This window comes from Ursus maritimus, unplaced genomic scaffold, assembly GCF_017311325.1.
Source record: "Ursus maritimus isolate PB19 unplaced genomic scaffold, ASM1731132v1 scaffold_2, whole genome shotgun sequence".
NCBI classification, from domain to species: Eukaryota; Metazoa; Chordata; class Mammalia; order Carnivora; family Ursidae; genus Ursus; species Ursus maritimus.
Window position 1 is genome coordinate 4,438,019 of NW_024424452.1, and position 71,224 is coordinate 4,509,242.

At 46.6% G+C, this 71,224-nt stretch overlaps 2 protein-coding genes and 1 non-coding gene across 5 annotated transcripts; 2 read left to right on the plus strand and 1 right to left on the minus strand.

Moving 5' to 3' along the window:
* The first annotated feature begins 24,989 nt into the window (after positions 1-24,989).
* Positions 24,990-35,888, plus strand: LOC103669955. Of its 3 annotated transcripts, XR_005835941.1 has the most exons (5): positions 24,990-25,529; positions 29,994-30,115; positions 30,531-32,836; positions 33,954-33,996; positions 34,246-35,888. It is a non-coding gene; the product is annotated as an uncharacterized LOC103669955 (transcript). The 3 variants fall into 3 exon arrangements; XR_005835942.1 differs by lacking the exons at positions 33,954-33,996; positions 34,246-35,888 and having other exon boundaries at positions 30,531-30,759; positions 32,610-33,599; XR_005835943.1 differs by lacking the exons at positions 33,954-33,996; positions 34,246-35,888 and having other exon boundaries at positions 30,531-30,759; positions 32,662-33,599.
* Positions 35,889-40,531: 4,643 nt separating this feature from the next.
* On the plus strand, positions 40,532-46,296 carry LOC121099761 (zinc finger protein 239-like). Its single transcript, XM_040634751.1, has 3 exons — positions 40,532-40,981; positions 41,265-41,360; positions 43,134-46,296. The coding sequence occupies exons 1-3, from the start codon at positions 40,948-40,950 to the stop codon at positions 44,174-44,176; spliced, it is 1,173 nt and encodes a 390-aa protein (XP_040490685.1). The 5' UTR covers positions 40,532-40,947; the 3' UTR covers positions 44,177-46,296.
* Positions 46,297-56,209: 9,913 nt separating this feature from the next.
* Positions 56,210-57,267, minus strand: LOC103670089 (olfactory receptor 10AC1-like). The gene has a single exon (XM_008698481.2). The coding sequence runs from the start codon at positions 57,185-57,187 to the stop codon at positions 56,210-56,212; it is 978 nt and encodes a 325-aa protein (XP_008696703.2). The 5' UTR covers positions 57,188-57,267.
* Positions 57,268-71,224: the final 13,957 nt, after the last annotated feature.

The window sequence follows — 71,224 nt, forward strand, 5'->3', positions numbered from 1 at the left end:
AGATTGGCATCCTGACAGTGATCTTGGGACTCTTCCTGCTCACTGGCCATGGGTAAGCAGGAGAGGAAGTGGATACAGAACTCCGAAAGACAAAAGCCTTCTTGTTGGCACTCAAAGTACCTAGACAGGAAGATGCCCACGTGAGGGGCTTGCTGCCTAGAACACCAAACCGCCTACTCCAGAGAACGACAGTACACCAGTGACTCCCATGCTCTCTGCCTGCCCCTGAGAAACTCTGCAGAGCTATCACCATCACCCTATTCACCTTGAGAGCCAACAAGGCCCCTGAGAGGTGCAGAAGTGATTTCCTTCATGTTCTGGTTTGAATTTAATATAGGCGACAGACATCCTGTGTTAGACTTCAGAAGGTAAACACGGTACATCATCTCTGATAATAAGCTTAGTGTCAAGTTCTTAGTAGGATGATGTTATGGGCTGAGTTGTGTCCCCCAAATATTCATATGTTGACATCCTAATTTTCTAGGACCTCAGAACGTGACCGTATTGGGAGATGGGATCTTTAGAGAGGTAGTTAAGTGAAAATGATGTCATCAAGGTGGGCCATAATCCACGATGACTGAAGAGATCAGGACACGGACACATACAGAGGGAAGACGGTGTGAAGAGAAGACGCAGAGGGAAGGTGGCCATCTCAAGCCAAGGGTAGAGGCCTCGGAAGAAACCAAATGTGCCAACACCTTGATCTTGGCCTTCCCAGCCTCCCGAACTGTGAGAAAATACATTTCTGTTGCCTAAGTTGCCCAGTGTGTGTACTTGTGATGGTACCAATACAGGCAACTGGCAGTACTAATCAAAAGAAACGATGAGAAGTGCTCCCATGGGAAAAACTTCGTTTATAAAGATAGTGATGCATGTACTAAAAAAAAAAAACCAGTGGTTGTCTTGAAGAAAAGCCTTTGCACAATCATTTGTCATGAGCTGCACTGGCCACCCACCCCCCCCTTTTTTTTAATGGAACACCATCTTTTAAGAACAACTGGCCAACAAAGTATGATTCTTCAGACTTGAGTACTTGGCAGACTTTTTCTCGAAAACGAGTGAAAGAAAATAACCGTGTATTTATTGCCAGCAATAAAACTCGAGCTTCCAAGAGAAAATTAGAATTTTAGAACATTTGTATCTGCCACCATGAGCTTGACAGTTTCCCAATACTTAAAAAAAATGTTTTGATGAGATGGGTGGCGGTATTAACGAATGTGATTCTCTTCTACTTTATGAAATGTGTCAACATTTGGGAAAGCTGCATAACTCAGTGAACAAATATTTCCTAAATGAGCAAAGCCTGATATGACAAAATCATGCATATGTAAGAGATCCATTGCAAAATGCGAGATAAACCAAAAGATTTATGTATGTGGATATGGTTTTAGATTACTTGCTGCAGTTAGCCTTTTTTTTTTTTTTTTTAAAGTAACTTCTACTCCCAATGTGGGGCTTGAACTCATGATCCCAAGAGCAAGAGTCATATGCTCTACCAACTGAGCCAGCCAGGCACTCTGCAATTAACCTGTAAGAAACTTTACCACTTGTCAAGTTTTAGTAAGATACCAAAGAAGAATATACACAATTATTTGACGTGGCTGTTAAAACACTCCTTTCCTTTCCGATCATATATACATGTGTAAGGCCATAATTTCTTCACACACTTCAACTAAAACAACATATTGCAACAGACTGAATGCAGAAGGAGGTATGAGAATACAGCTGCTTCCTACGAAATCTGACATTAAAGAGATTTGAGAAAATACAAAACAATGCCATTCTCCTCACTAATACTTTTTTTGGGGACGGGGGTTATTCAGGAAAATACAGTTATTTTCCATAGCAATAAAAATTTATGTTACTCTGCAATGAGTTCATTATTATTTTTTGTTGTTTTGTATGAGTTCATCATTGTTATTGCTAAATGAATTGATTAAGTCAACATTTAAAGAACTCTCAGTTTCAATTCCTAATACGGTAAACACGATAGGGCTTTGGGGTCTCAAAATTTGGGTAAAGGGCTTAGGAAGCAAGTAAGTTTGAGAAATCGTGCTGCACCACATTTTATGAAAGTAAAATTTTAACTAGAAAAAGGATTTATTTCCAGTTAATTTTTTTTCCAGTTACCTGGGGGAAAGGCCATCATTAAAATTCTGGGTCCCGCTGGCTAACAGCGCTCAGCCAGAGCGGAAGTTGAGGACAACGCCAGGTCCTGAGCCAGATCGAGGATACTGGAACCTGGGGAGTTTCTCCAAGAGTGGGCTCAGCTATGGAAATGGAAATCAAGGGCTGTAGCAGGTTGTTAGAATAACGACACCCCCCACCCCCATGAATTGCATGTCCATGCAATTTGTGGGGTGACTTTGTCCCTGGATCTGGGCTGGCCTGGAGACCAGCAGAATGCCACAGAAGGGACGCTGCACAGTGGTCATCTTAAAAATGTTGTCAAGGAAGGGAGGTTGAACTCTGAAACTAGATTCCTGGAAGAACGACTGAATGCCTCCCCTGTGACAGCACAATCCCTTGCCTGTCTTGGTGATCTGAGGATGCGTTGGCTGGGATGCCGGTCCGGGGTTAAGGGAGAGACGTATTCACCCCCAAAGCCAGAGTTGGGGGATTCTTATTGGAGATTGCTCATGAAATCAACAAGATTGGGGGCAGGGGGCGGGGAGCCTGGGGTCCTAATGCCAATGACAAGGTTAGTTAAGTCATTGGACCCAAGAAGATTCAGGGCCAGTATCAACGCTTCAGCAGAGGGCTGATTTCTTAAATTTTCTGGCAGGCTCCTGTTGTAGGGATGGGCCAAGCTGGTAATGCCCAAGGCTGGGTCATGGAAGCGAAGTTTGTTCTGTGAGCACGCACGCAGCCCTTTTCATCCGGGATCTCCAGGGTTTCCCCTAGGGGCGCACTCCGCATTGTGTTTTATTGCTTCCTGGACGCTTACTCTTTCAGCAGGGTTGGCTGGATCATGGGAGCTAGTGTGGGGCAGGCACACACGTGTGCTCCCACTGGGCGTAGCCCCCCGGTCACCGCCCTCAATGTGTTCTGGGCTCTCCCCAGCTGTGATAGGCACATGACAGAGGGGGCTTTCTCCAGCTACGATCAGATGTGGATCTTTTCCTGACACGTTCACACTTCCTCTTTTTCCGGGGCCAACTTTGTACCAGAGCATAGTGGTTTGCTGGGAAATGTTTAACAACCTGCCGTCCGGTGGCGGGGCGGGGGCGGGGAGGGGGACATGACTTACATTGTTTGATGATTTCTATGGGTAAATCCTTCCTCCATGGCTGATCTCAACCACCAACTTGTTGTCGACCGACCTGCAAAACTCTTAAAAATGTAAAAGCCATGGAACGCCTGGGTGGCTTGTTCGGTTAAGCGTCTGCCTTCAGCTCAGGTCATGATCCTGGGGTCCTGGGATTGAGTCCCATGTCGGGTTCCCTGCTCAGTGGGGAGTCTGCTTCTCCCTCTGCCTCTGCCGCTCCCCCTGCTTGTGCTCTCTCTCTCTCTCTCATTCTGACAAATCAATCAATCAATCTTTTAAAAAAAATAGTAAAAGCCAACTCGTGCAAGCTGGTGTGAGCTGGATTCAGCACCCCATGGCCTAGACAGTGGGTATTTTGGAATCTCCTATTCTCCTGGAGTCTTAAACGATTCCTGCTATCTCAGGCCATATTCCTAATATGCTGGGATAAGCCCTGGTTACCCTGTGGGTAACCTCCGTCCTCACCTCCTGCCCCTCCCTCTTCTCCCCGCTCCCCACCAGTCCACAGCTGCTTCTCCATCCTGAAGTGCTGGCTCCGTCTCCATGAGCACGGCACTTGAGGCGCTCTCTGGAATGATGAGGCTGCACGGCCTGCCTTTGCACAGCTGCTGACTGAACACATCCAGCCTCTGAGAAAAGCCTGGAAAGCCTCCCGTGGCTGCAGAGAGAGCTCTCCCAACAGTGTGGGTGGAGGCCACTGCAACTCATGGTCTCTCACTCCGCTGCGCTCAGGGGCATTCCACAAGTCCTCATTTGTCCTCTGTCACTGCTCTGTCACATTTCCCACACCAGTCTTTCCAGTGTTCCGTATCTGTTCGTGCCCGCCCATCGTCATCTGACCTTACTTTTCCATGATGCTCAGGAAAATCACACATCTAATTCACGTCAATTGAAAGGCTGTATTGGGATACCCTGCATAGACTCCCTTCCCCATAGATTTCTAGAAGGGCCCACTATCACTCCCTATCCTTCTGCTTTGAGAAGGTGTCTTTTTTTTTTTTTTTTTTAGATGGGAGAAGGTGCAGAGGGAGAGGGACGGCGAAAATCTTAAGTAGGCTCCACACCCAGCACGGAGCCTGATGCAGGGCTCAATCCCATGACCCGGACATCACAACCCCAGCCAAAACCAAAAATTGGATGTTCAACCGACTGAGCCACCCAGGTGCCCCAGTTGTTAAACTCATACTAGCACCATTAAATCATCAGGTGGTCTTCCTTCAAGGCAATGACTGACCTCCCAACTGTTTAGCTCATTTCCAGATCTTTCTCTCACTTGCCATTCAATAAAGTCTGAGCCATGTTCCTGCTCTGTGTGAATTTTCCCATTGCTGCCTCAGGTGAGGCTTGAGCTAACTCCACCATAACCTTCTTGGTGGCCATCATTAACCAAGTAGAATTTCTGGGGCTGAGATCATTAAAGTGGCCTCCATTTCTGGATCTGAAATTCAAGAATTGTGATGGCAACTCCAAAGGAAATCGAGCAATATTTAGAACAGAATGGGAATAAAAGCCACTTCAGGTCAACGTTTGCGCAACACCGCAGACAATTACATAATGACAGTTGTTTAAACACATGTACGAGGAAACAAAAACAGCTAAATGATGAACTCTAGAGGCAAACCCAAAGCAGCAAGAAGAAAAAATAATAAAGATAGGGTCAACTCAGGGATCAATCATAGAGATACCAGAAGAAAAAAAGGTTCTTTGAAACTGATTTTTTTGGAAAAAAAAATTAAGATGAACATAACTCTGATCAAGAAAAGAAGAGTTTACAGGGCGCCTGGGTGGCACAGCAGTTAAGCTTCTGCCTTCGGCTCAGGGCGTGATCCCGGCATTATGGGATCGAGCCCCACATCAGGCTCCTCCGCTATGAGCCTGCTTCTTTCTCTCCCACTCCCCCTGCTTGTGTTCCCTCTCTCGCTGGCTGTCTCTATCTCTGTCGAATAAATAAATAAAATCTTTTTAAAAAAAAAAAGAAAAGAAGAGTTTAGGTGCAAATGAACTATAGCCCAATAGAAGTTTATATACATATGTTTTTATATATGTTTATGTACATCTATAAGTTTATATATATATTAATATTCCTATATCTATGTATATCTATGATTTTATATATAGTTTATATATTTATATTATAATAACAATATAATGTATACTATTTAATTATAATATATAAATTATAGGTATTCATACATATGTATAAGTAAACCGGAAAATTTAGAGAACATGCTATCTTGGTTTGTGTTCTTCTCAAAGACCCCGAGACAAGGATTGGAGTGCCAGTGGCATTTTTGGAATGTGATTTCTTTTTAAAGATTTTTTTTAAAGATTTTATTTATTTATTTGACAGAGAGAGAGAGAGAGAGAGCACACAAGCAGGGGCAGAGGAAGAGGGAGTAGCAGGCTTCCCACCGAGCAGGGAGCCCGATGCGGGGCTTGATCCCAGAACGCTGGGATCATGACCTGAGCCGAAGGCAGACACTTAAAGACTGAGCCATCCAGGAGCCCCTTTTTAAAAGATTTTGTTTATTCATTTAACAGACAGAGAGAGAGAGATAGTGAGAGATAGTGAGAGAGAGAGCACAAGCAGGGGGAGCAGCAGGCAGAGGGAAAGGGAGAAGCAGGCTCCTCGCTGAGCAGAGAGCCCGAGACCCTGAGATCATGACCTGAGCTAAAGGCAGATGCCCAACCCACTGAGGCAGCCCGGTGCCCCTGGGATGTGATCTGAAGTAATGCCCACCGGGAAGTGGGGAGGTGGGACAGGAAGGAAGGCTAAAGAGCGTGCTCTCAAGCCAATTACCCCCGGAGCTTCACCCCATCAGGGACTTCTGGGAGACGACGCAGAATGCATCTCAAAGTTAGCCCGCCTGAAAGAAGAAGAGGCTGGGAGTTTTATTCACCAACTCACCACCTGTCTTTGTGCACCAGCTGCTTCCAGGGGCATTTTCTTTCCAGCATCTCCAGCATCTTCTCTCCTGCGTGGTCTAGCCGCGTTCCCTCCAGAAGCCAGTAGAATGGCTGGGAGGCGGAGAGTTGCAGGTTGTTGACGGCACGCAGCCTTTAGAGCACAGAAGGGGATGTCGATGTGTCGCTGGTGAAGCACAGACAGCTCGTCCTTTAGGTCACACTTGATCCTGTCACTGATTCTTCAAAGTGGTAGCTGGTCATGACCTTATTAAAAAAAAAAAAAGGCTTAAAATGGGATTATTGGGATAGACTACTATCTCTATGACCGCAATGGGTGTTTTGACATCTGTGGCCTCCCTCTTCTTCCACCCCATCCCTCATCTCCAGCCAGCACGTCTGTTGGTGAACGTTAATTGCTGGGTAGGGTAACTCTCCTTCCAGAGACGTCCGAGCCCTGGTTACCACACCCTTGTCAGGCCTTTGTTATTGCTGCTTCCTGATTATCGCTCCGCATAGAAGCCCAAAGAGGCGAACCAGTGCATACACTCTTTCCTGCTCCCAACACACATCAGTAACTATGTCTCAGGGTCATCAGGGCCTAGGGTCCCTGCCAGCGAAGGAAGTCCTTTCTTTGCCTGCTGGTCTGTTGGCATACGGAGCCCCAAATGACCAGGTGGCAGTTGTACCTTTTGATTAAGTGGATCCTCACTACGTACCCTGGTATAAACACCTCCACGCCCCAGCTCCCAGGAGCCAGGACCTAGAGTCCAGCAGAGTCTAAAACTGTTGCGACAGAAAGCACAAATCTGCAAGCGGGTCCCCGGTCTCTTCTACTTCTACCCCTTGTCTTGCAGACCTATCCATTTTTTTTTTTTTAATTAAGGGAATAGTCATATAGCATAAAATGAACTTACTTCCCTCAGGCTCCTGTTCGACCAGACGAGCCATTTGCTGTTTCCCAGGGGTCCGTGTAAATGCTTACCTCTGCTCACTGCTCCTTGCACACCCCATTACCAGCAAATGCCCTGCCCAAAACACCGCTCACTCGGAGGAGTTCCCATCCCTGCTTGATTTCAGGGTCACCCCTGAACAACACAGCAGTGGGGCGGTGGTCCTTTTTCAAATGGCATCAACAGTGACCCAGGCTTAGTGTTTCCCCCTCCATCATCCGCTTTAAGTGATCCGCCAGTTAGGCCATAGATGAGTTGAGCAACGGGCATTGCTGCAACAAAAGTAGGTGACGTGGGAGTCAGTCTGGCTTCCTTATACATGTAGCTTATTTTTGCGATGTCGACCTGCTCAGGCCTAATGCTAGAAAATAGCATTTCCATCCTAGAATGGACTGTGGCTTTGCCCACCCAATTTTATCCCTTGGTGGGTCTGGTCATGCACAACTCCTGATGGGCAGCTCTGGTCTTCTACTCACTTGATGCCCTGTGGTCAAGGGCTTAGTCTCTGCTAGGAGCCGGTAGCATGCACAGAGCTGCCTTTGAATTATGAATGTGCCGAAGATAGCAGAGATCCTAGGTATCTGGGCTGCGGCTTTTCCATCGGGGCTTGCTAGAGGCTCCACACACCATTGCCATCTCTAGCATCATGGCGCCCACCGTGGGTATACGGAGCACCATGGGCCATGACCTGTCACATAGGTCAAAGGCTCAAGCAGTAGGGCCTTTGGACCCCAGCCTGGACCTGCGACAGAGCTCTCTCTTACTGAGGCAGCACTCATAAATGTCAGCCTTCTGAGTCACCTAAAAAACAAATTATAGCACTGTCCTCATGAGTGGTGTGCGTTGTCTCCCAAATCTGGAGAGGCCTATCAAATGCTCAGCCTCTTTCTCAACAGTAGGAGATAAAAATGTATAATAACTAGTCTTTTATTCGGCCATACTGCACTGTCTTGAGTAATATAAGCTGTCTACTCTATCCATTAGAAACCTTAGCACATGAATCACGGTCCTTGTAAATTCCCGATCTGATGATTCCAACATCCCTGCTTGTGGGTTTCTGCTGGGGTGAGCTCTATTCTTTCTCCCCATTCGCCTGTGTGTCTGTCTGATTTGGGGGGCAGTAGCCTACCCTATGACCTCACTTCTCTCATGGGTCTAAGAAAACTTATTGTTTTCAGTTTGCTCAGCTTTTTTTTTTTAATATTTATTTATTTATTCATTCATTTTTAAAGATTTTATTTATTTATTTAACAGAGAGAGAGACAGCCAGAGACAGAGAACACAAGCAGGGGGAGTGGGAGAGGAAGAAGCAGGCTCCCAGAGGAGGAGCCTGATATGGGGCTCCATCCCATAACGCTGGGACCACGCCCCGAGCCAAAGGCAGACGCTTAACGACTGAGCCACCCAGGTGCCCCAGTTTGTTCAGCTTTTTACTTGTTAGGATGGAATACCACTTTCCAAGCTCCTGGCATGCCAGACTGAAAGCAGAATCCTATCCCTATGGTGTTAGGCAGTTTTGTCCTCCTTTATGTAAATGTGGAAGTTTGTGGGTATCTGGTGGGGGCACAGTTGGTGGGTCCCCTCTCCCCCACTATCCTCATTGGTTTTGTTCACTTCTTTAGGAGCGGGAAGACTGGAAACCAACCTATCCCCAGACTCCGGTCACACAAAAACATTTTCCCCCGAAAGCCTAATACATGCCAGCAATTGGGCTAACCACTGCGGATACAGCAGCGAATAAGACCCTGTCCCTCCCTCCTGGCACTCGCCTGCCTGGGTGCCTGGAGGGGACGCGTGCATCCTTTGAATGACAACCTCCCACGCTCCCTGCTCTATAAATCTCAGCCGACAGCGGGCTCCTCACAGGGCCCAGAGACACCGGCCCCCTCCCGAGTTCTTGGTACTGAACGAGGTCCAGATGCATGGACGAGGCAGAACAGATACCAAGGGGAGGTGTCACCTCCCCAGGTCCCCTGTTTACGTTTCAGATCGACTCATCCCCTGACCTGGAGAGCTGCCTTGAGGCCAGGAGTCCAAGGTGTTCTGACTGCAGAGAAATATTTTCCCATTACTATCGGCACCTCCAGCTGATAAAAGGGAAGGTCATTCCTTGCACACTAACCTCGATGGCAGAAGGACGATGCCGTCTTCCGTAGGAAGATGCATCAAGAGATAGATGAACGAGAAATTCTTGCCTCGGCTCTGTGGTCTTCGGTATCAGGGTATCTCCATTCTTCTCTGGCAGACTCGGTCTGCCTCCATCAATCAGACCACGCTCCTTTGTTCCTCAGACTGTGGGACGAAGCTTTGGATTTGAAATCAGCCCCCAGATCAGCAGCCAAAATGGACACTCACAGGCTTATCCTCTCTGAATCAACACTTCATATTAAAAACAATCCAAAGACTATGAACAAGAACATGAAGGCTATCTGAACAGTAAATGACATTTTGGGGGGGGAGTTGTTTTTCTGGTTTAATCTAAGGGGTTGGACTAAAGTGGGTGTTATTGCCACTGGGCCCCAAAGGATCGTGAGTCTGTTCTTCTCTGTTGCCATGGGGATGGGATTACATGATTCACGCTCACGGCATGTTCTCTTGCCGAGGTACTCAAGGGCATCTGCACCCTCTCTCTCAGGGCTGGCTTTGTCATAGATATTAGCCACGGGACAAAATAAGCGTGGGGCCTCAGGTGCCGAGAGAGAGAGAAGGGAAAATCAGCTCTGTGGGAGGTTTTGCAGGCAATGAAAAATTCCACCTGCTGGCTGACCTGGGTGGTCCCCGGTGACAGCCAGAACCGTGGATGGCCTGGTGGCAGGTGTCTTCAGAAAGCTAGTGCCGGGGAATGAGTCGGTGACTGCCATTTCACAGGGGCCTGTTGGTATCATGCTAGCTGCCGGCGGGACCCAGAAGGCTCGAGTGCTCCAGAAGGTGTCAGAACCTTCCAGACCATGGGGCAAGGTGTCTGTGGGGAGGGCATAGCGTTGGAGTAGGAGTTAGGGGAGCACGGTTCTAGTCCCCATCTGGTCACTAATTCACCGAACACTAAACTCTCTGGGCTGCCGTTTGACCCAGGTGCACAATGGGGCTACCGAAGCTCAGGGCCCCCCATGAGGGGACAAAGCACGCTGGAAGTCTGCAGCAAGGAGAGGAGGAGCTCTGCAGCAGAGTGGACCAGAGGCTGCCCAACCTGAAAACAGTGGGCGCAACGTAAAATGCTTGTAGCTCTGAGGCACTCAGGAGTCTCCGTGGCTTCCGTGTTGAGGGGGAATCAAGAAACGAATCAGGTGTGTGTGTGTGTGTGTGTGTGTGTGTGTGTGTGTGTGTCAGGGGGGACTATTTTAGAACAAGGTGGTCAAGTCGCATTCTAGCTCTGCCACTTCCGATCTTGTATGATCGGACCAAGTCCTTCTTTTGTTTCTCCAACATCTCCAAGTATTGGGTGCCAAAGCTCTCTGAGCCTCGGTGTACCAACTGTGAAGTGAAAAGCGCCATAATAAAAATTCGGAGGAGGAGAGGAAGGCAGTGGAGAAATGAATGTAAGTGTTAAAGAAACTGTGGAATTTCCCACAGCCTGGATTTTGTGGATTGTCTCATCGTGGGGTCATCCTGACACATATTTCTGCTGCTCCTTGTTTTTCCTGTAATGTGACTAGTTAGAGCCACAGGGTTGGCCAGGATTTTTTTGGGGGGGGGTTTGGTTTGTAGTTTGTTTTCAGGACTACTCACAGCTGATGTAGCTTATGACCATATAGATGAACGGAACATCTGGCTTTCTCATTTTTTGTTTTGTTTTGTTTTGTTTTTTAAAGATGTCAGCAGTGGTTGGTGATCATTACCTAAGGGTTCATTAGGGATTACAAAAATGATAACTAGTATGATTTGAACAGTTCTGAATTTACAGATTACCCCCTATCAGTTATCTGGTTACCCAAGGGTACTATTTATATAGGAATGAGAAGATAATTTCTCCTCCTATATATACCCGTTCTAAAAAATAATGACTTGGTCTTCTAATATCTTCCAAAGATAACTAATAAATATTTTTTTAATGTGTTGGCAAACATGGGTTTTTGTCAATCCAACAGGTGAGAAATGGCCTCCCCTCACATCTCCCTTATAATGAATGAGGTTGAGCAATTTTTCATATGTCTAAGGGAACTTACTTTTTTTTTTTCTGTGAACTGTTCCTATCTAGTACCCATGTTTAGATAGGGTTTTTGTCTTCTTCTTCTCTAATTTTTAGGATCTCTTTCCATGTTAGGCAGAGCAACTCTTTTTTTATGATCTGTATCACAAATATTTTCCCTGGTTCATCATTTGCCTTTCTACCCTGGCCGTGGTATCTCAAGCTTTGTAAATGTTTTCTATTTTCATTTGGTCAAATTTACTAATCTTTCCCATTATTGTGTCTGGATTTTGAGTCATATTTATAGGAAAGTTTTCTTCATTCCCAGCTACAGAGAAATTTCCTCATGTTTTCTTCTAATATTTATATGGTTTCGTTTTTTGTTTGACATTGAAATCTCTGATTCATTTGAAATCTATTGGGTGTATCGTGTGAGGAATGGATCTAATTATATCTAATTCCATTAGGACAGCCAGCTGTCCCAGCTTTTCATGTTGAAAAGTCCTCTATCCCCCTCACTGATTGGAAATGGTGTCTCTTATACTTTGTTTTGCATCTGTAGTTGGCTCTGCTTCTGGATTTTCTCTTCTGTTTCTGTGCCCTTCTGCCTGTGACTAGGCCAGTGTCTCATTTTAATGACTAAGGCTGTATATATGTTCGAATAAACTTGGAATCTGGCTGTATTTCAAGCACTATGTGGCCATTCTTATTTCTTCTTGTACAAATTATAATCTCCTTGCTTTTAATTCCAGGGGAAGAAAACTAATGGTATTTTTTTTTTTGAGATCTTGTTAAATTTATAGATTAACCTAGGGAGGACTGACATCTTCATGATGATCCTATCCAGGAATATGACACAACTTTTCATTCATTTAAGCTCCCCTTTTGCCTTTCAGAAGTGTTTTTACAAGCTTCTTATATGAATTTTAGATATTTCTTTTTAAGATTATTCTTATGTTTTCTTTTTTTTTTTTTATCACCATTAGGGTCATCTCTTCCATTATATATTTTTTCTTCCAATATATCTTTTTTTATTAAAGATTTTATTTATTTGACAGAGGGAGACAGCCAGCGAGAGAGAGAACACAAGCAGGGGGAGTGGGAGAGGAAGAAGCAGGCTCCTAGCACAGGAGCCTGATGTGGGGCTTGATCCCAGAGCACCGGGATCATGCCCTGAGCCAAAGGCAGATGCTCAACTACTGCGCCACCCAGGCGCCCCTCTTCCAATATATCTTTTGAATGACTTATGTTTATATAGATTTTTGCATGCTGGTTTTAATACTTGCTTCTTTTACAAAATGCTCCTTTTTAAAAATATTGTATTTATTTATTTGAGAGAGAGATAGAGATAGAGATAAGGAGCCCGACATGTGGCTTCATCCCAGGACCCTGGAATCATGACCTGAACAGATGCTTAGCTGACTGAGCCACCCAACCAGGAGCTCCCAATGTCTTTTAAAATAGGATTCTGTTTACTAATATTTTAGTTAAGATTTTAGACTATTTCGGAAACAAAGTGGGTCTGAAAGTTTCTCTCTGGTGTGTAATCTTTGTTAGCATTTGGCGTAAACGACATACTTGCTTCATAGAAATATTTTGGAAATTTTCCTACTTTTTCTATGTTCTGAAAAGGCTTGAGAACAATTGGAATCATGTGATCTTTAAAGGTTTGGTGTAGGGGCGCCTGGGTGGCTCAGTCGGTAGCACGTGTGACTCTTGATCTTGGGATTGTGAGTTCGAGCCCCACATTGGGCCTAGAGCCTACTTAAAAAAATTATTTTTAATTAAAGGTTTGGTATAATTTCTCTATTAAGAAACAATGTGGACCAAGTGCTTTTCAATTATTTTCCTCTGTTTCTTCTTTGGTAATTGATCTATTCAGACTTTCTGTCTCCAGTGGGGTCAACTTTGATAAATGGCATTTTTCTAGAAAACCATAAATTTCTTGTAGGTTTCCTAATCTTTGCATAGGGTTCTGGGGTTTCTAATTTATTTGCATAGAGTTGTGCAAAATAAACTAGTGTCTTACCATTTTGCAAAATATCCCTGTTTTGGTAGCTAGTTCCCCTTTGTCCTTTCTGATGGAGACTCACCAGATTTAACTGAAGGCACCCTGCGTGTACCAGGGAGGTGCTCCTAGATTAAATCCACACGCAACTCAGTGTCATTCAGGTGCAGAGAACGAGTTAAAGTGGGAACAGAGACTGAAAGGCCTAGTTTATATGGGAAAGAACATTAAGCAGGAGAAAGTAGGTACTGTTACACATTTGTTAAATTTTCAAGGAGCATTATTGATAAATACGTGCGTGGGTGTTGCCCCCCACCCCGGCTCCTTCCCACATGCTTATGGGGGAAGCCTGGTCACCATTAACCTTTCAAAGGTGTATTTCCCTCAAATGAGTTTTAAGTTCGTAGGTTAGAAATCCTAGATGACCGGTATCTTGAAGAGGAACCCAAGAAAGTTTTCCGTTTTGCTCCTGCTCTATCTACTCTCCTACCCTTCTGCTCTGGGTCACGGGTGAAAATCCAGGTGTAAACTGTAGAGCACCGTCCTTCAGCGTGCTGGCTGTGAATTCAGAAAGGCTGACTTTTTAATCTTGGCTTCTAACTATGTGAGTTTGCACAAGTCATTTCATTCCCTCTAAACCTCAGGATCCTCATTTGTAAATCGGAGAGTCTAGCCATACCTGTCTCGCAGGTCCTAGTGAGAATCCAACAAACCCTGCGTGGAGACCATTGGTCCAGCAGCCGGTGCTCAGGAAGGAATCCGTGCATGTGAATCAGGAATGCTGGTGCGTGACATGGCGGGGCAGGCTCATGGGACACTGTTTGACCTACAAAAGGGGATTTGGATGTCAGATTTTATTTTTATTTTATTTTTGTAAGATTTATTTATTTATTTCAGAGATGGGGGAGGAGCAGAAGGAGAGGGAGAGAATCTCAAGCAGACTCCCCGCTGATCTCATGACCCCGAGATCATGACCTGAGCCGAGATCAAGAGTCCGACTCAATCGACTGCACTACCCAGGTGTCCCTGGCTGTCAGATTTTAAGCTGCTGTGATGACGGTCACTTTGCTGGCATTTTCTTGATTGTGTGGGTGGGGGGCTTGTGCTGTGGTTTTTTTTTTTCTCAAAGTCATCCTTTTATAAAAAATTATTTTTTGAAAGATTTTATTTATTATTTGACAGAGAGAGAGACAGCACAAACAGGGGAAGCAGGAGAGGGAGAAGCAGGCTCTCTGCTGAGCACAGAGTCTGACCTGGGGCTCGATCACAGGACTTTGGGATCATGACCTGAGCCGAAGGCAGATGCTTCATTGAATGAGCCATCCAGGCATCCTGCAACTTTTTTTTTAATTGATGAAATTTTTATTTTATTTTATTTATTTATTTTAAAGATTTTATTTATTTATTTGACAGAGAGAGAGGCAGCGAGAGAGGGAACACAAGCAGGGGGAGTGGGAGAGGAAGAAGCAGGCTTCCTGCTGGGCATGGCGCCCGATGAGGGGCTCGACCCCAGAACGCTGGGATCATGACCTGAGCCGAAGGCAGACCCTTAACGACTGAGCCACCCAGGTGCCCCTAATTGATGAAATTTCTAAAGAGCAGTTTTAGGTTCACAGCCTCTTGAATGGGAAGTGTAGGGAGTTCCTATATATGCTCTGTTCCCACACACGCATATACTAGTAGTCTATATGTAATCGTAGTCTCCCCTACTATCGCCTTTCTGTATCACAGTGCTACACACGTGACAATCGATGAAGCCACAGCGACACATCAGAATCACCCAAAGTCTATAGCTTACATTAGGGTTCACGCTTGGTGTTATACGTTCTATGGGTTCGACTGAATGTATAATGACATATATCTACCACCATAGTATCACAGAGAATCGTTTCACTGCCTTAAAAATCCTCTGTGCTCTACCTATTCATCCCTCCTTCCCTCCTAACGTCTAGCAAGCGCTCATCTTTTACTGTCTCCATAGTTTCGCCTTCTCCAGAACGTCACATAGTTGGAATCATACCCTATGCAGCCTTTTCAGGCTCCCTTCACTTGGTTATAGGCATTTAAGGTCCTTCCATGTCTTTTCACGGCTTCATAGCTCATTTCTCTTTTAGCACTGAATACTTTCCCACTGTCTGGATGGACCACAGCTTATGTATACATTCACCTATGGAAGAACATCTTGATTGCTTTCAGGTTTTGGCAATTATGAATAAAAACTGCTATAAAAATCAAGGTTCCACATGGACATAAGTATTCAACTCTATTGGGTAGATACCAAAGGGCGTGATTGCTGGATCATACAGTAGGACTATGTTCAGTTTTATAAGAGACTGCCTAACAGTCTTCCAAAGCAGCTGCACTGTTTTGCATTCCCACCGGCAGTGAATGAGAATTCCTATCGTTCCACATCCCCTGACCAGTATTTGGTGTTCTCAGTGTCGGATTTTGACCATTCTCAGAGATATGAGACCGTTGTGTATCTTGTCATTGTTTTAATTTGTGATTATCTAATGGCATATGGGTGCAGGGTGGGTGGATTCACAATAAATCCCTCAGTTTTGTTTGTCTGAGAGAGTCTTTATTTCTCTTTCACCTTTGAAGCATAATTTTGCAGGTTACACAATTTTAAATTGGTGGGTTATTTTTCTTTCAACACTTCAAATATTTTCCTCTATCCTCTTCTTGCTTGCATGGTTTCTGAGAAGTCAGATTAATTCTTATCTTTGTTCCTCTATAGGTAAGCTGACTCTTTCCTCTGGCTTCTTTCAGGACTTTTTCTTTATCTTAATTTTCTGAAGTTTGAATATAATATGCCTAGATATAGTTTTTTGTTTTTTATTTGTTTGTTTTTGTCTGTTTTGGCATTTATCCTGTTTGGTGTTTTCTGGGCTTCCTGGATCTGAGGTTTGGTGTGTGACGTAAATTTTGGGAAATTCTCATTTTTGTTTCAAATATTCCTTCTGTTCCTTTCTTTCTTTCTTCTCCTCCTAATATTTCCATGACATATATGTTACATCATTTTTATATACACAGTTCTTGAATATTCCATTCTGGTTTTTCTTTTTCTTTTTTCTTTTTCTTTCTTTCTTTCTTTCTTTCTTTTTTTTTTTTTTTGCTTTGTTTTTAAATTTTTGAGATTTCTACTGAGATGTCCTCAAGCTCAGCAGTTCCAGTCTACCTATAAGCCCATCAAAGTCATTCTTTATTTCATTTGTGGCGATTTTGATTTCTAATATTTCCTTTTTATTCTTTCTGAGAACTTCCATCGCCCTGCCTACATTATTCATCTGTTCTTACATCTTGTCTGCTCTTTCCATTAAAGCCCCTACCATATTAATCACAGTTTTTAAAATTTTTTGGTCTGATAAGCCAACCTTTCTGCCTTACTGGATTCTTGATCTCTTCAAACTTTTTTTTTTTTTGCCTTTTAGTATGCCTTGTAATTTTGTCTTGATTGCTAGATATGACACACCTGTTAAACATTCTGCTGCAATGGGCCTTTAGCAATTTGGTGGGAAGGTGTCAGGGAGGAGACGAACTTAGAGTCTAATGATTAGGTCTCAGGTTTTTAGCCAGCCTGTGCCTCCGGACTGTGAGCCTCTCAGATGCTGCTCAGTCTGTCTCCCCCTGTTGGGTGGGATAGTATAGCTTGAGTGGGCTGGAGATGAGTATTTCCCTTCCTCCTTCAATTAGGCTCTGATAAAACCCCAGTAGGTTAGGCTCTGGTTAACTAGTTTCTCCTGAGGGCAGCCTTGTTAAGAAGACCAGAATGCTCTGGTGTATTTCAAAATGGTTACATTTCCCTCCCCCCTGCAAGAAGCATGAGGCCATTTTCCTCCCATATTCACTGTGAGCACCGGGTGGAACTCCTGAGGTAAACATCATGAAAGTTGTGCCCCACTCAAGGTTTGAACTCTTGGGCTTCTCGACACTGAGCCTCCAGCAATTCATCCACTACAGTTCAGGTTTTCTTAACCTGGACTGGCTGATGTGGAGGTTTCTGCTCCGGTAAGTTGTGATTCTTAGAATCTGCCTGCTCTTGTGTATCTTCAGTTTGGGGGCCAGTGGCGTGCCCTGTGACCTCACGTCACTGATGGATCTAAGTAGAGTTGTTGATTTTTTAGTTTGCTCAGTTTTTAACTTGTTGTTAGGCTATGGTGGCAACTTCTAAGCTTCTTAATCTGCTGTGGTATTTCTAGATATACAGTTGGCTTGTCGGGATCTTGGAAAAGTGGGACCGCAATAGCCTCGGCGGAGAATTGATCCACCTTGGAGATGCTGAAGGAAGCATTAGTTTCAATGAAAGACAGTGCAGACTTTAAAGAAGGATGTCAGATTCTATTTAGGTACCCGAGACCCACATAGGTGGGGCTATGCAGAATTTTTAAAATCAGGGTTAAGAAATTAGGTTATTTAAATTTTTCTAAGAAGGAGGAGATTTCAGTAGGGGATATTAATTCCTCAGCTGAAGCTTGATGATATCAGGAGTTCATAATCCTGAAATCTGGACTTTTTCTAGCGTGGGCTTTGTGTTATTTTAACTGTGCTGTCATTGGCTGTTTGTTAAATTGTTATGGGTTGTCTAGCAAAAGCATGGGGCTACCTTTTCATTGGGGTGAGTTGCCATATTTGGAAAGAGGTTTGATGCTGAACCTGAGATCTGGAGCTGCTGTCGGGGGCAGTATTTCCCACAGGAATGAGCAACAAACCCTTTTGTATAGTTGCATTAGGGATTCCAAGTCCAGCTCCCAAATGGAGGTGCTGAAGGTGGGAACCCCATCAGTTCCCATGGAAGATGGCCCAGGCTTCAGCTATGGAAAAAAGAAGACCTATTCTATCTGGCAAGCCACATACCCTAGACTCAAGTTTCTCATGATTTAAATCTCTGGTGTGATGAGGCTATAACTCCTTGGCCAATTTGCATAGGCTAGTTCATTGTATTAAACTAGTGGTTCTCCATTTGGGACACTTTTTCCTCCCTGCCCCTCCCCCCCACACTCCAGGGACATTTGACAATGTCTGGAGACATTTTTGGTAGTCATAAATGTGGAGGGTGCTTCTGGCATCTGGGTGCTGCTAACATCCTGCAATGCACAGGACAGCCCCCCCACAACAAAGAATTATTTGGCCCCAAATGTCAATAGTGCCAAGGTTGGAAAACTCCCTCATCAGTATGTACCTAAAGGTAAGATTACTGGAGAACAGTGTACATTCACACTCATCTTTTTTTTTTTTTAAAGATTTTATTTATTTATTTGACAGAGATAGAGACAGCCAGCGAGAGAGGGAACACAAGCAGGGGGAGTGGGAGAGGAAGAAGCAGGCTCCCAGTGGAGGAGCCTGATGTGGGGCTCGATCCCATAACGCCGGGATCACGCCCTGAGCTGAAGGCAGGCGCTTAACCGCTGGGCCACCCAGGCACCCCATTCACACTCATCTTTACTACAGCATACCAAAGCGTTGCCCCGTGTGGTTGTATTAATATCCGCGCTCACCAGTAATGAGTGTTCCAGTGGTTTTGCAGCCCTTGCTTATCCTTGGTGCTGCCCGTGTCAACCTGGTGGTTTGTAGTTTGCTCTTCCTTGATCATTACTAATGTTGAGCATCTCTTTGTATCCTGAAATGCCCATTTGGGTGTTCTCTTCTGGAAAATATCTGTTCAGGTTTTGTTCTGGTTTTTTTTTTTTTAATCATTTCTTTTTCCCATGGCATCATTTCCTTTTTTTTTTTCCTTAATGATTTTTAGGAATTCTCAGTTATTCGGGTGAGTCTTTGTGAGTTATACATATAATAGATATCTTCTCTCCTATGCCATGGTTAGTTCATTCATCCTCTTTATGGTGTCCTTACTCTTGACGCAATCTTACCAATCTATTCCTTTGTAGTTAATGATTCTTGTGTTTTTCTTAGGAAATCCTCTTCCTCATTCTAAAATAGTGAAGATACTCCATACTTTATTTTTTTCAATTTATTTTATTTTTAAAGTAATCTCCACACCCAACATGGGGCTTGAACTCACGACCCCGAGATCAAGAGTCACACGCTCTACTGACTGAGCCAGCTAGGCACCCAGAAAATCACAAAGATACTCTTTATCTTCTCAAAGTGACACAGGTCTGTTTCTCACCATGAGGTCTTTCGGATTAGGTAATGGGTGATTTTCCTGAGCATCACGGAAAAGTAAGGTCCGATGACGATGGGTGGGCACGAACAGATACGGAACACTGGAAAGACTGGTGTGGGAAATGTGACAGAGCAGGGCAAATGAGGACTTGTGGAATGCCCCTGAGCGCAGCGGAGTTAGAGACCATGAGTTGCAGTGGCCTCCACCCACACTGTTGGGAGAGCTCTGTCTGCAGCCACGGGAGGCTTTCCAGGCTTTTCTCAGAGGCTGGATGTGTTCAGTCAGCAGCTGTGCAAAGGCAGGCCGTGCAGCCTCATCATTCCAGAAAGCGCCTCAAGTGCCGTGCTCATGGAGACGGAGCCAGCACTTCAGGATGGAGAAGCAGCTGTGGACTGGTGGGCGGGGAGGGGAGTGCAGGGAGAAGGGGGTGGGGCAGGAGGTGAGGACGGAGGAGGAAGCTCACAGGGGTAACCAGGGCTTATCCCAGCATATTAGGAACATGGCCTGAGACAGCAGGAATCGTTTAAGACTCCAGGAAAATAGGAGATTCCAAAATACCCACTGTCTAGGACGTGGGGTGCTGGATCCAGCTCATGCCAGCTTGCTTTATTATTATTTTTAAAAAGATTTTATTTATTTATCAATCAGAATGAGAGAGAGAGACACAGTGAGCACAAGCAGGGGGAGCGGCAGAGGCAGAGGGAGAAGCAGAGTCCCTGCAGAGCAGGGAGTCTGACATGGGACTCGACCCCAGGACCCTGGGATCATGACCTGTGCTCAAGGTAGATGCTTAACCAACCGAGCCACCCAGGTGTCCCATGGCTTTTACATTTTCAAGAGTTTTGCAAGTCAGTCGACAATAAGTTGGTGGTTGAGATCAGCCAGGGAGGAAGGATTTACCCATGGAAATTATCAAACAATGCAAGTCATGCCCCCCCTTTATTTTCATTTATTTTTGATTTTATCAGTTTATTACCCAGTCTTATGACCATTGTCCTTCTAATTTCTTTGGGTTTAGTTTTCTGTTTCTTTTCTAAAATTCTTAATATGGAACTGCAAAAATATTACACTGAGAAAAAAAATAAAGGCAATTTCTTTGCAGAAGAATAAATCCAGCAAGTCAGAATAAAGTGAATTCAGACATTTTTTAAGCGCTGACAGTAAAAAACCAAACTCTGTTGACCTATCATTCTATATCCAGTGAAAATATCTTTTAAAAATGAAGCTAAACTTCTGTTTCCGGTGAAGATAGTGTAACAGAAACCGGATTTACCCTTCCATCCGAAAAAAAAACAACAAAACCTAACAAAAATATGTGAAACAATTATTTGGGAGACATTGGACACCAGGCAGTGAACAGTCTTTCCTGAGGGTGAGGAATCAATGAGGGAACCCCACGATTGCCCCCGCTTTGCGAGAGTTTTCAGGGTTAGGTATAAAAAGGGTAACCTGGGTGAAGTCCCTGAGTTGAGGAGCCCAGGGAGACCAAAGTAGTTAGAGGTCTCAGGACAGAGTGCCAGAGAGCGCTAGATAGTTTGTCCTAGAATATCACTGGAAGGTCACTCATGAGAAGTTAAAATGCATACTGTGAATCGAAAGCAACCACTAAAAAAAAAAATAAACAGTTACAGCTAATGAGCCAACAAAAGAGGTAAAGTGTAATTGGTCTATGTGGGGTGACCCGATCAGGTGGGGGCCGCTGGCGTGGGTGGTGGAAGGATTCACCTGAGGCAGAACAAAAGAGAAAGATGTTTCCTGAACACACTGCACGGGAGCAGCAGGCAGGACAGCAGAGGGGAGGCTGTCTGCCAGGACGTGGTGGCCGGGGCGGAGGTGGGGTGGCTAGAGTTAAGGGGGAAGTGAGGAGGTTTGGGAACATACGGAATTTCCCTTTTGGGGTGCCTATGCCCGCTCCCAAGTACCCCATTGGTGAGTTAGGGCCTACGGCGATTTTGAGAAGGGTCATCTGTTGGGGCTGTTTGCATTCAGCTCGGTGGTCGCTGTGGGCCCTTGTGCGTTACTCAGGTTTCCATTGCTCAAGCCTGTTGCCAAAGAGTGGCCTCTATACTCTAGACTGAATGTGTGTCCCCTCCCATCCCCACCGCCCAAAATCCTATGTTGAAACCTAACCCCCAACGTGATTTTGTATTAGGAGGCAAGGCCTTTGGGAGGTCATGAGTGTGGAGCCCTCATCAGTGGAATCTGTGCCTTAGAAAAGAGACCCCAGACAGCTCCCTCCCTCTTCCCACCACATGAGGGCACAGTGAGAAGACCTGAGTCTATAAACCTGGAAGCAGGTCCTCCCCAGACATTGAATCTGCTGCCACCTTGATCTTGGACTTCCCAGACTCCAAAACTGTGAGAAATGATTGTCTGCTGCTTATAAGACACCCTGTCTAGGGCATTCTGTTCTAACAGCCCGACAGTCTAAGGCAGGAATCATAAAAAGAAAAAAAATTTTTCAATCTAAAAAACGGCAGGGAAATACAGAAAGGAGAATAAAGAGCAAATAGGACAAACAGAAACCAAATAGCAAGATGAGAGATTTAAGCCCAAACGTGTTAATGACCATACTAACTGTGAATGGCCTTTGTATGATTTTATATGATTACATAGAGGCGGGAGAACTGTATGGAAGAGTACGCACTAGGCTGTTTACATTTGTTATTTGGGAATACAGGGGCAGGGGTGTTAGCTCTCTCTATTTGTATTGTTTGGTTTGTTACACCATACATTTCTTATGCGCTTCAAATAAATTGAAAAACATGAAAATCTATAATCAGAGCAGTTAGATCCCCTTGTCTCCAGCTCTATCCAGCATATCTGGCTCGCTATTACTGCTTATCATTTTCAATCCCATCCCTGGAAGATTAAATTTTGTCCTCTGGTGAAATGGAGAAAAGAAATAAAATTCAACACTATCTACAGTCCAACTGGATGAGGTGGGGGGGGGGGGAGGCTCGTGGTTAATATCACAATCTGCCTCGCTCCCTGGCTGGCATTCTCCGTGACATCCTGCGAGCTCTCTTATCTCCAGTGGCAGACACTGCTCATCATCTCCCAATAAAGTAATAAATCCTCAATTTTTAGCTGGGAACATTGCCCTCCCGGAATAAAGACTTCATTTCCCAGTCTTCTCTGTAGATAGGAGTGGTCATATGATGGAGACCTGTCCAACGGGAAGTGTGCAGAAGTGACTTGGGTCTCCTTTGGGTTGTGTCCTAGGAGAGAGCTCATTCTATGCACTTCCTTTTCCTTCTTACTGCCGGGTGACGGAGGGGTGTGGGGTTGGCCATCTTGGGAGCGCAGAGGAGTAATCTAGAAGGAGCACAATTTTCTAACTCCCTTGGAGCTGCCCAGAGGGGTGTATGAGACAAAGCCTTGTCTTTGGGGAAGAAAATAAGTGATAAATTTCTGGTTGTGCTAATCAATATAAGAAAGATACCAATTCGGGGAAAACTCTCAAAAAACAGATCCGGACACTTGAAGTTATTTAAAGTAATAGGCTTAATTAAAAAAAAAAACTTACTAAAAAAAATTGAAAATACTGAATTAAAGAACAATTTGGAAAAAAATCTAGATTACGAAAGTCAGTTTAACAGGAAGAAAAGAACAAAAGATATGAAACACCAAGAGAATTATCCTGTAAAAGTTTCCACACTCAGAAGTTTCACAAATGAATCTTTCTGAATGTTTTTTTAGCAGGATAATTTCTACTGTTTGTAACTTTCTCTAGAACAAAAGCTATAAAGCTATAAAGCTTTGCTGAATCTGCAAAGGACTCAAATCCTATGCCCAAAACTGACATAGGAAGTAGAAACAAAAGTAGAAGCAACCTCTTGTTACAAAACAATAGGATTACTTTTTTTTTTTTTCAAAAAGAGCATGAAGTGAATCTAACAGTATATTTTAAAAGTTCTCATAGGCTGTATCCAATAATGTAAAATGAATTCATTAAGAAACTTACTATTTGAATATATTAATAGTTAAAATGTCAACTTATATCCTTTTAATAGATTTTTTTAAAAGTCACATGATAAAGTTCATTGCCCCGAACTCTCTCTCACACACAATACATGTATGTCGTAAAGAATATCTCTTTTAGACCAATATCATACTTAGTTGTTCAAACTCTGTAGGCAGTTCCAGCAACTTTGTAAAATCAGCACAATGTCTCGGCACTATTTTATAACATAGGATATCCCAAAGCATTATGTTTTAATAACTTTAGCAGTATAAATGCTACCTGCATATAAAAAGCATCGTTTTAACCTTTAAATTCCTTTACTTTCTCTTGGTGAATTTTGAATAATAAATGTTTAACAGCAAAGGATGAGGGGAATACCACACAAAAAGAGTAGCTGACCAGGATAAACAGAATCTACGAAAAAATATTGACAATTAATTACATCTCTGAAAATAAACACAAACGAAATGAGAACAGGCAAAGGCTATTTATTCAGAGCTTGCTATGTTAAAGGACTCCGTCACTGTTCCTTGCGTTTTGGCAGAAGCTCAAAGGCAGGCAGGGGAACGGGAAAGTTTTACAGTGGGGACAAAAGGAGGGCTTCCTATACGCCTTCACTGGAGGCTGGCTGCAGGAGAAGGCTGGAGGCTAGAGGACTAAATGGAAGTGAGGCATCCTGTGTGATGGGTTAGGGGTGTCTATTCGACTTTTTCTCTGGCTGGTCCTGAGTCAGAAGTGAGGACGAACATTAGGAAAGCTCAGTTACTGATGAAGTCCTGGTTATCTGGGGCTGACTGTTACAGAAGTGATTGTTCAGCTCCCTGGATTGTTGCTGGAGATGGCGATCTGGCTTCCGGCGCTGTTCCCTGCGGGCAGGGGAGCTGGTTTCTGGGAAGGTTGCGGTGGTGGTAGGTCAGAGTCCTATCTCGGTACGTGGTCTGGCCATTGCCCATTTGTATATTCAGTATCTCATATGCATAAATTCAGGGCTGCCTTATTCATACCATGAGCTGCAGACATAATATTTAGGCAAGGGTTCCCTGAGACCTGAGAATTATTTCAAGGGTTCCTCCAGAGTGAAAATATTGAGAAAGGCTGCCTCTGATTCCTCATCTGTGAAATGGGGCTAACGATACCTATTTTGGGACTGTCATGAGGACCGAAGGATAGGAGTTTTGTTGTTTTGTTTTGTTTACAAAGTCAAGTGCCCTACACGGAGCCCCACGGGTAGTAGCAGGCTTCTGGGGAGGAGGCGTACAGTCAAGCCCACATTGGCGTCCAAACTGGGGACCACAGGGGCCAGCGATAACCCACCCGTCAGCACGGTGCAGCGCTACTGACAGCCTGGATCCGATCCGGTGGGAAGCCCCCAGGGCGACTGCCGCCGGCAATAACATGGGGGAGAGTGCAGTCACTCACAGCCCGTGGGTCCACTGGGTGGCCACCGTGCCATACCCGCCTACCCACACCTGCTATTCCGTGGCCGGAAATGCCTGGACTGCCGGCCGGAAGTACCTCACCGCGGAGACTCCCGGGAATTGTAGTTCCGTCCAGTCCAGGGGCATCTCGGCTGTGTCTGGAGGTCTCTGAGAGCGGTCTGCGCATTTCCGGACCCCAGACTGGACTCGTGGTGATCAGCACCTCGGACCTGGCTAGTTCTGAGGCCCCCGCGGCATCTGGGACTGGCAATTCCCTCTGCCCGAGTTGTAGAGAGGGCACGTGTGGCAGAGCCAGGGCTGCAGAGCTGGCGGACGCTGGGAGGGGTGCTGTGCTCAGGGGGTCCGGTGGGCGGCTCCGTCTGACGTCTACTGGGGAGGGTCGGGGTTCCTGTCTGGTTTGGGGCGGGGGCCGTGGGCAGGCTGGTCTCACTGCTTTTCTGTCGTCCTGCAGCCAAGCCTCGTTGGAGCCCCACACTCCGCAGGGGGCTTAGCGCGGTGTACCCAGTGACAGCCTCGGCCTTGGTGAGCTGGGGGCCAGCTCTCCCCGGAATGGTCACCCTTCTTTCCCGACGGTGGATTTGTTTCCATCCCTTGACTCGGAGCTTCTCTGCCTATCCAGGTCCCTGAACTCCGCTGGCACGGCCCGACTTCCCGTGGCCGAGGAGGGACTGCTGAGGAAAGGCCCCCCTCCTGTCCGACCCTCCGTCACTCCTTCGGATCCCACATCGCAGCCAACGGTAGGCTCTGAGCTATGAGGGCAAGGAAGGAAGGATGTGAAATGATTGGTATTTCATGGATCTACGGTGTCAGTCTTCATCTGACAAACATTTGTTGAGTGTCTGGGTCAGGCACTGGGGAAGCGACGGGTGGCATCCTTGGCTGGAGCCCTGTGGAGGTGTCGGTCCGGTGAACAGATAAGGGCCACCAAGGTGTGGGTGCTCTGATAGTTATCGCTACTGGATGAACGGACACCCAGGCAGGAGGTCAGTTCCTACTGGGGGAGGCGTGACTGAATATCAGACTTGAAATAAGGTCTCCATAGGTGAAAGGGGGCAAAAGGGTTAGGGGTAGGGAACAGCCTATGAAAAGGTAAGCAGCATGAAACGTGTGGGTAATGCTGGATTTTGCACCATGGAAGAGCCTGGGTGGGGGGTGTGGTGAGGCTGGAGGTGGTTTCGGGGAGCATATCAAGCTGGGCTATGGGGTACGGACTGGATCCCATTAGCACCTGAAGTATTTTAGGCAAGGCAGTGGTGTAGTGAAGTTTGTCTTTTGACGTGATGTGATTTGTCTTTTGGCAGTGAGTAGAATTGCTGGGGACTGAGCTAAGGTTGTGGGAAAAGTGAGTAGAGGAGCGTATCTCAGGTTTGTGAAGCCATGCCAACACTGGCAAGGGTGAAGGAAGGTGGGGCTGTGGGAGTGCATCCGTTTGCAGACTGTCGAAGATGGGAGGAGGTGGACATGGTTCAGTGTAGACAGTTCTTTCCCCATACTCCACGAGGAGAGAGAGAGCCACAGTGAGGGTGCCCAGTGATGCAGAGATGGGGGTGGGTCTGTCTTTCTTTGAGGCTTTTTTGTTCAAGATATAGGACACGCTTGCCCTGGGGCGGAGGGGAGAGGTGTGAAGCAAAACCGGTACTATAGTTTTAAGTCTTGATAAGGCTTATCAGTTGTTTCCATTATGACTTGAATTTGCATCTTCTTGAAGGAAGCTTTCTCCTATTCCAACCTGTATTCTTTCTTACTGTGTTCAACTAGTGATGTTAGAAAAGATCTCCAAGGTGTAGCAAAGTGAAGAAAGAAGGAAACTTTTTGCCCATTTAGACTGAGCAGATGTTAAAAGTTTCTTTGCTTTGGATTTTCTAAAGAACTAAAACCTTATAAATACCATTGGAGCTCTTTTAATATCACCCCTCATTCCATTTCCCTTCGTCTCTGGTAACAACTCCTGAGATTGCTTTATTCTTACATGGTATTTACTTACTAGATGTGAACGTGGTCATAAACAACTATTGTTTTGTGTCTTCATTACCTTTGCCTGTATTTCTTTGGCTTTGTTTTTCTCTTTTTTATTTTTAGTACTTTTTTCATATATTCCAGATCCGAATCCATTTATGGCTTATGCACATTGCAAAAATCTTGAATAGATTTTGATTGGGCCTGGTGTTTCCTTGATGAGTATATTTCTGAGTACCGATCCATTTTATTTAATGTTTAGTGATTGATTTTTTTTCAGTTTTCTGTTGCTTTGTCAGTTTTAGAGCTTGATCTTTTTCTAGGAAATTGTCCAGTTTAATTTCAGATTTATGGCATTACATTGCCTATAGTGATCTCGTCACTTAAAAACATCTCTGCCGCATCTGAAGCTGTCTTTTCTCATGTTTGAAAACTGAATTTTTGCCTTCTCTTGCTTTCTTGAGCAACGGTGCCTGAACTTAGCCTATTTTTTTAGTTTTAAATACAAACCAGTTATGTTACTAGTTTTAATCTTTTCAAATAATTGATTGTAGTTTCTTCTTTGCAGTTTTTTATTTGGGCACAACTTCAGGTGTAATGTCAGGTCACAATGGTAGAACAGTACAGAGAATTCCTGAACACCTTTCATCTAAATTTCTCAAATATGAACATTTTACCACATTTGTGTAGGGGGCTTGAGGGATTTCAGGGCCGATTAAAGAAAGAGATACGACCATATGACCAGGAGCACGCACAAGCTTTATTTAAGCACGCGTGTTAGGGAGAGGTCCCTTGCAGCGTGAGACCATCTAGAGGCTGGGGCCCAGGGGCCGCTTCCCAGAAGGGAGGAGGACAAGGATTCCCTTGGGTATCTCTGGGTTAGAGGCGCTTGGGGTCTGTGTAGCCACATGGTGTATTCTATCTATGGCTACCAGATGCTGGCTGCAGTTGCATGGGGTGGGCAAAGCAGGAAGATTCTAAATGACTAAAAGTCTGTCTATATTTGGGCTGTCTTTAACATGACTGCATGTGTTAACATTGGAGTTTGGTGCCACTGGTCCTTTGAGCTACTGGCCTCAGCCTGCTAGGGGCCACTCCACAGAGGCCATCACTGGCTCCTTCATATACAAGTTGCTTTCCCCTTCTTTTCCTCTGCCCTCCATGCATCTGCGTGTGTGTACGTACTTTGTGTGCGTTTCCCAAAAACAGGGCCATTTTGTCACACAGCCACAGGATAATGGTCAAAACCGGGAAATGAGCACTGGTACAATACTGCTGTCCACGGATCTTACTCACCTTTCACCCGTTGTCGCAGGAAGACCCTTTCTAGCTCAAGGAGATCTCAGATCATGTGTTGCTTTTTCCCCCCATGCCCCTTTGTCGTCTTTCTCTGGAACAATTCCCCAATCTTTCATTGTCTTCAATAAAATAGCAACTTTGAGGAGTCCAGACCAGTTATTTTGTGGAATGTTCCTCAACGTAGGTTTGTCAAATGTCTCACCATGATTCAGGTAATACATTGGTGGCAGGATTTTTTTTTAACTTTTCTATTATTTCTTTGATTTCCTTTCCTTTTTTTTTTTTTTTTTTTTTAAATCTCTGCTCCTACTTGTTTCTTTTATGTCTTTTGGGTTTACTCTTTTCTGTGCTAGTCTCCTGTGGTGATGTCATTAATTTTCCATTTTTATCTAATGAGTATCTTAGGGCTGTATTTTTTTTTAAGTGTGTGTTTGTAACTATGCCTCAGTTTTGATACGTAATATTTTTGCAGTCGTTGTTACAAATAATTCCGTGTTCTTATAATTTTCCAGTTGTACAGCTTTTTGGTTTAGAGAGTGGCATCTATGCAACATTGATTTTTTAAAACATATTTGTTGAGGTTTATTCTTAGCTTTTTTGGGTCAATTTTTATAGCTCTCCCAGATGTGCTTAAAAAGAATGTATGTTCTCTGACTAGCAAGTATATTCTTCTGTCCGATCCAATAGGTCAAGCTTTTAAATTGTTATTCAAATGTTGTATACTCTATTTTTTTTTTTTGTATCAGGAATCTTCATTTCTAAAAACACGTGCTAGAGTCTTTTCACTGTGATAGAGGATTTGTCGGTGCCCCCTGCACGCTTCACGTGTTTGAGCCACATATGCATCCCGTCTGTGTGTTGGTGTGCACAGACCCAAGATCGAGTTGGCCTCTGCCCCTTGCTTTGTCTTTGCGATGGGTCCTTCTTTCGTTTTTGTATGTCTCGTTTTTTTTTTTCTTTTCTTTTTTAAATGAATGCCAGGCATTGTGTGTGGGAGTGGAGACCTCTGCTCCCCTGTCGCTGTGTGTGGGGCTGGGAGGCAGGAGGTCGGTTGCTGCAAGAGTGGTCAGGAGTTGACAGGCCTGGCATCTGCTGTTGCCCTGGTTACTATCAGGTGGCAGTCTCGGGCATTGCTCTGTGCTTCGGGTGGGCTGGTCACTGTTCCCCGTTGTGACTATCTCCTCGTGCTGATGCTCCTGCTTCTTCCTCAGTGCTGCCTGGGCTGGTGGTGGAGGGCCCTACGTCCCTGAGTCTCGGGGCTGGGGCCTTGTCGGGGCTGCTGCCCCTCCCCCTGTGGTAGGAGCCTAGGACACATGCCTGCTCCCTTTTCCCTGTCAGGAGCCATAGTTCTTACCTGTGTTCTGGGAGCAACAGTATTTGTTGCCCTTCCCTTGGCAGCGTAAGGCTTTGTTCCTCAGGAGAGAAGTTTCTGGAAGGATGGGGCTTCCCCGTGTTTCCCACAAAGGCAGCCACTCTGCTCCTCCAGACCTTTGCTACCCAGGGAGCCTCTCTGTGGTCTCCTGCCCAGCCCTAAGCCTTCTCCTGAGCACCAAGTGGAGGGCTGTGTCCCAGATTCCCACAAATTCCGTGATTTAAAGCAACACCCACTGTCACCTCGCAGCTCTGCACTGTCCAGGGGGACGTGGCTGGCTGAGGCTCTGCTCAGGTCTCCCAAGGCCAGAATCAAAGCGTGGGATGGCGGGCCTCTTCCCCAGGGGGCTCGGGGTAGTCTGTCCAGGCCCACGGGGGTCAGCAGATGTCCGTGTCCGGGGATTTGAGGCCCAAGGCCCCTGATTCCTGGCTTGCTGTGAGCTGAGGTTTCTCTCAGCTCTTTGCACAGGGTGGCGTGGGGTCCTTCTTGTGTTTCCACTCTCTCCACCCCCTTTGGAGGTAAATGTCCTGCTTATGTTCTCACGTAAGTCTCACCATCCGTCTGTTTATTGCAGGTGTTCTTAGTGTCTTGGCAAAGGCTTAGAATCAGGCTGGGACAAGGTGGCTCAGTCTGCATATTCCAGCTCCTTTCTACCCCCAGACCGCCTGGAAGCAGGAGCTGAGCCTCCAGCCCACGGTAAGTTCTCAGCAGGAGAGCAGAGCTTTGCCAGTCCTCAAGCCCCAGGCACCCCACCGATAGGATAATTCTTGTAAGGGTGACCCGGGGAGCAGCAATCTACTTTGGAAGCAGGGCGCCCTGAGCTCCCCTCCTGGCTTAGGGCTGAAACTGGAGGTCCACGCAGTATGGGACCGCCCCCAGAAAAGCATCCCTAAAACAACCGAGGACCCGCTTGCTGACTGTGAATTTGGGGGATGCCATCGTATCAGGGGATCATCTAGGATTTGGTTTAGGGGATGGTTTGCTAGGAGGAGAGGGGATCCCCTGCTTTAGGGTGTGAGAAACAGGAATGAGGGAAGGGATCCGTGTAGTCAAGGCATAGAAGTTGCTTTCTTAACCTAAGAGTATTTCATTTTTCCTTCTCATGTTAAAGACGAAAGAAAATGCGCGTGAGAGAGGTGTTCAGAGCCACCCAGCTTACTAGAGGCCGAGCCAGCTCTAGCGCCCAGGGCTCCCGTCCGCCAGGCGGGGGCTTCCTCCCGTGCGCCTCGGGTCATCGCTAAAACCCGCCCCTTCCCACCTTCCACCCCTTCAGACCCTCCCACGGATTTCCTCTCCTCCAGGGGAAGGACTCTGATAGGCGGTCATGGAGAGAAAACCCAGTAAGATGATATATGTATATTTTTATGAAATATTGAAATATTGAACAGTGAGCACATGTTGATTGTCTAAAAAACAAAATTAGAAAATGCCACTATGTCAAAACAAACAGATCCTACCATGCGAAGGTCACCGTTGTTAACATTTTGTGTGTTTTGTACGGAATTTTTTTCTTTCTATGTTTTTACAAAAACCCATTCCACATGCTGAAATTGGATGTACACAAACAGGAAACAGTACAGTGTCCCCTCTGACCACGGTTTTGGACCCACGCCGTTGGGCCTGCCTTCCAGTCCTCGTTTCCCGGGGCCGCCATGGCAAAGTACGGCAGACTGGGGCTGCCCGAAGCGCGGAGAAGTGAGGTTTCTCAGCTCAGGGGTGGGCGGGGCCGGTTCCTTCGGAGGCGGTGTGGGGGCGCCTGCTCCGGGCCTCTCCCTGCCCCCGGGGGGCTTGCTGGCAGTCATTGGCGTTCCTGCCTTCATCTTCCCTGATGTTCTCCCTGTGCCCAGTTTCCCCCTTTTACAAGCACGCCAGTCACACTGGGATGCCCCCCCCATCCTCTGCAAAGACTATTTCTAAATTAGGCCACACTCTGAGAGACTGAGGGCTAGGACCCCCGACATATCTTCTTCGGGGACAGAGTTCAACCTAGAACACGTCCCTGCCAGGACAAGCTCTCCCGTAACCCAGAGCGTTCGGTTGCCTGAAGCTGTGATGAAGGCCAGTCTCTCCTCGGCCGGCTGCTGGTGGTCTAGTGAACAGCTTACACTCCGGTCCAGTTTGAGCTTCCCCCTCTCCCTGCGGGGCTGCAGGTCTTCATCCCCAGATGGAGGGCCGGTGGTCTCTTCTGTCTCTGCTCCTCCTTAACTCTTTCTTCTCCTCGTCGGACCGCTTCTTTCTCCGCCAGGGGCAGAGTAGGAGGAGGGGAAATGGAGGAAAAGTAGCATAGACGTCTCCTTGCTCCGTGCTTTTGGTAGCTCCACCTGCCTAGCTGGTCACCTGTCACTCCTGAGGCCACCTGATGGCCTTTTCGGGGTGCAGAGCCTGGGACACTGGCAGGGGCTCTCTGGCAGACCTCGGTGCCCACCCCCAGCTCCTGGCTCAGTGGTCCTGCTTCTCCGTGTCCTTGCTGTAGAGTTCATGCCCACCTACCTTCCTGCCCCCTCTCCTCACCTGACCACCCATGGTGGCCTTTGCCAGCCTCTAACCTCTGATTTCCTCGGCTGGGAGGCTGACTCCTGCTGCTGGGCTCCCGCATGCACAAAGGTGTCCCCTCAGTGCTCGCGCCCCCCCATCTGCTGAATACCATGTGCCCAACAGTTTCTGCAGCTGGGCGCACATCCAGCCAGCAGGGGGTGAGGTTATTCTCCCCCACGTTTTGCAAGCTCCCTCTGGTTCTCTTGCAACCACCTCTCTTGGGATGGGAGGGAAGCAAAACCCCACGTACACTGTCAGTAGACACCTCTCTTTCCGCCGTTCCTTCTCCAAAGGGAGGCGTCTGTTAGGTTGGGCCTAGCCGCTCCCCCGGAGAATTTGGGGTGTGTGGGAATTTAGCTAAAACTCCAGGCACCTGGGAAAATCCCATCCATCTCCCTGTTACCCATCTGTGAATCATGTGCTTATGGATTATGTATCCTTTTCCCCCCACTTACTGGTATAGCCAGAAGCGATGTCCGTGTCCGATATTTTCTTGTGTGATAGTGTAAATTGATTCATAGCATGGCATGCTTTAATTGTATCACAATTGATTAACTAATCTCTTATTTTTAAGCACTTAGGTAGTCTCCAATTAAAAAAAAACAAAAACACCCTCAGAATTCTTTATGGAGTTTCTGTAATTCTAGACTTTTAGTGTCTCTGCAGACTTCTTGGACCCAACTCCCGTGTGTCTCTATCCTGAGTAGGAACATACCTAAGACCAACCTCGTGTGTGTTCAGGAGAGAGATAGGTGTGGGGTCCAGTTGATGCTTCCAGCCACAGTAAATTTGCTCCTGAACCTTCGTGTTCCTGTTCCCTGGCAAAATGAGGAAAGGAGGAGGAGGGCTCAGGAGAAGCCATCAGATCTTGTCCCATATTTGGTAAGTGGCAGAGCCAGACCGGGACTGCTTCCCGGGCAGAGGTCAGCCCAGATCAGCCAGGGCGGTTCTTACGAACAGTGACTGCGGACAGATCGCAGCCATGGGAGGAGGAGCGCACGGAACCCAGGAGGTCCGGGCCGGGCCGGAGGGCCCCGCCTCATCGCCCCCACCCCACACCTGCCGTAGCTAAACTCCGTTATTTAATGGACTCTGCCTTTAGGAACTCATTTTTATATTTTCCTGGGAGTTGTCCTCAACATCTGCCAGGGGCAGGACTGGTGACAAGCTTTGGGTTAGAAGCTTATCAAACGACAGATATTTTATAAATAACATTTATATACGAAGTGCCTGTTTGTCATAGAAAAAGTTAGGAAATTCATCTAAGGACAAAAAAAAAGTGTTTCATACGGTGGTTGTGACCCAACTGCCCAGAGCTAACTGCTCCCAGCTTTTTGTCTTACATCATGTCAAAGATTGTTCTGTGCAAGTGTGTGTGTGGGTCTGTGTGTACGTGCGTCTGTGTGTATGCGATCAAACCATTTTCAGCCACGTTTTTTCAGTGATCAGTATGCTATCACTAAAGTAGTTTTCTATGATTTTATTTTCATTAGCTACAGAACGGTTCATTTCCCTTTGGAGGCAGTGTGTTTATTTAACTCATCCTCCTTTGTTGGATATTTAGTTATTTTCTGTTTGTGGTTTTTTGTTTTTTGGGTTTTTTTGCAGAGTTTTAACAAAATGTAATAAATTTCTTGGCGGTTAACTCTTTGCCTAAACTCATGACTGTTTCTTCAGAATAAATTTCTATTAATTCAATTTCTGGGGAATGATGGGAGGGGTTAGCAAATTGCACACTGATGACTGAGACACAGATACATATGTGGATTAAGTAGAAAAGAAAAATCCAGATTGAACCCGTTCAAAGCCGCGTCCCCATCACACGGGCTGTGTGATGGCAGGGTCCTTGGGGGAAACCTGTCCTCCCTCTGTGCCTGGAGGCTGGGGTGGCGGCAGTTGATTCAGAGGCTGGGGTGAGCTTGGCCTCTCACGTCCTCTCCTCTCCCCACCCCCTCTCCTCACGTCCTCTCCTCTCCCCACCCCCTCTCTGCTTCCCCAGGTGTCTGCTTTTCCCGGCCCATCAGGGAAGGACCATGTGCCAGGTGAGTATGGCATTTCTTTTATTAATTTATTTTTATTCATTTATTTGAGAGAGAGCGTAAGCAGGAGGAGGAGCAGAGGGAGAGGGAGAAACAGACTCCCTGCTGTGTGGAGCCCAACGTGGGGCTCTATCTCAGGACCCTGAGATCACGACCTGAGCCGAAATCAAGAGTCGGTCACTTAAACCCCCCCCCCCCCCCCCGCCCCAGGTGCCCCGTGGCATTTCTTTATACTGCACTCTGCTTTACCAGGGGTTTGGGGGATGCTTCTAAGAATGCATCCAGTAAAAACAATGCAGACAGGACCCAGGATCAGTGAAGACAGGAAGCAAGTAGAAGAAGGAGGCCGTGCGGAGAGAGTTATGAGCTGCCCTATAAACTTGTGTCTGACACTGCCGGCACTTTCAAAAGACAGATTCCAGCCAATAAATGACTTGTGTTGTCTGTTTGGGACTACCATGTCAACTTCTTAGAGGAAAGAAAGCTGTTTTCGGTATTGAGGAGTTTATGTGATAGGCCTTGGCATGTGAGGTTAGCAGGCGGTGTCCTCAGTGATGACAAGACGGAGGCGGACACACCAGCAAATCTCCTATGACTTTTCTTTCCATATAAACAGTGGGTCTTACGTGAGTGCGGAAATCTGTGATTGTGATTGCTTAAGGAATCAAAATCTGCAGTTCCCCATAAACAGCCTCATGAGGTCAGACTGACCTAGAGGAAGCAGTGCATTGTGCAGAGGAAGGAACAAGTAGCATGTTCTGCAAATCCGTTTTCATAGTAGTGTTTTGACCTAGCTGGAGAGCAAACAGCTCAGTTTCAGTCTTTGGCAGGAACATGGAGGGAAGTGTTGGCATGCTCCTGGCCTTTTCTCCTGGGGTCCGAGCTTCCTCTTTTCACGACTTAGACCTCATGCATCTGCCCTGGGCCCCCTTTCTTACTGTGATCTTCAGATGTCAGTGATGTTGTCTGCTCCCAGCCTGTCTGCATTCTCAGATCAGTCGTGATGGGCCCCTCTCTTCACCCCAGGCCCAGGAACTCATGAACGGAAAGTGTGCTGGCCAGAGCCAGAAACCCAGCTAGAACTAGGTTACGGTGAGCCCCAAATCCAGGCAGTACCTGGACCACAGGAGGATCAGGGGTGCAGTTGGGACTCAGAGACAGTCACACCGAGGAATGCAGGTGTTGCCTGGAATCTTTCTGGTCCCTTGCCTCTGGGTCTGTGACTTCCTTCTTTCACAGAGACGGCATCCGTGTGTCCAGAAGTAGGCATGGCCCACACCCCACACTTACGAGTTCTGCCAGAGAAAGGGACCAAGCCCCCTCTCGCAGAGCCAGTTTGCACGGTCTTTGGGAGAGATTCAGATTGGCCAAGCTTAGTCCACATCTAGGGCTGAGAGGCTGGGTCTGTGGGGGGCGCCCCCAGGAGTACCACCTACTCGGGGCGCCGGAGGGAGCCTGCTGGCCACAGAAGAAGCCGAGGTCTCATGGACAAACATTACAGCTGTCCACTCCAGGAAGAAAAACGTTCTTAGGGTCTCGTTTTCCAGCTTGGGGACCTGTCGCTCATAATGACTGTATCAGTCCAGCTTGGGGACCTGTCGCTCATAATGACTGTATCAGTGCCTAAAAGAGCCGGGACCATCTGGATGTTTGACGCCAGGAACATCTGGGCACAGGACCAGTGTGAGAGGGTTGGAATCAAGGTGGCAGGACCACGGCCTTCTCAGAGGAGAGAGCTGGCTGCATCTCGAGGCTGCCGGACCTGTACTCAGGCTGGAGGTTTCATCTGTGCCTTTTGGGGAAGCTGTTATTTCTCAGGAAACCAGGTCTCGCTGCGAACGGCTCCTCAGAGCTATCCGCAACAGAAATACTAACAATAAAAGTTACAAACCTCCACCTGTTGAGCGCTTATGCACCAATCTCTGTGTTTTCCATATGTTATTTCACGAATGAGCCTGTGAGATAGGTATTCTTAACCCTTCCTCCCGTTTTACAGATGGACAAACAGAGGCTGGAGATACTGAGCAAGTTGCCTGGGATCTCACGTCTATTAGGCGATGGAGTTGGGATGTGAATGCGGACAGACAGGCGGACCTAGAACTGGGCCCTGAGTGGTTGAACTGCACTGTAGTTTTATCTGCTCGACACATGGCCCCAGCACAGGAACCCGGCAGTACTTCTGCCGTCCAGTATGGTAGCCGGCAGCCACAGGTGGATACTGAGCTCCTGAAGAGTGGCTGTTCGGGCGGGGGACCTGCATTTTTCATTTCCACTTAAATTTTATCTTATTATTATCTTTTAAAGATTTATTTATTTATCTGAGAGTGAGGGAGAAAGAAACCCAAGCAGACTCCACGCTGAGTGTGGAGCGTGGAGCCCAACACGGGGCTCTATCCCACGACCCTGCGATCAGACCTGAGCTGAAACCTGAGTCAGATGCTCAACCGACCGTGCCCCCAGGCACCCCTCCACTTAAATTTTAAAATGGGATCAGAGTAAAATACTTTCCCATCAAAGACAACTTTATTGTTTTTATAGGACTACATTTCATGAAGGTGAAATTGGAAATACAGTGTCGGAATTGAGACGTACTCTAAACTGGGAAACACCCACCAAGTTTTAAATATGTGGTATGAAAAAAAAAAGAATGAAAAGTATATCAGTAATTTTAAAATAATTCTATATTGAAATGATCATATTCTGGATACATTAGACTAAAAGATCTTATTAAAATTAATTCATTTCCTTTTTTACTTAAAAGGTGACTAGAAGGTTCTGGTTTTTAAACCACTCTATTGAGGTATGATTGACATGTAAAACCGGGCACAGCTTGATGAGTTTAGAGATAAGTGTACGCCCATGAAACCATCACCACAGACTTAAATCCATCACCTGCAAAAGTTTCCTCCAGCCCCCTTTTAAAATATATGTATTTCTTTTCCTTTTGTGGTAGGAGCATAAGATATGCCCTCTTAGCAAATTTTTAAGTAGACAATGCAGGATGATTAACTGTAGACACTATGCTGTACAGGAGATCTTCAGAACTTACTCATCTTCCATAACAAACACTGAACCCCTAACCAACACCTCTCCATTTCCCTGCCCCTCCCAGCTCCTGGTACCCACGACGCTACTCTCTAGTTCTAGGAGTTTGGCCATTTTAGAGTCCTCATAAAAGTGGGCTCATGCAGTATCTGTCCTCCTGTGTCTGGTTTATTTCATTCAGCATAATGTCCTCCAGGTTCATCCGTGTTGTCCAAAATGCAGGGATTTCCTTCTTTCTCGTGGCCAATATTCCGTGGCATGTGTATACCACATTGTCTGTTCACCCACGGATGGACACTTAGGCAGTTTCCGTCTCTAAGCTACTGTGAATCATGCTGCAAGGAGCATGAGAAGGCAGGTATCTCGGAGACCCACGTTCAATAAGATCACATCATCTTCGAGCACAGATATATTGACTTCTTCCTTCCTGATTTGGATGCCTTTTATTTCTTTTTCTGGCTGGATTGCTGTGGCCAGACTTCCAGTACTGTGTTGAATAGGAGAGGCAAGAATGGGCATCCTTGTTTTGTTCCAGGTCTTAGAGGGAAAGCTTTCACCACTGAGTACGAGGTTAGCTGTGGGCTTTTTGTAAATGGCCTTTATCGTGTTGAGGTAAGTTCTTTCTATTCTTTTGCTGAGAGCTTTTAATCGTGAAACGGTGTTGAAGTTTGCCAAATGCTTTTTATGCAGCTATTGAGCTGATTTTGTGATCTTTATCTTTAATTCTGTTAATGTGGTGTCTCACATGGATTTTCATGTGTTGAACCATCCTTGCATCCCAGGGATAAATCCTACTTGGTCATGGTGTCTGATCCTTTCAGTGTGCTGTTGAATTTGATATGCTAATATTTTGTTGAGGATTTTTACATCTATGTTTATCAGGGATATTGGCCTATAGTTTTCTTTTTGGGTGATGTCTATAGTTTTGGTGTCAGAGTGATGCTGGCCTTATACAATGAATTTGGAAGTATTCCCGCTTTTTCTGTTTTTTTTCTTTGGGAAGAATTTAAGAAGGATCAGTATTAATTATTGTTTAAATTTTTGGTGGAATTCATCCATGAAGGTCTTGGGGCTTTTCTTTGTTGGGAGTTTTTTGGTTACTTCTTCAGCCTTTCACAGTTACTGGTGCACTCAGGCTTTCTGTGTCTTCTTGATTCAGTATTGGTAGGTTGTATATATTTTTTTAGAATTTTGTTCATTTTTTCTAGGTTGTCCGATTAGTTGGCATAGAATTGTGTATCACAGTTCCTTAGGATCTTTTTATTTCTGTGGCATCAACTGTAATGTCTCTTCTTTCATTTCTGATTTTATTTATTCCAGTCTTCTCTTTTTTTCCCCTTAGTCTAGCTAAGGGTTTGTCAATTTTATCATTTCAAAAACCCAACTCTTAGTTTTATTTTTTCTATTATTTTTCTATTTCCTATTTCCTTTATTTCTGCTCTAATCTTTATTATTCCTTCTGCCAGTTTGGGGCTTAGTTTGCTCTTCTTTTTCTAGAGGTGCAAAGTTAGATTGTTTATTTGAGATGTTTTCTCTTTTTTAATGTAGGTGTTCATTTCTACAAAATTCCCTCTTAGTACTGCTTTTGCTGCATCCCTTAAGTTTGGGTTTATTGTGTTTTCATCTGTCTTAAGATATTTTATAATTTCCTTTTTTACTTCTTCTGTGACCCAATGGTGTTTAAGAATGTGTTGCTTAATTTCCAAACATTTTAAATTTTCCCCTTTTCTTTCTATTATTGATTTCTAGTTTCATTTCATTGTGATTAGAAAAGATACTTGGAATGATTTTAGGCTTCTTAAGTTTGTTAAGACTTGTTTTGTGACCTAGCCTATGATCCATCCTGGAGAACATTCTGGGTGCTCTTGACAAGAAGGAGTATTCTGCTGCTATTGGGTAGAATCTTCTGTAAATATCTTTTAAGGCTATTTGCTCTATAGTGTAGTTCATTTCTGCTGTTTTCTAGTTGATGTTCTGTCTAGACAATCTATCCATTATTGAGAGTGGGCTATTTAAGTCTGTTTCTCCCTTGTGGTTTGTCAATGTTTGCTCTATATATTTAGGTCCTTTGATGTTGGAGGCATATGTATTTAAAATTGTTATATCTTCCTCTTGGATGGACCCTTTTATAATTATATAAGGACTTTCTTTGTCTCTTGTAACAATATTTGACTTTAAGGCTATTTTGTTGGATACAAGTATAGCCAGACCAGCTCTCTTTTGATTACCATTGCATGGCATGGAATATCTTTCTTCACCCCTTCACTTTTACCCAGTGTGTGTCCTGAGGTCTAAAGTGAGTCTCTTGTAGACAGCATAAAATTGGGTCTTGTCTTCTTACCCATTCAGCCACTCTATGTGTTTTAACTTGGGGAGTTGAGTTTATTTACATTTAAAGTAATTACCGGTAGGTAAAGACTTACTATTGCCACTTTGTTCATAGTTTTCTGTTCTGTAGTTTCTTTGTTCCTCTCTTCTCTCTTGTCTTTATTGTGGTTTGGGGATTTCCTGTAGTGATATGTTTTGATTCTTTCCTCTTTATATTTGTGTATCTTTTATAGATTTTTTTTTGGTGTGGTTACCATGGAGCTTGCACTGAATATTTTATAGTTTTAGCGGTCTCTTTTACTCTGATAACAACTTAACTTCAGTCACATGTGGAAACTCTACACTTTACTTCCTCACACATTCACACTTTGTTATTTATGTCAGATTTTACTTCCTTTTATATTGTGTTTCCATTAATAAATCTGATTATAGTTATGTTTTTGCATTTTAACTTCCATACTTGTGCTAAAAATGATTTATACACTGTTACAGCATTACCACATTCAGTATAAATTAATTTGTTGTTTTGGTCCTTAATTCATCCAGACAGAGGGAAGATGAAGGAGAAGGGGAAAGAGAGCCAAGCCCTGCTCTGCGTTTGTGGAATCCTTTCTCTGTTTTCGTCTTGTTGCTACCTTAATTTTGACCATATCTCATGTCATCAATTACAATTATATCCTAATTTTATTTATTCATTCCCTCCCAGTGATTTCTTACCTTTTTCTACATCTGATCATCTTTTGTAGCTCCCCTCCTCAAATACCCTGATGGGAGTCCCCACTGCCTTATAGGAGAAAAAACCCTTTGTCTTATGATCTGCGTGCGTGTGTGCTCACTCTCTCTCTCTCTCTCTCTCTCTCTCTCACACACACACACGCATTATATTCAACATTGTCATTCCCAAGTACCTGCAACTCCTACCAGGTTTTTTTTGTGACTCCTTGCCTATGCTCATGCCGTGCCTCTTATTAAGAAGTATCCTTCAGACATCCAGACACCCTGTTGATCTTTCATGATTCTGCTCAAAGGCAGCTTCCAGTGAAGCTTAACTTGACATCAGGACATTGAATTTGACTGCTGTCTTTTTGTCTTTTCTGTCCTGAATATACTTCCATCATAGCTTCTGGTATAATTGTACCACACAGAAGTCTTCCGTTTATCTCACTCCACCAGACTCCAAATGCCTTCAGAACAGGAGTAATGTTGCATTCAGCTTTCAACCCCAAGCACCATGCGGAATGCCATTAACCTACCAAATCTTCCATAGATGCTCATGCACTGAATAAATGGATGAATAAATAGAGATCTTCCCTAATCTTTTTCTTCCCTGCTACAAAATGTAGTACAGAGTTGGGGCATGCTAAGCTTCCTAAATCACTTAACATGGGGAAACCTGACTTCGAAGGTGGTAAGATCCACCGCCTCTACACCTTTGCCATGGCACTCCGTGCCGAGCATTCCAGGTGAATCAGGAACGTGTCATTCCAGGGGTCGTTGTCATTCAGAGACGTGGCCGTGGGCTTCACCCGGAAGGAATGGCAGCAGCTGGAGCCCGCACAAAGGACGCTGTACCGGGACGTGATGCTGGAGAACTACAGCCACCTTGTCTCCGTGGGTGAGGAGAGCTTCCCGTGTTTCCTGATTCTGTCTGAGCTCCTTTCTTTTCTCAGTTATGCAAAACCTCTTAAGGACTAAGCACGTTTGGCCTTGGGTTTCAGTTGTCAACAAGTCTGGCTCTCATCTCACCCGCATTATTTGTGAATTTACCTCCCAAGTGAGATACCCATTCTTCAGCCAAGATGTAAATGTTCGTTGAGCCACCTGAACCTTCTGCTTCCTTAGATGGCCCAAGTGGCTCAGCATAAGCCCTCATAAACAGGGATATTTCTCATCAACAGGGTGTCAAGTCACCAAACCAGCTGTGATCTCCAGGTTGGAGCAAGGGCAAGAACCATGGATGGAGGAAGAAGAAATCCTCAGATGGAGCTTTCCAGGTGAGAGAGGATCAGCTTGTGGGAGGCGGGGGTGGGGGCAGTAGACATCTGATTGGTTACAGAGCAGAACTTTGGGTGGGTTTTGTTTCAGGCCACTGTTCTTAAAAGCCTTGGGTCTTTGCAAGCAGCTGTGGACGTTTGGCCCGAGACCTTGAAATGCCCCAAATGACTCCTGCCACCTGCACACATCACACATCACGACGTGATCACTCTCTTTTCCCTGGGTTTTAGAGAAAGATCTATTCTATTTTTATCCTTTTATTTGACCCTCCCATCTGAGACCTTGCTTGCTTAGTTCTTCTCTAGAATCTTTAGTCTGCCCCTTCCCCATGGTTATGAGACAGACTTTCTCATGTTTTCAGGGATTTGTAGATGGCCCCTATTTTAAAATAATTTATTTTGTGCCACTCATTTTAGTTGTCCTTTCTTTTACTGCGAAATGCCTCAAAGGCTTAATTTTTCCCTTTTAGGTTGACTTTAAATGCCTCTTCTTTCAAAACTATGTAATATGGCCCTGTTTTGCTTAATAGGTTATAAATGAAACTCCTTTCTCCCCGTCCCAGTATAATCCCATGGGGAGAAGAGCATTTATCTTATCTGTCCTTATTCTGTGGGACACCATCATGGACATTGACTTAACTCCCTCTTCCTTCCGGGACAAGGGTCTTTTATCAAGCATTTGTTTCAGGGATATTGTTACTAATCAGGGGTGCACACCAGAATCACCTGGAGAGCTTTAAAAACACTCCCTGACTCGGTCCCAACCTGGAAACATGCTGGTGGGTAAGATCAGTAGGCACTGATTTTGTCCCTTAGGAATCCAGTGGCAGGACTGAAGGAACTTCAGCATTTCTAAACCAAGGACCTCTGTGGTTGCTTTGGGTGTGGGTGTGAGAGATGAAATAGCAGGTAGTTTGTGGTTTAAAACATAAATGAGGGGTGCCTGGGTGGCACAGCAGTTAAGCGTCTGCCTTCGGCTCAGGGAGTGATCCCGGCGATCTGGGATCAAGCCCCACATCAGGCTCTTCTGCTATGAGCCTGCTTCTTCCTCTCCCACTCCCCCTGCTTATGTTCCCTCTCTTGCTGGCTGTCTCTATCTCTGTCGAATAAATAAATAAAATCTTTAGAAAAAAAATAAATAAAACATAAATGAAGCTAAAAGCAAATGAGGATCCAAGCACGGGATGCAGAATTTGACATTTAAGAATCTCAGCGTGGTTGCCGTGGTGACATGTACACCAACATGCCCACTACCTTTCCAGTTTTCCTCTCATTCCCTTTTACTTGTGTGTCTTCACCTTCTTGTCAATTGATTGTGTCAAACTTGTTAACAGCAAACCTTCTTATATTTATTGTCCATGTTTTATCCCTCTTCCAGTATCCCATTTTTTCCTTTCAAAAGCCAAGGGATGGGGTGCCTGAGTGGCTCAGTCGGTTGAGCATCTGACTCTTGATTTCAGCGTGGGTTGTGAGATTGAGCCCTGTGTTGGGCTCTGTGCTTTTTGCACAGTCTGCTTGGGATTCTCTGCCTCTCTCCCTCTGGCCCTCCCACACATGCTCACTTGCTCTCTCTCTAAAATGAATAAGTAAATCTTAAAAAAAAAAAGCCAAGGGATGTGCTTGTAGTAGGCTTATGATTATGATGATTGGATCTCAGCAATGAGGTCTGACGCCACAAAGTTAATCTTCCTCCTAAGTGTTTCTGAAATCATGTAGTTCTGTGATGTGATTCTGGAAAGATTAACAAGTTTGTGTCATTATTTTTCCCCCTAGAAGAAATTTTGCAAGTTGACCACCAAGTAGATAGACAACAGGAACACCAAGACAAACTTCTGAGGCACGTTGCATTCTTAGACAAGCCAGAACTGACCAAGAAAGGGCACCACGAGTGTAACACAGTTGAAAAGGCAGTCTGTAAGGACACAAACCTTGCTCCTTCAAAACAGCAGGTTCATACATGTGACTCATGCGGAATGAGTCTGCCGTGCAATGTAGACGTCAGTCCCAATGCCTACCTTGCGAGAAGGCGATTTGAATGTGACGGACAGGGGAACTTGTTTCTCTACTCCAAGCTTGAAACCTCCCCTTCCGGGATGCAGCCGCGTGAGTGTGACCGGTGCCAGAAAGCGCTCCACCAGGACCAGGCCCTGAGTACCCACTGGGGAGCTGGCGGTGCCGAGAGAGTCCACAGGTGCACTCAGTGTGGGAAAGGCTTCTCCTGCGAATCGGAACTCAGCACGCACCTGGGGGCACAGGGACTAGGCTGCAGGGTTAGCCAGGGCGGTCACCCCAGAGAGAAACCCAGGGGGGACGGCCGCGGTGGGACGACATCATCCCAGAAGACGAGCCCATTGGTGCCCGTCGCAGCTCTTGCTGGAGGGAAGCCCTACAAGTGCTCTGAGTGCGAGAAGACCTTCTCCCACAAGTCCCGCCTCATCGAGCACCACCGGTCTCACACGGGGGAGAAGCCCTATGGCTGCAAAGAGTGCGGGAAGTCTTTCTCGCGCAAGTCGTGCCTCATCATTCACTACCGCATCCACACCGGGGAGAAGCCCTACGGCTGCGGCGAGTGTGGGAAAGCCTTCTTCCAGAAGTCACACCTCATCCTGCACCAGAGGACTCACACGGGCGAGAAGCCCTACAAGTGCAGTGAGTGTGGGAAAGCCTTCTCGCAGAACTCCTGCCTCATCATACACAAGCGAACTCACATGGGCAAGAAGCCCTACGAGTGCTCTGAGTGTGGGAAGACCTTCTCCCAGAAGGCAAACCTCATCCGCCACCACAGAATCCACACCCGGGAAAAGCTGTACGGGTGAAGGGAGAGCGAGGGCTTCGTCCCAAGTCATGGCACATCGGCGAATGTCACACCTCTGGATGTTGTGAGTGTGGAAAACCCTTCAGCGGTTTTCAGGAATTCCAGTGCCACGGGCATGCAGAGATGCATACCAAGGTGAAATTCGACCAGTCTGGAGAATTAGGAAGAGCCCATCTCTTCAAACCAATGACAGGAGGGTGATGGTGCTCTGGAGCGATCTATTTTTATAGGATATGCCTATTATAAAGTCTATCTATCTGCATTAACCGTGGCTATGGAGCTTTGAAGTCTATGAATAAATTAAGTCATTAAGACAACAGATCTCATAAACATCAGAGCAATCCCAGGGAGCACAAAGGGGTTATGTTCCTGACGATGCTGCCTAGAAAGAATCAGATTTATTTTTAAACTCCATTAGTCATTGAACGTAAGTGTGAGCTTGTTAGGCATATGCACCGGAACCGATAGAACAACCTCTATCAGGGTGTCCCACACGAAATCCTACCCTTTTGTCTCTGTGATGTATGCTGTACCTAGAACAGTAGGAGCTTCTTATTAAACCAGGACTTTGGACGCCACACCAACATCCCATTCTGTTTTTTGTTTGCTTGCTGGATCTGAAAGCCAGCAATTTCATGACCTCTCCTGATGATCTCTCCACCAACCAGTTCATAATTAGGTTTCGTATTAAATGTGTTAGAACTCCCTTTTCTGGCAAAATGGCAGACCACCTGAGGCAAAACCCATTCTACCAGAAATGATGACCAGTAATAGGTGACATTCTTTTAAATGTATAATGCCACTGGCAAGAAAACCATCGGAGTTTCCAGATGCCAGTGAGGTAATCTGAACAGAGAGCCAGTGATTCAGTTGGAGGGCCGAAGCTGTGGCTGCCCTGTGGGTTTAACTCGATTTACCCTGAAGCTTGGGTGTTCGAGACCAAGGAAGACGTGAGGCAAGGCCTTGGAGCACACAAGGCAGCGAGTGGGTACTGAAGTAACTTACAAATTCATAAATTTCAGAAGTCTGTAGGTACAGGGAAAGGGGGTGGACTAGCGAAAAGTCTCATTTGCAGGGGAAGCTTGTCTGTCTTTCCTTTGGGCCCTGATGAGGGAAGATTTACCCCAGTGATTCATGAGCCCTGACCAGCATCCCATGTGAGTCAGAATTTGGAATTCACCCTATTCCTGTCCCAGCTTTAAAACTAACCGGTCAAATACAGAAATTTGCCTTGTCTTTGAAACAAATGACAGAAGCAAACAAAATACATTTTGGAGAGAGACATCCTCAATCCATGTTCGTCAGGCTTCCGACATACAAACCCAACATGACTTCATAATCCAAAACTACAAGACATGAATCCACAGCGAGTCAACAGACACTTGAACAAAATAATATCCAGTGTTTTAGGGTCATAGAAACACACGACATTCTATAACTACCTTCACAAATGATTAAAAGCAAAAACTTAAAACCACATGAAAGCAGGGCACCAAGCCAGATAACTGGTCTCTTTGGAAAGGGGAGCACACAGAGTGTCCAGAAATGAGAAATACAGGCACTGCAACGTGAACATCAGAATGCTGAGCAGAAAGCGCAGCGGTAAACGATACTGAGCTGCAGAGAAAGTGAACAGAGAGCCGTCCAAAGCAGATTCCTGGGATTCAGTCTACAGAGAAGCATCTCGATTAAAACGAGAAGAGCGAGCATGAGTTCCTAAAAGGCAAACTAGAGGAAGACAAGTAAATATTCAAAGAAAACCCAGCTCGGATTTGACAAGACGTGAGCTCACAGCCGCAGGCAGCACATCTTATGCCCATGTGGATAACAGTAAATTCACAGCTTAGATGCACACCTGTCCAGAGCTGGCTGCGCTGCCCCGTGGTATCTCGGCTCCGCACCCACCTTGTCTGGCCGCAGAGCTGCAAGTGAACGTGAGGTCCCCATGTGGCTTCTCCCACCTCCTTGCGAGCTGCAGACTCCCCTGCTCGCCAGCACCTGTCTGCCTTACGCACTCCTTAGCTGAGACCCCCGTGGCACTTACCTAAACCCTGCTTTTCTGGTTTGAATTGACCAGTGTGGTCCTAGCCTAGGGACCCTAATAAAGTCATGTGCCCCGGGTGTCGTCTCTTTCTGTCTGCTTTCTGCCTTGACATCCCTGTGTGGCCCCTCCAGGTCTGCTGTGTCTTCCCCCAGGCCCTGTGGCCTGCTGTTGAATCCACTGACCACCAGTACCTGTGCTCCTCTTAACAAGTGTTAGTTTAATAAAGTTATAACAACTGGCCACAGGAACAGGCTGGGAGAGTCTGCGGAGAATGCCTTTTAGTGGGAACGGCTGGCTAACTGGCTCTGCCAGGGGGCCGTTCCATCTGGGCTCCCCTCCCCCGGGGCTTGCTGGCCTCGGTGGGCGCTGCTTTGCTCCGCGGCTACTGCCCATGCAGAGTGCTGCTCCTTCCCATCCCAAAGTGCGAGCTGGGAAGGAAGCAACCAGAGTCCTTCTGGACCTGGGAGGATTGTCACGGAGGCTGGTTTGAGATGCTGTGGGTCTGTCTTCCACCTGTTAACGCCCCGCAGAGGGCGAGTTCCCCCAGCGAGTGCTGGACTTCGAGTGAGCTCCCCCACTCTGAGCACCTGCCCAGCTGTTCTCACAGGTGGCCCCAGGACTCCGAGTCCTGACTGGTGCCATGGGGCCCTCATGCTCAGGGAAGGTGCAGCTCCCTGCAAAGGTAGGATCCAGGGCCTGCGCTCCTTCTGTTGCTGTGTACCTTGTCCCTCGACCCCGTGGGATATTGCAGATCCCACCCCTGGCACATGGTGGCATGGGATCTAGTGGCCTAATGCCAACAGTCGAAGCCCCACCTGGCCCGAGCAAGTTAGCAAGCTCCTCGCTAACGTCAAAGCCCAGAGACGTGGCCCCGGGCTGGTCAGCCTGCAGAGCGCTGATGCGCCAGGGCTGGGGATCTGGGGGTCTGCCTGTCACAGTCACAGTGCTGCGAGTCGCTCCTGTCCTGGGGAGGCCGACTGGGACACCCCAGAGAGGGAAGTGGCCGCAGGGGGACATCCACTGCAGATCTTTCCAGTAAGAATCTGTAAGGTCAGGGGGAGTTAAGATGGCGGAGGAGTAGGAGACACCGTTTTCAGCCGGTCCTCCGAGTCGAGCTGGATAGGTACCAGACCAGCCTAAACAACCACGGAACCAGCCTGAGACGCAGGAAGACGCATCTGGATCTCTACAAATGAACATCTCCAGTGCTGAGTATTGAGGTACGAAGCGGGGAGCCATGAAACTGTGCACAGATATCGGAAGATAAATGGAAGGGGAGGGAGCCGCCGCGTCGCGCCAGGAAGCGGTAGCACTTGACGGAGAGCGGGAGGGGCTCACGGACGGCACCCGCAAAACAGCAGACTGAGACCGTGAGCCGGGTGCGGCGCCACCAGGCATCTCGCGGAACACCGGAATCCCGGTGCGCTCACTGGATCCAGACTGAGACCGGGAGATCCGGGAGCGCGCGCGGGGCGGCTGGCGGCTGGCGGCATTAGAAACACAAAGGACAGAGACGCGCCGGCCCTGGAAGTGAGGGCTGGGACGCCGGGTGTGGGGCGCACATCCCGGGACGCTGCAGGGTTGAGCAGCACCAACAGAAACAGAGTTAAAGTGGCCAGAACATTAGTAGAGAACGGGCCGCAATCCTTCTGTTCCGTGACAGAGGCTGAAATTTGGCCGCTGCTGCTCTGACTCTCAGAAGAGGCACAGCAAACCGCCAGGGAAAGCCGCCAGAGAACAAAAGCCTGGAAATACCGGCTCAGAGAGTGCCCATCCCCATCCCCCCTCGCAGGGGACACGGAGACTCTACCCAAACAGGGTTGCCTGAGTATCGGCGCGGCAGGCCCCTCCCCCAGAACACAGAAGGCAGGCTGAAAAATCAAGAAGCCCACAACCCGGGCGCCTGGGTGGCGCAGTCATTGAGCGCCTGCCTTCGGCTTAGGGCGTGATCCCGGCGTTCCGGAAAGGAGTCCCTCATCGGGCTCCTCCGCTGGGAGCCTGCTTCTTCCTCTCCCACTCCCCTGCTTCTGTTCCCTCTCTCGCTGGTTGGCTGCCACATAAATAAATAAATAAAATCTTTAAAGAAGAAGCCCACATCCCTAAGATCCCTATAAAACAAGGGGCACGGCCTGGGACCCAGTCAATAATTTGGGCTCTGGAAACCCCGCAACCTCTCTTCATCAGAATGACAAGAAGGAGAAGCCCCCCCCAGCAAAGAAAAGACAGTGATTCTGTGGCCTCTGCCACAGAAATAATGGATATGGATGTAACCAAATTATCAGAAATGGAATTCAGAGTAACGATGGTCAAAATGATGAGTAGAATTGAAAAAACTATTAACGAAAAGGTTACTGAGAATATAGAATCCCTAAGGACAGAAATGAGAGCGAATCTGACAGAAATTAAAAATTCTATGAGCCAAATGCAGGCAAAACTAGAGGCTCTGACGGCCAGGGTCGCAGAAGCAGAGGAACGGGTTAGTGAATTGGAGGATGGGTTAATAGAGGAAAAAATGAAAATAGAAGATGGTCTTAAAAAAATCCACGCCCACGAATGTAGGTTACGGGAGATTACTGACTCAATGAAACGATCCAATGTTAGAATCATCGGCATCCCCGAGGGGGTGGAGAAAAACAGAGGTCTAGAAGAGATATTTGAACAAATTGTAGCTGAAAACTTCCCTAATCTAGCAAGGGAAACAAACATTCGTGTCCAAGAGGCAGAGAGGACCCCTCCCAAGCTCAACCACGACAAACCTACGCCACGTCACGTCATAGTGCAATTCGCAAATATTAGATGCAAGGATACAGTATTGAAAGCGGCCAGGGCAAAGAAATTTCTCACGTACCAAGGCAAAAGCATCAGAATTACGTCAGACCTGTCTACACAGACCTGGAATGAGAGAAAGGGTTGGGGGAGCATATTTAAAGCTCTTTCAGAGAAAAACATGCAGCCAAGGATCCTTTATCCAGCAAGGCTGTCATTCAGAATTGATGGAGAAATAAAGACATTTCAGAATCGCCAGTCACTAACCAATTTTGTAACCACGAAACCAGCCCTACAGGAGATATTACGGGGGGTTCTATAAAAGTAAAAAGGCCCCAAGAGTGATACAGAACAGAAAGTCACAGCCAATACAAACAAAGACTTTACTGGCAACATGGCAACATTAAAATCATATCTCTCAGTAATCAGTCTTAATGTAAATGGTTTGAACCATCCCATAAAACGCCACAGGGTTGCAGATTGGATAAAAAGAAATGACCCATCCATTTGCTGTCTACAAGAGACTCATTTCGAACCCAAAGATGCATTCAGACTGAGAGTAAGGGGATGGAGTACCATCTTTCACGCAAATGGACCTCAAAAGAAAGCTGGGGTAGCAATTCTCATATCAGATAAATTGGATTTTAAACTACAGACTATAGTTAGAGATGCAGAAGGGCACTATATTATTCTTAAGGGAAGTATTCAACAAGTGGATATGACAATTATAAATATATATGCCCCCAACAGGGGAGCAGCAAGATACACAAGCCAACTCTTAACCAGAATAAAGAGACATATAAATAAAAATACATTAATAGTAGGGGACCTCAACACTCCACTCTCAGAAATAGACAGAACACCCTGGCAAAAACTAAGCAAAGAATCAAAGGCTTTGAATGCCATACTCGACGAGTTGGACCTCATAGATATATATAGAACACTACACCCCAGAACCAAAGAATACTCATTCTATTCTAATGCCCATGGAACATTCTCAAGAATAGACCATGTTCTGGGACACAAAACAGGTCTCAACCGATACCAAAAGATTGAAATTATCCCCTGCATATTCTCAGACCACAACGCTCTGAAATTGGAACTCAACCACAAGGAAAAATTTGGAAGAAACTCAAACACTTGGAGACTAAGAACCATCCTGCTCAGGAATGACTCGATAAACCAGGAAATCAAAAATCAAATTAAACAATTTATGGAGACCAATGAGAATGAAAATACAACAGTCCAAAACCTATGGGATACTGCAAAGGCAGTCCTAAGGGGGAAATACATAGCCATCCAAGCCTCACTCAAAAGAATAGAAAAATCTAAAATGCAGTTTTTATATTCTCACCTCAAGAAGCTGGAACAGCAACAGAGGGACAGGCCTAATCCACGCACGAGGAAGCAGTTGACCAAAATTAGAGCTGAAATCAATCAAGCAGAAACCAGAAGTACAGTAGAGCAGATCAACAGGACTAGAAGCTGGTTCTTTGAGAGAATCAATAAAATTGACAGACCACTGGCAAGACTTATCCAAAAGAAAAGAGAAAGGACCCAGATTATTAAAATTATGAATGAAAAAGGAGAGGTCACGACGAACACCATTGAAATTGGAAGGATTATTAGAAATTTTTATCAACAGCTATATGCCAATAAACTAAGCAATCTGGAAGAGATGGAATCCTTCCTGGAAACCTATAAACTACCAAGATTGAAACCGGAAGAAATTGATTCCTTAAACAGGCCAATTAATTATGAAGAAATTGAGTCAGTGATAAACAACCTTCCAAATAACAAAACTCCAGGCCCGGACGGTTTTCCTGGGGAATTCTACCAAACATTCAAAGAAGAAATAATACCTATTCTCCTAAAGCTATTTCAAAAAATAGAAACAGAAGGAAAGCTACCAAACTCATTCTATGAGGCCAATATTACCTTGATCCCCAAACCAGGCAAAGACCCCCTCAAAAAGGAGAATTACAGACCGATTTCCCTAATGAATATGGACGCCAAAATCCTCAACAAGATACTTGCTAATAGAATCCAACAGTACATTAAAAGGATTATCCATCACGATCAAGTGGGATTCATACCTGGGATGCAAGCGTGGTTCAATATTCGCAAATCAATCAGCGTGATACATCATATCAACAAGAAAAGACTCAGGAACCATATGATCCTCTCAATCGATGCCGAAAAAGCATTTGACAAAATACAGCATCCTTTCCTGATTAAAACCCTTCAGAGTGTAGGAATAGAAGGTACATTTCTCAATCTCATAAAAGCCATCTATGAAAAGCCTACTGCAAATATTATTCTCAATGGGGAAAAGCTGGAAGCCTTTCCCTTAAGATCAGGAACTCGACAAGGATGCCCACTCTCGCCACTATTATTCAACATAGTACTAGAAGTCCTTGCAACAGCAATCAGACGACAAAAAGGGATCAAAGGTATTCAAATTGGCAAAGAAGAAGTCAAAATGTCTCTCTTTGCAGATGACATGATACTCTATATGGAAAACCCAAAAGAAGCCACTCCCAAACTATTAGAAGTTATAGAGCAATTCAGTAACGTGGCGGGATACAAAATCAATGCTCAGAAATCAGTTGCATTTCTATACACGAATAACGAGACCGAAGAAAGAGAAATTAGGGAATCCATCCCATTTACAATAGCACCAAAAACCATACGTTACCTTGGAATTAACTTAACCAGAGACGTAAAGGACCTATATTCTAGAAACTATAAATCACTCTTGAAAGACATTGAGGAAGACATAAAAAGATGGAAAGATATTCCATGCTCATGGATTGGAAGAATTAACATAGTTAAAATGTCCATGCTACCCAGAGCAATCTACACTTTCAATGCTATCCCGATCAAAATACCGAGGACATTTTTCAAAGAACTGGAACAAATAGTCCTTAAATTTGTATGGAAACAGAAAAGGCCCCGAATCTCCAAGGAACTGTTGAAAAGGAAAAACAAAGCTGGGGGCATCACAATGCCGGATTTCGAGCTGTACTACAAAGCTGTGATCACAAAGACAGCATGGTACTGGCACAAAAACAGACACATAGACCAATGGAACAGAATAGAGAGCCCAGAAATGGACCCTCGGCTCTTTGGGCAACTAATATTTGATAAAGCAGGAAAAAACATCCGGTGGGAAAAAGACAGTCTCTTCAATAAATGGTGCTGGGAAAATTGGACAGCTACATGCAAAAGAATGAAACTTGACCACTCTCTCACACCATACACAAAAATAAACTCCAAATGGATGAAAGACCTCGATGTGAGACAGGAATCCATCAAAATTCTAGAGGAGAACATAGGCAGCAACCTCTACGACATCGGCCAAAGCAACCTTTTTCATGACACATCCCCAAAGGCAAGAGAAACAAAAGATAAAATGAATTTATGGGACTTCATCAAGATTAAAAGTTTCTGCACAGCCAAGGAAACAGTCAGAAAAACTAAGAGGCAGCCCACGGAATGGGAGAATATATTTGCAAATGACACTACAGATAAAGGACTGGTATCCAAGATCTACAAAGAACTTCTCAAACTCAATACACGAGAAACAAATAAACAAATCAAAAAATGGGCAGAAGATATGAACAGACACTTTTCCAATGAAGACATACAAATGGCTAACAGACACATGAAAAAATGTTCAAAATCATTAGCCATCAAGGAAATTCAAATCAAAACCACACTGAGATACCACCTTACGCCAGTTAGAATGGCAAAAATAGACAAGGCAAGAAACAACAATTGTTGGAGAGGATGTGGAGAAAGGGGATCCCTCCTACATTGTTGGTGGGAATGCAAGTTGGTACAGCCACTCTGGAAAACAGTGTGGAGGTCCCTTAAAAAGTTAAAAATTGAGCTACCCTATGATCCAGCCATTGCACTACTGGGTATTTACCCCAAAGATACAGACGTAGTGAAGAGAAGGGCCATATGCACCCCAATGTTCATAGCAGCAATGTCCACAATAGCTAAATCGTGGAAGGAGCCGAGATGCCCTTCAACAGATGACTGGATTAAGAAGTTGTGGTCCATATATACAATGGAATATTACTCAGCTATCAGAAAGAACGAGTTCTCAACATTTGCTACAACATGGACAGCACTGGAGGAGATAATGCTAAGTGAAATAAGTCAAGCAGAGAAAGACAACTATCATATGATTTCTCTCATCTATGGAACATAAGAACTAGGATGATCGGTAGGGGAAGAAAGGGATAAAGAAAGGGGGGGTAATCAGAAGGGGGAATGAAACATGAGAGACTATGGACTATGAGAAACAAACTGAGGACTTCAGAGGGGAGGAGGGTGGGGGAATGGGATAGACCGGTGATGGGTAGTAAGGAGGGCACGTATTGCATGGTGCACTGGGTGTTATACACAACTAATGAATCATCGAGCCTTACATCGGAAACCGGGGATGTACTGTATGGTGACTAACATAATATAATAAAAAATCATTTAAAAAAAAAAAAAGAATCTGTAAGGTCAGATCAGCAGGGGATTATACAGAATCTGAAACTGGAAACTATCATGTGTTTGAAAGCTACTAAGACAGTAAATCTTAAAAGTTCTCATCACAAGAGGGAAAATGTGGCAAATGTGAGATGATGATGTTAACTATACTTGTGATCATTTGACAATATACGCATCTATAGAATCCTGTTGTACACCTGAAGTTAATGTCATGGTACGTGTCACTTATACCTCAATAAATAAATGAAAAAAGAACCCCAAACTCGAAACTTTACACATCTCAAGACTCGCAATATTCTAAAAGACTTTGTGCAGCAGGAGGGGTGAGGAGGGCCAGCCGGCTGCTGAGCTGCTCACACCGGCCCTGAGCAGCGGCCTGCCCCCGGAGATGCAGCCAGGGGCCCACTGTGCCTCACCGTTCACGGGGCCCCGGGGCCCCAGGGCCCCAGGGCTACTGCCCGCAGATGCAGGTGCACCCTGCTCCCGCCTGAGATGAACCGGTGACAGCCTCAGGCTCCAAATCCACCACACCTGCTCCTGCTTTGCCTGAGGGAGGCCCGCCAGCTGGTCAAGTGCAAATGGCTCCTTGGTGGCGGCTCCCACTCCAACGGGGTGCCATCTGCTGGTGGAGCCCCCTCCTGAGCCCAACCCCAGCTCCGGAGCTCAGCTGGAGCAATGTCAGCCCCGCGCACAACCACACACGGCCGAACATGAGGCGCCACAGGCCTCTTAAGAATACAAGACCTTCTCCTACCTGGTGGATTCGGGGAGGGGTGGGGGTGGCGCATCCAGTGCCTCCTGCCAGAACTTTCTGTGCGTGTCGGGGCATCCCGTTCTCCTCCTAGCACGGGCCTGAGGGAGACACAGAAGGTGAGAAAGCAGGTGGCGCGGGTGGGCAGGCGGGCGGACGGACGGAGACCCTGTCACGAGTTGATGACTCCATTCTTGAAGCCCCGTGGGGCCTGCATGTATTCCCTTCTTCCCGGGCTCCGAGGCAGCCCCCGGAGGTGGGCCACTTCTCCAGCCAACAGGCCGGGTAGGCAGGATCCCCCTGCACGGACTCTGCCTCTCAGACTTCTGGTGTCTGAATGGTTCTCTACAGGGCATGTTTTCCAAAAAGTTCCCTCCCACAGACCCTGGGATTCTGTCCCTGGTACAATCAGGTCTGCGGAATTTTCTGAATGTAGTTAGGATGTCAAGTTACAAGACTGCTGCTTCCGAGGCTCCTTCCATTGATTGGTAAGTTGGGCCCAAGGATTTGCCGGCTGAGGTTGTCAGCCAGCTCTGACACTGAGAACAGTCCCCAGAGGAGGACTCCATCATACAGATTCTTGCCCTTGGTCGGACTCCAGAGCTGTGCCCCTGGGCCTGGAGCCCACACGTGAGACCCCCACACAACCCAGAAGCTCGTCTATGGTTTGTTCCTCCCATCAAATGTTTATTAAGAACCGCCAAGTTCATGGATCTTGAACTAGAAGAACAGGCCGCATAGCTGCGTGGGGGGCGTGCGGAGGTGAGCGGGAAATGAAGCAGATGCTGAAATTGTATTTTGGAGTCGCAGCCGTTGTCATTGCGAGGAGGAAGGCAATGTCACAGGTGGAAGAGAGCGAGAGTGTACCAGGGGCATAAAGCAGCATGAGCCAAGGCAGGGCAATCCCGGAGGCTTGCGTTACTTTGCCAACAGCTGAAGCAGCTGTAGTTCATTTCACAGACAGCAAAGTGCACAGATCTGAAGTAAGTATCTTGATGAAGATCTGCACACACGTGTACCCATGTCAGTACCAGCCAGATCTGAATGTGGAACTTCTCCAGTGCCTGTGCCAACCCAGACCCTTCTCCTGGGTAACCCCCGTTACGGTATCACAGATGAGTCTGTCGTTGGCCCTTACGAGCAGGGAGGCATTCGGTATGTACTCTCTGTGGCTCACTTCTTATACTCAGGACTATGTCTGTGTCTGCCTGCAGGAAGACTGCTCTCTTTCTCGTTGCTGTGTAGAATTCCGTCACAGGAATATGCCACAAGTTGTTTGTGTCTATTTTTTGTTTTTTGGTTTTTTTTATAAGAGAAAGAGAGAGTGGGGCAGGGGAAGGACAGGGCAGGTAGGGGGAGAGAATGTTAAGCAGACTCCACACCCAGTATGGAGCCCAACATGGGGGCTTGATCTCACGACCCTGAGATTATGACTTGGGCCAAAATCAAGAGTCGGACACTTCACCGACTGAGCCACCCAGGCGCCCCATGTTTGTGTCTATTCCATGTTCATGAACATTTGGCCTGTTTTCAGTTTTTGTCTATTATCAGTCATGCAGCCATAAACTTCTTGTACAAGAGTACTCATTTCTCTTCAAAAGATACTGTGTGGCCACAATTCAGAGCAGTTGTTCTCAACCAGGGCTGACCTTACCCCTCGGGTGACATTTGGCAATGTCTGCTGACAGTTTTGAGCATCTCAACTGTGGGGGAGCGGTGGTGTGTTCCTGGCATCTACTGGGTAGAGACAAGGGCTGCGGAACATTCCACAGCGCACAGCCACCAACAAGGACTATGCAGCTTGAAATGTCCATAGATGCCAAAGAACTAGGCTGCAGTCCGATTTTGTAGTCCTCGTATGCCACACTCAGCCCGTCCTGGGGAGCTACAGATGGCTCTGGAATGGTGATTTTCCCCTCAGTGAGGGAGATTTCAGGACAGACACCACCTGGCTCGCACCGTTAGTTGACGTCAGCCTGGTGGACGGTCCCTGGCGTCCTGCCGCTGACCACCCGCTGCAGGGCACCCTGCACATCCCGATTCCGCAGCGTGTAGATGGCGGGGTAGAGCAGCGGTGTGAGGTTGACGTAGATGAGCGAGACCAGCTTGTCCTCCTCGAGGGAGCGGCTGCTCAGGGGTCTGGCGTACATGGCCGTGGCACAGCCGTAGTGGAGCACAGCCACCGTGAGGTGCGACGCCACCGTGTTGAAAGCCTTTCGGCGGCCTGCAGGCCCCCCAACACCCAGGATGACCACCAGCACCCTGGTGTAGGACAGCAGGATCAGGGCCAGGGGCAGCACCAGCAGCAGCAGGCAAGCTGCCAGCAGGACCTGCTCCTGCAGCTGGCGGTCCCCACAGGCCAGCACCAACACCGCCGGGAGGTCACAGAAGACGTGGTTGACTAAGCCCCCCTGGCAGAAGGGCAGCTGGAAAATGGCTGTGGTGAGCCCCAAGGCCAGGATAGAGCCCCCAACACAGCAGGAGGCGAGAAGGCACCAGCAGAGCCCCGTGGTCATGAGCTGGGGGTAGTAGAGGGGGCGGCAGATGGCCAGGTAGCGGTCCAGGGCCATGGCAGCCAGCAGCAGGCACTCAGAGCCTCCCAGCGCCACAAAGAGGCCCATCTGGGCAGCGCAGGTGGATCGGGCCACGGCCTGGCTCCCCGGAGGCAGCAGGAAGCCAGCGAGCATGCGCGGGGTCAGCACGAGCGTGTAGGCCACCTCGACGGTGGACAGTGCCCCCAGAAAGAAGTACATGGGAGTGTGCAGGGCAGGGTCCACGACAGCCAGGCCCAGGATAAGCAGGTTTCCCGCCAGTGTGGCCAGATAGAGTGGCAGGAGGAAGGTAAAGAGCAGCAGCCGCAGCCCCTGGGGCCACCCGGAGAAACCCAGGATCACGAACTCCTGTGGGGTGGTCCAGTTTGACTCAGGCCAGGGGCTCATGTCGGGACCTGTGGGATGACAGGCGTGCAGGCCAGAGACGAGGGTCGCGGTGACACATCCCTCCCAGAAAACACACAGACGGCCCCCACACCCCCCTCCACCAGGGACAGAGGGCTTTGTCCCCAAGCCAGCACCCTCTGCCCCCTGTTGCCCCCAGCCCAGTGTCCCCCCAGGAATTCAGATGTCTGGAGCCATCGTCCGCTCTCCCTCTGGCCTCCATGCCCTGTGCTCTTCCAGGTACCCGGGTGTCTCTGCACACTTGTCCACCCAGCCCCCAGGTCTGTCCAGCGTTCGCGGAGCCCACAGCCCCTGCACCCAAGGGGCCGGCCTTCAAGGAGGAAGGTGGGGATGGACAGCTGAGTGGACAGTGGCCTGAGGGGTCAGATTTCTGAAGGGACAGGCTCTTTCCTAAGCGGCTGGTTCTGGGGTATGGAGATGGTCACTCCTGGGACCCAGGAGTGAGGGGCTGGAGCAGCACTGGAATCTCCCGTCCACAGAGGCCTGTCCTACCGCCTGCACTTGCCCGTCCCAGGGAGATCACACTCCCGGCTCTCTGTGGATAGATCACACGCCCTCCTGTCCTCGCCTGCCCTGGCCATTGTCTTTGGTCTTATGTTTTCCAGCTCTCCCCTTAGCTGGACTCAGGACACCCCCATGGTCATCCTGGGCCCGTCCATTCTCTCTGATTCCATCCCGGGAAGACGCGCACCTGCTCCTTATTATGGTGGACAGCAGCGTTCGTGAGCTGCAACACCCATGCCCACGGCCCAAGCTGTGACATTCAGCCCCACACAGACCCACTCCCTTCTCTGAGCTGAAGACCCTCAGCACTGCCAGCCACACGCCCCGCCCACACTTCCAATTCAACCTGTCCCGAACTACTGCATCATTTCTCGAGGAAACTTCCTTGACCTTCTGTGGATGAAGCCAGTCCCAGGCCCAGCTCCGAAGTTAGAAGTCATTGTGGATGAGCCCCCCACCTGGGCCTTGCAGGACGACTGGGCAGGTGCACCACACACCTCTGGGAGCGCTTCCCTCTTCTCTCACCTCTCCAGCTTTCTCTCCCCTCAGTGATCACAGCGCACCCCAGCCAGCCCTCCTGCCTCCAGCACCGCCCACCTGAACGGCCCTCCAGACAACAGATGATAATTCTTGGCTTAACTCTCCCTTCTTTGTCCCCGGGGTTATATCTGAAGTCCCCTTCAGTGTGACTTCCGGCTTTGTCTCCTGCTGCACGCTGGCACCATGGGCTCCACGTGGAGTGGATGACTTGCCTGTCCTGAGCAGACCTGCCCCTGCACACGGGGGGCGGGTGTTCCTGGGACGCCCTGCAGTCCCCACATCACCTACGGGGAAGAGCTGAGCTGACGTCACACGCTATGTGTGGGTGAGGACCCCTGCCTCCCGGTGTCACCCTCTCATCCCATGATTGTCATGGCAACTCCACTAAACTCAGGCTCTTGGAATGGAAGGTTTGAGTCACATCTGTTGTTTGCTGAATTACTGTAAGCGAGGGAATTAATCCCCATTTCTCCCAAATGTTTGCCTCCTGTCTGTGTCCCTATGATGTCCCTGAGTTTCTGGTCCTGGAGAGGTCTCACCCCTTGATGACAGACAGTTGTCTCCACCTTCTGTTGGTTCTTCCCTTAAAGTGCTCCTCAGCATTTGTCATCAGTGCTGCTGTCAACCTGAGATGGGATCCACGCTCTCGGTCATCTTCAGGGCCAGTGCCCCCAAAACTACCAGAGGCCTGTTCGTCTGGCTGCCTTGCCATCCTGGTCCTGCCGTCCCCTTCATTCACTCAACTAAGAGGCATACTCTTCTTCTCTTTCTCTTCATACACCCAAGTCCTTAAAACCACACCCCTCGGAAGCCTCATTCAAGCTCACCGTCCCCGAGGAGCCTCAGCTGGCCAGACCGAATGGCTGCCTCCCGGCCCCCACGTGCGTAACCACACGGTGGATGTCCCTCAGGCCCCACCGAACCCCCCGCCCATCCACCCTCCGGCGGCTCCTTCCTGTTTAACGGTGCTCCCTCTCCTCACAGGAGGCTGCTGGTGCATCGAAGCCATTTCTGCAGAGCCCATGCCGATGGCCACCGCCCTGTGAGCCGTGACCCCGTCCCTGACCGTCTGCTGTGGGCGGGCGAGCGGGCCACCATGTGTCAGCCTGTTTCCTCACCTGGGAGAGGAGAGTTGGACCAGACGACCTTTAGAGTTTCTTCAAGTTCTGATATCGTATGGTTCTACTGCAAGTTGCGTGTGTGGTTATGCTCGGATGCCCAAGGTAAACTGTTTTTTAAAGGTATTTTGATGTTTCAAGAGCCCAGAAAGGAGTTCGAAGGGCATCGGTGAATCTCGAACGCTACATCGGTAAGGGAGGCTTAGACAAGGCCTAACGGTTGGCATCCATTTACGGATCTTCGAAGAGCCTCAGACCAGCGTACATATCAAAACAGCTCTTTCCAGCCATGCCAGTGTGTGCGCGCGTGTGTGCACGTGTGTGTGTGCGTGCGTGCACAGTGTGCAGGGCACAGGGGGTGCCTTCTGTCCCACCACCTGGCTCTGGGGTGGCCTCAGATAACAGGGGTGCCCGGGGTTGAGTCAGGAGCTTCGTTTCTAGTCCCACCTCCCAGTGGGACTCCAATTCTTCATCTCTCCCCCTTGATGGGCGTCGCAGGCCCTGTTGCCCCGGGATGTAATGTTATAGTTCTCCCCCTAGCAGGAGCCCATCCTGTGTGTCTCTTGGAGCCAGGAGGGCCAGTGGCACAAACAGGCCTTGGGGTTCACACACACCCGTTCTGTCTCAGCTGTCTCACTGACCAGCAGGGACAGCTCCGAGTATGAATCTCACGAGGCACCAGCAGCCTCCTTGGTCGTGACAATGGGCCAGCAGCGCGTCCGGAAAGCCCCTGGCACAGCCCTCCCTACATGCAGGAACCATATGGAACAGACCGCCAACATATCAACACATGCTTAGTCCTGTCCTGTGCTTCCTGCTCCCCGCGTGTGGGTGACATCCTGCCCTGGCTGAAGCTCTCTGGAGATCAGACAGCGAGTGGGAGGGAGGGGTGGGACTCGCGGCAACTGGGGAGGCAGAGGTGGGCTACAGACCAGTGTCACCTGGCCTCTGTGCCCTGAAGCCAAGACCCTGAAGCCTGCAAGTGCCGCCCTTGGTTCCTCTTCCCCAAATCCTCCCCGCAGCTCTTCTGCCAAGGCCTTCTGGAAAGTTGCCCGGGGATGCTGACAGCGCCCCCAACTTCCCTTTGTTGGCAACAGCCCTGCATTCCCTCCAAATGCCGAGGGGCGGGGGTGGGGGTGAGCGGAACCACAGTGACGACCCCTATGTGACAATCACTGCCACGGGTCCAGCCCTGACGGCGTGCTCTAAACGCGCCCCATGCACAGATTATTGGATCTTTGAGAGGCGCTGTGAGACAGACACGTCACTATTACTGTTAATTTACAGATGGGGGAGCTGAGACTTGGGGGAGTCACACAGCATCTCCCTTAGCTAGAGGTCCCCAGGTCTGTCTGATTTTAAAGTCCATGCTCTTCCCTATCTGCCTTGTCTGTGGGTCCTTCCCCACCCAGGCGAGGGGGAAACGGAAATGGGGCTGCAGGAGAGAGAACGACGCAGATTCAGAGATGGGGAAACAGAACGAGGCACATGAGGAGGGACAGACAGAGGGGACTGCTGAGGGCAGCGGTAGGCAGAGCGGTAGGGAAGACACGTGGCCCTTGGCAGAACATCCCCACCCCAGGGGGTGCATCAGGCTCTGGGCTAACAGAGACCCAGAGAGAGACAGAGACAGAGAGGGAGAAAGAGAAAGAGAAGGACAGACAGAAAGGGAGAAAGAGACAGAGACAGAGAAACAGAGACACGGAGAGACAGACAGACAGAGACGAGACAGAGAACAGAGAAGAGTCTCCTATGTCTCCCAGCCTTCTGGACCTGAGACCCTCTCCCCGCAGGATTTCTGCCCTACTGCAAACGTGGGTTTTAGCTGGTGAATTCCAACAGCGGCTTTGCACTCAGTCCCTGGCACTCACTCCCCATCTTTCGTGGCATCCCCGGAGAAAAGAGACCAAACTTTGAAAACTCATTCATTCAAGCCAGACTCAGGGCCACCAGACCCCAAACTGCAGCCTGAATTAAATCCTCAGCATCTGGGCTGGCCGGCCGCCTTGCTCACACCCTGCTACCCCGGAGAGAGGAGGGAATATGAGTCCCAGTGGCGAAATCCAGCCTGTGCTGAGCAGGTGACCCGAATCCTGGGTGGAAGCGGGGCAAGTTCCGGCCATCGCGACATGGACCCCACGGGCCTTGTTGGTCCCCCCATCTCCTGCCCATGCCTTCCCTACGAGCCACCCAGCAGCCTGCACGTGCCACCATCTCCCACCTCTCCCTGACCGTGCGCACCTTCTCCACATCAGAGCGTCCTTCCCCACCTGGAAAGCTACTTATTCTTCACAGCCCAGATCAAATAGCAGTTCCTCTGTGGATACAAATCAGAAAGTAGCAGCGGACTGCAGGACTTTGTAGGAAATGGGGGGCAGCCCAGCTACACCATATCATTCCCCCTCTTCTCCCGTGATCTCCGCCTCTATTCCCAGGGACGCCCGCGGTAAGCAAAGAGTGACTTAATAGGTTTCTCAGGGCCCACTTAGGGGGCTGGCTTCATCCAAAGCCCCAGGGTCTCGTTAGTGATCTTGGCCCCGCACCGCGGAACCTGAGGAGCACGGCGGTCTCAGAAGGCTGGGGGCTGAGGGATGAGCGGGGAGGACGACTTGGGAAATCTGAACTGGGGTGTCCTGGGAGAGTTGGAAACTTCTGGGCCAAGGGGATGGAGGCCACCACCTCCTGCAGGGATGGAGGGAATGCAGCAGGAGCTGGGGGTAAACTGGGATGGGGAATGTACCTGCCCTCTCCACATTTCCCCAAAGTTTGAACTAAGGGTGGCCAGCACTCTGGATCTCAGAACGGGGCGACTGGTGGAATGGATGGGGGTAGGCACCTTCTCCACCACCACCACCACCGTCACTGGAAAATACCCCAAAGTGCCGAGCAACCAAACTCAACAACACAGACTTCCCACGTTCTCACTGCCCAATTGCAGAGATGACCACAGCACTGCAAAACAATGCTGTTCCCATTTAACGCTTAATTACACCTGTTTTTTCTTTTTTTTAAAAAAAGATTATTTATTTATTTATTTATTTATTCAACAGAGATAGAGACAGCCAGCAAGAGAGGGAACACAAGCAGGGGGAGTGGGAGAGGAAGAAGCAGGCTCACAGCGGAGGAGCCTGATGTGGGGCTCGATCCCATAACGCCCTGAGCCGAAGGCAGACACTTAACCGCTGTGCCGCCCAGGCGCCCCTACACCTGTTTTCTATTTGCTACATAGTCTTCTTAACTATTTTAGGCATTAATTTTGTTTACTTTTTAAAATCTCAAATACCTGGTTCAACATTCTAAGAGTGTAAAAGAATCGTCTGCCCCAAGAACCCTGCCTCTAAACGCACCCAGAGGCAATGGCCTTTATCAGATCCGTTTCTCCTCACAGAGATATTCTAGGTATACACGGGATAGTATGCACATGTGTGTTACTTGCTACTTTAAAAAAAAAAGGTTTATTTATTTTAGAGAGACAGCGAGTGCGAGTGGGGTGGGACGAGGGAGGACAGAGGGAGAGGGAGAGAGAGAATCTTCAAGCAGACTCTCCATGGAGCACAGAGTCCAATGCAGGCTCAATCCCGTGACCCTGAGATCACGAGCTGAGCTGAAACCAAGAGTCGGAAGTTTAACTGACAGAGCCACCCAGGTAACTCCTGACACCGTCACTTACTGAACAAGTCCCTATTGAAGGACATTTAGATGGTTTCTGATCTTTGGCCATTACAACCAATACTGAAATAAATATCCTTCTTTATCTACATGGTATTTGGCATGTGTGCAATTAGGGTCAGTGGGTTTGTGCATTTTATTTCTTTTTTTTAAGATTATTTATTTGAGAGAGAGAGTACAAGTTGGGGGAGGCGCAGAGGGAGAGGGGAAGCAGTTTCCCCGCTGACCAGGGAGCCCAATGCAGGACTTGATCCCAGGACTCTGGGATCATGACCCAAGCTGAAGGCAGATGCTTAACTGACTGAGCCACCCAGGTGCCCCGGGGTTGTGCATTTTAAATTGTCTCAGTTATTTTGTTAGTTATTCACATGTTACTTTCCAACTTTATTATAGCATTAAGTGCTCCCATCTGGAATATATGAAAACACCTGCTCGTCCCCCACACCTTCACGAACACAGTGCTGTCAGATTGTCCTCAATTTGGTAGAAATGAGGTGTCTCAGCATTAGTTTTAATTTGTACTTCTCTGTAAGTGAAGCTGACCCTCTTTTCCTATTTTAAAAGACATTCGTATTTTTTGGACTGTTCATTCATATTCTTTTTCTTTCCCATATTTTCTATTTGCCTGTGGCTCTTGGAGCTTCTTATTGATTATAAGCCATTTTTAATAATCACATTAAAGGAATCAACTTGCCTATAGTAGGAATTGTAAATCTTTCTCCTGGCTCACTCTGTGTTTTCTGATGTTGTTTATGATGCGTTTTGCCGTGGAGAATTGTTTCATTTCAATGTAGTCGGATTCATCAATATTTTCTTTTGTAGCTTCTGGGTTGCACATCATGCTTGAAACACTCTTCAAAAATAAAAATTATTTCTCCACCTTTTCTTCTCAAACATTTGTGGTCTGATTTTATTTTAACAATGAAGTGCTTAATCAATATGTAATTTACCCCCTAAGATGTGGGGTAGGAATCCAATGTTATTTTTACCAGATGGTAGTCATCATTTAAAAAATAAACATTATAAGTGACATACGATGGACTTACAGAAAACTACGCAGAATAATAGTACAATTGAATTTTCACAAAGTGAAAAAACAACATTGCCAGAATTCCAGAGACCCTCCTCAGTCCCCCACCCCACCATTGTCTTCCCTCTTCCCTAAGGGAGAATATTTTTTTTAGCACCTTGTATTAGTTTTGCTTGTTTTGGAATCCTAAAATACCTATTCTCTTGTGTCTGGTGTCAAAGAAAAATGTAAAGACATATAATTAACCATCAGCATGCTGTTTACTTGTGTAGAGATCAAAACCATGGGCTGAGTCCTAAATAAGCAAAAAAAAAAAAGGGGGGGGGGAGCAGGGATTTAAATTTATTAAAAAGGGAAAGGAATAAGTAAACACGGCTGATAGTCTGGAAACAGTGACTCTAGTTTGAACGTGTTGAGGGGGGCACTGATCAGCTATGAACTAGCAAGGGGCTCAGAACACTGTCTTCATGGAGATGGATGAACGGTATCAGAGAGAACGATTTCACTGGTTTGTAGGTTCAGCAGGAAACCCCGAGAGATTAGCTATGGAGAATAACAAACTATCTTTCTGTAAGTGGGATCTGTGATTTTAAAAAAAATTACCTGGAATGCATAGAAGCAAGAAAACATGACTCACAATGACATGAGAAACCAATCAGAACCAATCCAGAAACGACGCAGATAACAGATTTAGTAGACAAGGGCACTGGGAGGGTTATCACAACTGTATTCCATACGTTCTGGAAGCTAGAAGAAAGATTGGTCACGCCCAGGAGAGATGGGGAATACTTAAAAGGGGGACGAACTTCTGGAGGAGAAAACAGCCGGGTCCAAATGAAACATACACCGTGTGGAGACAATGCAGGAGAGATTAGTGAACTCAACTGAAGACATCGCAATGGAAGCTATCTGAAATTAAATACAGATAGGAAAGAATGGGGAAGTTGTGGGACGAAGTCAATGAATATAATGAATGTGCAATTGGAATCTGAAAAGGAGAAAAGGAGAGGAGGACGCAGGAAAAGATCTGAAGAAACAATGATCCCCGAACTCCCAAATTTAATGAAAACCAAATCCATGTATCTAAGAAGCTCCACGAACTCTGAGCACAAGAAACATGAAGAAAACAATGAAAGAGCTTAAAGTCAGGGGCAAAAAGAAAATATAAAAAAAATCTAAATAAAAAGATGCATTCTATACAGAGGAATAAAGGTAGGAGTGATCGCCAACTTCTTGTCAGCAAACCTGAAAACAGTGGAGGAACAGCTTTAAAGGACTTAAAAAGGAAAAAAAAAAAAGGTCTGTACGCAGTGAAAATATCTTTCAAGAAAGGAGACATGTAAAAATTTCTGGAATTTCTGGATGTACAAAAGCTGAAAGAATTCGTCAAGCAGTGAATCTTCCATGATGCATGGCAATCGATGTTGGCGAAAATATCTGTAGAGCAGGAGGAGGACACGTTTGAGGAATGTACCAAGCTTACCAAGACAGAAGGTATTTCAAGTCTGTGGTTATTAATTGCCTTATCAGGAGGTACTCTTTGAAAGCTATTTCAACCTCTCGTGTGTTATCCATCAGTAGTGTCAACTGTGAGCATCATTTGCTCTTTTAAACTTGAGCTTTGAAAATATCCTCACCTGTAGTTGTTTCTTGATATCCGTGGAGGCTAACTCTTCAATCACGTCAAACTTGGCATTGGCCTCTCAAAAAATGAACCACCTGGGAGGTATCAGTAACAGCTGTCAATTCACTGAGGGACAAGGAAAACCACTCAAAGTCACTTGCCTTGTTTTGAAATTGACTATTGATGTTGCTCTCGATGTCCTTGACTCTTCTTCTCACCAAAAGGCCAAACATCTCAGAATATGTTTCTCTTCTCTGCACACATTTCCCCCCAGCTGTCTCCATCATAATTTAATTAACTCACCATTAGGTAGGTGGCTTTCCTTGCTTGGCTAATGAATAGGCCACTCAGAAACTCAGTTTCATTTCAGCCTCTTTTAAAAAAAAAAAAGATTTTATTTATTTATTTGAAAGAGAGATCAGGAGGAGGGGCCAAGGGAAAGGGAGAGAGAGAATCCCGAAGCAGACTCTCCACTGAGCTCAGAGCCTGACTTGGGGCTTGATCCCATGACCCTGAGATCATGACCTGAGCAGAAATCAACAGTCAGATGCTTATCTGACTGAGCCACCCAGGCGCCCCAAACCTCATTTTTATATTTGTGAAGAAATTCTGATGTGATGAGATCACCTTTTTTAAGCTTTCTAATGTTTCTGACTGTTGCTCTCCTGTGAGCTGGGAAAGTGATGATGAATATCCAGTCTGGTAAGGCCAATGTCTATCGTACTCTCTAGCAGAGCTATGGTTTGCTATGGCCAACACAATGCTTTGCCATCTAAATCAATGGCAAAATAATCTTCACTCCACCGGGTCTTAAAAGTACAGTATTTGAAGTCACTTTTCCTCTTTTGCAGAACAGATATACGTGGTCTCTGTTGCAACTCATCTTCTTTGTTGCACCTGCTTGAGTCCGCCATGATAGTGCCAATGCGGCCACATGGGAGTGAGTGATCATGCTTACTCCAGTAACACTTTATTTATGGACACTGAAATTTGAACTTGGCAGAATTTTCATGTGTCACGATATATTATTTTTCTTTTGCTTTTTCTCAACCATTTAAAAACATAAAGGCATTCTTAAGTTAGGGGAGGTACAAGACGATGTGGTGGGCTGCATTTGTTGACTGGTCCATGGTTGTTTGCCCACTGCTGTGTTAGAGAGAAAATTATAGTACCAAGTTCCTAGGTTGGAAAAAAAGATCTCAAACCACTCAGCTTCCACCTTAAGAAACTGGAAAAGGAATAGTGAATTAAATACAAAGCAAGCACGAGAAAGGAATAAAATAAAGATCAGAGCAGAAATCACCAAAATGGAAAAACTAAAACAACAGGAAAGATGAATGAAACCACAATTTTATTTTTTGAGAAGAGCAAGAAGATTGATAAATCTCCAGTGAGACTGACCAGGAAAAAAAAGGAGAAACAAATTACCAAAATCAGGTAAAATGTGGAGAAACAGAGTCACACGCTCACCTCAATAGATTCAGGAAAAGCATATGACTAAATCCTACATCTATCCCTGATAAAAATTCTCAGCAAACCAGAGAGAGAGAGGAACTTCCCCTATTTAATGAATGATAAACAAGCTCAAGTGAACTTTGAGTCATTTGAGTACTTTGTCCCGTGTGTCTGAATTGCTGGATATACTGGCATAAAGTTGTTCACAAATTTAAGTATCTGTAGTTTCTGTGCACAGTGATCAATTGTGCGTCTCTCTTGTTTTCCTAATTAATCTGGCTAGGCTATTTTTATTGATCTTCTCAAAGGATCAAGTTTTAATTTCATCAACTTTCTCAACTATTTTTTTCTCCATTATGTTTCCTATTTGATTGATTTCTCTTCATGTATTATTTCGTTTCTTCTTCTTACTTTTGGTGAATCTGAGCTGCTTTTTCTAGCATGATGAGGTGGAAGCTGGCATTACGAGCTTTAGACCTTTGATCTTTCCCAACATAGACATTTATTGCTATTCCCCTCTAAACACTGTTTTAACCACGTCCCACAAAATTTTATACATTGTTTTTTAAATTTTTTTCATTTGATTCAAAATACTGATTTCCTTTTTGATTTTTTCTTTGACCAGTTTTTCTCCAGATATTTCGGGGCTCTGTTGTTAGGTGTATATATGTTTATAATCATATGCATTCCTGATGGATCAAACTTTTTATCATTATAAAATATTCTTCTTAATCTCTAGTAATTTTTTTTTGTCACAAAGCCTATTTTGTCTGCTACGGTCTAGTCACTCCACTTATCTTTTATTATTGTTTGCATGGTACATCTTTTCTCATCCTTTCACGCATTTCTTGTCTTTCAATCTAAAGTGATAATCTTGGGGGCACCTGGGTGGCTCAGTCAGTTAAGTGTCTGCCTTCATCTCAGGTCATGATCCCAGGGTCCTGGGATCAAGCCCTGCGTCGAGCTCCCTGCTCAGCAAGGAGCCTGCTTCTCCCTCTCCCTCTCCCTCCACCCTCCCACCCCCATCCCCCCAACTCATGCTCTCTCTCACTCTTCTCTCTCTAATAAACAAAATATTTAAAAAAATAAAGTGATAATCTTGCAGACGGCATATAGTTGGATCTTTTTTTTTTTTTAAGATTCATTCATCTGAGAGAGAGTGTGAGCAGGGGGGAGGGACAGAGGGAGAAGGAGAGAGTCTCAAGCCGACTCCACCCTGATCATGGAGCCCAATGCAGGCCCCATCTCATGACCTGGAGATCGTGACCTGAGCCTAAATCAAGAATCAGACTCTTAACCGCCTGAGCCACCCAGGTACCCCTGGATCATTTTTAATCCATTCTGCCAGTCTCTGCCTTGTGATCAAAGGGTTTAATCCATTAATATTCAAAGTAACTAAGGAGAGACTTAGTTCTACGATTTTCTTATTTGTTTTCTGTATGCCTTATATCTTTTTTATTCCTTTATTTCTCCATTATTGCCCTCTTTTATATTAAATAGATCTTTTCTAGTGTACCATTTTAATTTCCTTGTTTCCTTTACTACATATATTTTGGGCTTACCTTTTTTTTTTTAAGATTTTATTTATTTTGAGAGAGGGAGGGAGAGAGAGAGCACGAGCATGGGCAGGGGGGAGGGGCAGAGGGAGAGGGAGAAGAAGACTCCCCGCAACTGGGGAGCCCGGCATGGGTCTCAATCCCAGGACCCTGAGATCATGACCTGAGCCGAAGGCACACTTAACCAACTGAGCCACCCAGGCACCCCCTGATTTAACATCTTAATTTAAAACAATCTAGCCTGGATTAATATCAACCTAACTTTAATAGTATACAAAAACACGCCTCCAATACACGTGTATGTTCTCTCCCTACATTTGTATGTGCTATTATCGTCATACAAATTATATCTTATAAACCCATCAACAGAGATTTTATAATTTACTTAAACATATTTATAATCACTTGTTTGAAGTCTTTGTCTACTTTGTCCAACATCTGGGATTTCTCGGGGCCAGTATTTATTGACTGGTTTTTAATTGTATGTGTATAGGCCACGCTTTTCTGTTTCTTTGTATGTATCTCTTTCTTTTTTACATAAAACTGGCCATTTTAAATAACATAGTGTGGCAATGGATTTCCTTCCCCCTCCTCAGAGTTTTTGCTCTTTGTTGCTGTGCTGTTTGATGATTTTCTTTGACTAATTCTGTAAAGTCTGTATTCTTTGTTGTGTGAAGCCTTTGCTCAGTTATCCTAGTTTTTAGGTAATGGTTGGACAGAGCTTTCCATACATGCCTTAAACTCCTAAGTCTCCCAGGCTTTGTCAAGGGGCCCCTTGCATGTTGGGGCCACCCTCACTGCCCAGCAATCAACTCTGCCCTAGCCTTTGCTTCCTGCTTGCTCAGAGTCTCAAGGCCAAGCAGATGTGAGACTAACGCTCTCCATGGTACTTGCTGGATGTGTGCATGTCCTCTTAGGCAAGGGGCAGTAAGTCAGAGCTTCTCTTCCCCCAAATTTTCCTTTTAAGTTCTTGGCCAGCCTCTTGTTTGCCTCAACTGGTATCATCACCCCAGATTGCTACAATGTAATTAAAAGGCCACTAATTGGTTTTGACAAATGCCCCAGGGATAGGGCTTTACTCCCACAGTAAACTCATAATCAGGGAAAATAAAGACAGTTCCTACAGATGAGGCTTTTTTGGGGAGCTGCCATACAGGCCAAGTTTTGACAATTCCCTGGGGATGGAGCTTCTGGGAATCTTCAGCCCATTTGGTCCCTCCAGTGGCTGCTAGGCTGCTGCTTTTCACCGGGGCTATGTTTCAGAGGCCGCTAGTTTTCAAGGCTACCCCAGAGCTGGGGAGAGAGGGATGCAAATAGGGCAAATTTACATGCCCCAAAGTTCACTGTTCTTATATTCACCCATTTTTCTTGAATAAGGTCTCCACAAATTGTTCTGAGCCTTTGGTCAATTTCCAAAGTTCTGGAAAAGTTGATTATGACCCTTGTTTTCATCAATGTTTTGTTGCTTTGATGGGACAGATTTTCAGAGGCCCTTATTCTTCCATTATGGAAGGGCCTGTCCCCTTAGGTTTACTCTTGATTCAATAAATGGAAAAAAAATTGAAGTGCAATATTTTGCTTTTGCAAAAGTATTGACCAAAATACGTTTGAAGTTTCTGAATCCAGAGCTGACAAAGATGAGAGGAAACAAGCTTTCTCACACACAGTTGGTGGGAGTGTAACTTTCTCAAAAGGAAATTTGGTACTTGTCCCTATAAACTGGAATTTCAAAAAATGTCATGTTTTCCTGGTAGAAAGAGAGCCAGAGATTCCATCAGGTTAGAGAGGGAGCACCGTCCTCCCAGGCAAGGGCAGGAGGGCATTTGCTGAAAGGATGAGGGTGGGGAGCTCCCCGAAAACAGAGGAACGTTGTGCCAAGCAGAGCTGACCACACGAAGCCACCCCACGTGCAGGAACAGGGAGAGAGGGAGAGAGAGGAAGTGGGACCAAGCCTTCATTCCTAGTGTGGGGAAAAAACAGATGTTTTTGACTCACAAGAAGAGAAACACAGATGTTAAGGTGTGTGAACAGAGGGTCTGCAGCATGATTTCTGAGCACCTTCAAGAGCCAGGCCACAGAGATGTAAACAACGTCAGCCAGTAGTTTGGTCCTGTAACCAACAGATGCCAAGCCATCGATGACAAAGAGTTGTTTAGAACATTTTTTCACAAGCCCAAGCTCCACACCCCTGATCCAAGGTGGCAACCTAAGAGGATGGGAGTCCCCTTTTTGTGGGAGGTGCTACTGCCGTTCTCATTTTACAGCTGGGGAAATGGAGACCCAGATTTTGACGGGGAGCTGTCACATTGCAGCAGAGACTCCCCTGTGGCAGGACAGGAGCCATGTGTCTGTGCCTACACTCTCGTTCCGCACTGCACACCCACCCCCCCACACTGGACCTTACCCTGATTCTCTAGAGTGGCTACGTGTCTCGTTGGGAACAAGGTCACTCTGTTTTACTCCTGTGCTGTGAATGTTCTCCAGCTGGAGGAGCCTCCTTGGGCTCCCAATTCTTCCCTATGT

Excerpts from the sequence above, each read along its gene's own strand:
- LOC121099761 (XM_040634751.1), top strand. The coding sequence starts at position 40,948 with ATGCTGGAGAACTACAGCCACCTTGTCTCCGTGG. Across the intron at positions 40,982-41,264 it reads CAGCCACCTTGTCTCCGTGG|GGTGTCAAGTCACCAAACCA; the intron begins GTGAGGAGAGCT and ends TCTCATCAACAG. Across the intron at positions 41,361-43,133 it reads CCTCAGATGGAGCTTTCCAG|AAGAAATTTTGCAAGTTGAC; the intron begins GTGAGAGAGGAT and ends TTTTCCCCCTAG.
- LOC103670089 (XM_008698481.2), bottom strand. The coding sequence starts at position 57,187 with ATGAGCCCCTGGCCTGAGTCAAACTGGACCACCCCACAGGAGTTCGTG.